Source organism: Physella acuta, unplaced genomic scaffold (assembly GCF_028476545.2).
Source record: "Physella acuta isolate Inbredline_101_S28 unplaced genomic scaffold, ASM2847654v3 ptg002011l, whole genome shotgun sequence".
NCBI classification, from domain to species: Eukaryota; Metazoa; Mollusca; class Gastropoda; family Physidae; genus Physella; species Physella acuta.
In genome coordinates this window covers 11,665-83,753 of record NW_026733516.1, presented here as the reverse complement: position 1 = coordinate 83,753, position 72,089 = coordinate 11,665, and the positions used below count along the sequence as shown (strand labels likewise).

General features: G+C 37.8%; 3 protein-coding genes across 6 annotated transcripts; 2 read left to right on the top strand and 1 right to left on the bottom strand.

Moving 5' to 3' along the window:
• Positions 1-43,912: 43,912 nt before the first annotated feature.
• Positions 43,913-48,545, top strand: LOC131931707 (mediator of RNA polymerase II transcription subunit 19). 3 transcript variants are annotated; one of them, XM_059288536.1, is made up of 6 exons: positions 43,913-44,147; positions 44,506-44,662; positions 45,116-45,215; positions 45,847-45,952; positions 47,896-48,002; positions 48,224-48,545. In XM_059288536.1, the coding sequence occupies exons 1-6, from the start codon at positions 43,952-43,954 to the stop codon at positions 48,272-48,274; spliced, it is 717 nt and encodes a 238-aa protein (XP_059144519.1). In that variant the 5' UTR covers positions 43,913-43,951; the 3' UTR covers positions 48,275-48,545. The 3 variants fall into 3 exon arrangements, with proteins under 3 accessions (XP_059144519.1, XP_059144518.1, XP_059144517.1); XM_059288535.1 differs by having other exon boundaries at positions 47,893-48,002; XM_059288534.1 differs by having other exon boundaries at positions 47,875-48,002.
• Positions 48,546-48,805: 260 nt separating this feature from the next.
• On the bottom strand, positions 48,806-51,281 carry LOC131931704 (protein HGH1 homolog). Its single transcript, XM_059288531.1, has 3 exons — positions 50,370-51,281; positions 49,948-50,138; positions 48,806-49,167 (listed from the first exon to the last, which is right to left on the bottom strand). The coding sequence occupies exons 1-3, from the start codon at positions 51,040-51,042 to the stop codon at positions 48,856-48,858; spliced, it is 1,176 nt and encodes a 391-aa protein (XP_059144514.1). The 5' UTR covers positions 51,043-51,281; the 3' UTR covers positions 48,806-48,855.
• Positions 51,282-51,489: 208 nt separating this feature from the next.
• LOC131931705 (LYR motif-containing protein 9-like) lies at positions 51,490-53,607 on the top strand. Of its 2 annotated transcripts, none has more exons than XM_059288532.1 (4): positions 51,490-51,587; positions 52,056-52,208; positions 52,525-52,617; positions 53,033-53,607. In XM_059288532.1, the coding sequence occupies exons 2-4, from the start codon at positions 52,104-52,106 to the stop codon at positions 53,063-53,065; spliced, it is 231 nt and encodes a 76-aa protein (XP_059144515.1). In that variant the 5' UTR covers positions 51,490-51,587; positions 52,056-52,103; the 3' UTR covers positions 53,066-53,607. The 2 variants fall into 2 exon arrangements, with proteins under 2 accessions (XP_059144515.1, XP_059144516.1); XM_059288533.1 differs by having other exon boundaries at positions 51,521-51,539.
• The last annotated feature ends 18,482 nt before the right edge of the window (positions 53,608-72,089 follow it).

Genomic DNA, 72,089 nt, shown 5'->3' with positions numbered 1-72,089 from the left:
TATTTTACACATCTCAATACCTTTTAATACAGCTCTAGTAATACATTTCAAATACAGCTCTAGTAATACATTTCAAATACAGCTCTAGTAATACATTTCAAATACAGCTCTAGTAATACATTTCAAATACAGCTCTAATAAAAGCTTTCAAATACATCACAGCCTTTAAAGAGATGATTATAAGAGTTAACCTATTCATTATCTCCCTTTAATAAAAAAACCCGCTATTATCTCCCTTGCTCATGGTGACCTAACCGTCCATCATCGAGTGCCACTTGATTGGACAATTACTTTATGAAGATGTCACGTGACTGCTCAATCAAGGCTTCACTTGGATGAATTCCTAGCATAATATTTCTGTGAGCTTCCACGTACACGTACACGTACACGTACACGTACACGTACACGTACACGTACACGTACACGTACACGTACACGTACACGTACACGTACACGTACACGTACACGTACACGTACACGTACACGTACACGTACACGTACAACCCCTGTATGATCCAAAATGTCTTCAGTTTGTCTACCTAAGCAATGTAAATCATACACACTCTTCTCACACAGGTAAAGCAGACAAACTTATCAAACTACAGACAAGGGGTAAAATAAACTGTAGGGGCGCCACCTCTACTTTCTTAAGTAGGATTTGAATACAATTTATTGCCCGCGCCATAGATCAATAAACTTCGCCCTCGGCCCCACCCCCTCCTTACGAGGCCTGTAGGATGATCAAAGCGAATGCTGATAAATAAACCAACGAACCAGTTTCGAAATTAGTGGGTCGCTTTCAATTTTTTTTCGTTTCGTGCTAAATTTACCGAATTGGCTTTGTTGTGTGGGAACTAGCGTACATCAAATGACGTCATCAGTTTTTGTGTATTGTATTTTAATGAATGGTTTGAAAGAGTTCATAACATTTATTTGAAGACAAAGTGTGAGAAAATTTTGTAAATAAATAAACCGGGAGTGATCTCCCCTAAACTTTCTCGAATATTTTTATATAAAATAACAGGGGATGGGAACTCGGGCTATAGACATGATTTTTAATCCATTTTAAATACTTAAAGTTTTAAAAATAGAATAAAATCTCGTAGACAAATTAATTGCACACCAAGTGAACGCGAACAAAAAAGCGCATAATAGTGCGCAATATTATTAGTACTTTTAAAATTTACATTAGTTTTTTGAGAAATCGGAAGTAGCGTAAATAAGTACTTCCGGTCAACGAAAAATTCTCAAAATTTAACAGAAGGTAGAGAATTAGATCTTTTACTTACATATCAAATTTCATTTATCTATCTGAAATAGTACTCAAGTTATAGGCTTTTGAAAAATTCAAAGTAGAAAAAGTACCACTTCCGGTTATCCGAAATCGCTCAAAAGTTGATACGGATCTACGATTTTGATAAAATACTTGTATATGAAATTTCATCAACCTAGCTGTAACGGTACTCAAGTTATCGTGTTTACACACGGACACACACACACACACAGACACACAGACATACGGACAAGATTGCAAAATTATGTTTTTCCGTATCAGTGAGATGTAAAACGTCGAGATTTGCAAAAATCTCGATTTTTTTTTTTTGCACGATTACAAGACTTTCTCTATACTTCGTATATACGAGAAAGTAAAAAATAGCTGTAGGTGTTTTGAGGCAAGCGACGGCTATGAACATCCCTTAATTTAGTTTTAAACTTCTGTATGCTTAAAACCAAAAGGAAGACTATGGTTTAGGTTTAAGGTTAATGTTATTTTTCAAACAATATTACTAATATTATGAATTCATGGCTAGAGCTATAGTTAAGTTTATTAAGCTTATTTTTAATTTAGAACTAAGGGATAATACAGGGTCGGATTGTTAAAGTTTAGTTTAATGTTAGGTTATGTGGATTGTATCCGGGAAGTTTGTTATACAGTTCCAGACACATTAGCTTTAAGACATGGCATAGATCACTTGTGATCTCATCATAAGAAAGTCTCAACATAAGAAAGTTTATCGTAAGGGGATATTACAACGTACTAATAAGGACTGGTAGATGCTACTGTTTAACAGGACTACAACTTACAGATCACAGATCAAGGACCTTAGGTTAGGCTTAAAAATAAAATGATGTTAAGAGTGCAGGCCCTTGAATGTGTGGATAAAAATGGGGACAGCCCGATCATCCTCTAATAAATTATTGAAGTCACATCACTAATTAATCAGAGCTACCTTACAATTTCTGTCGGTCACCGCACATTTCCCACCCCACATATCCCACCCCACCCCACATATCCCACCCCACATATCCCACCCCACCCCACATATCCCACCCCACATATCCCAACCCACCCCACATATCCCACCCCACATATCCCACCCACGCCACATATCCCACCCCACCCCACAAATCCCACCCCACAAATCCCACAAATCCCACCCCACCCCACAAATCCCACCCCACCCCACAAATCCCACCCCACATATCCCACCCCACCCCACATATCCCACCCCACACATCCCCCCCACAAATCCCACCCCACCCCACATATCCCACATCACATTTCCCACCCCACCTCACATATCCCAACCCACCCCACATATCCCAACCCAACCCACATATCCCAACCCACCCCACATTTCCCACCCCACCTCACATATCCCAACCCACCCCACATATCCCAACCCACCCCACATATCCCAACCCACCCCACATATCCCAACCCACCCCACATATCCCAACCCACCCCACATTTCCCAACCCACCCCACATTTCCCACCCCACCCCACATATCCCAACCCACCCCACATATCCCAACCCACCCCACATTTCCCACCCCACCTCACATATCCCAACCCACCCCACATTTCCCAACCCACCCCACATTTCCCACCCCACCCCACATATCCCAACCCACCCCACATATCCCAACCCACCCCACATTTCCCACCCCACCTCACATATCCCAACCCACCCCACATATCCCAACCCACCCCACATATACCATCCCACATTTCCCCACCCACCCCACATTTCCCCACCCACCCTACATATCCCACCCCACCCCACATATCCCACTCCACCCCACATATTCCACCCCACATATCTCACCCCACCCCACATTTCCCACCCCACCCCACATTTCCCCACCCACCCCACATATCCCACCCACCCCACAAATCCCACCCCACCCCACATATCCCACCCCACATTTCCCATCCCACCCCACATATCCCAACCCACCCCACATATCCCACCCCACATTTCCCACCCCACCTCACATATCCCATCCCACCTCACATATCCCATCCCACCGCATTTTCCCAGCCCTAAATTAAGGAAAAGGGGAGATTATCCCCCACCCCTATATAAATGCAATCACCACTGGTCTAGTAGATGGACATTGGTCAATCAGGCGGACAGTGATTTATCTAACCAATAAACCTCCGCTTCTCCACCCAGCATCACTGGAATTCTCCAGAACCATTGAGGACACACAGAGGACATAACACATAAAATCTTTATACAATTGGAGCCAATGGAGGACAAAAACTCATATTAAAGGACCAATTACAGGACAAAACCTGTTCACTAATGATGAATGGATGACAAAACATGTTCACTAATTAAAAATAGAGGATAAAATATATTCACTAATTACACATGGATGACAAAACCTGTTCACTAATTACAAATGGATGACAAAATCTATTCACTAATTACAAATGGATGACAAAACCTTTTCACTAATTACAAATGGATGACAAAATCTATTCACTAATTACAAATGGATGACAAAATCTGTTCACTAATTACAAATGGATGACAAAATCTGTTCACTAATTACAAATGGATGACAAAATCTGTTCACTAATTACAAATGGATGACAAAACCTTTTCACTAATTACAAATGGATGACAAAATCTATTCACTAATTACAAATGGATGACAAAACCTTTTCACTAATTACAAATGGATGACAAAATCTATTCACTAATTACAAATGGATGACAAAACCTGTTCACTAATTACAAATGGATGACAAAATCTGTTCACTAATTACAAATGGATGACAAAACCTTTTCACTAATTACAAATGGATGACAAAACCTTTTCACTAATTACAAATGGATGACAAAACCTGTTCACTAATTACAAATGGATGACAAAATCTATTCACTAATTACAAATGGATGACAAAATCTGTTCACTAATGATGAATGGAGATCAAAAGGACCGATGTAGGACTCAACTTAGGACCAATGTAGGACATCGTCTGTCCTCCAGCCACTCGACTGAAGCCACCTAAAGCTCAGTCAACCAATGGAACTTTTCACGCATGGGTGAACTTTTTCAACCCTTGAACTCCTGCCCATTGTGTCAGGTCAAGAGTCAGAATCCCAGGGCTAAGAGCTAATCTGTTGAAAACTTTCTTTAAAATAAAAAAAACATTTTGTCTGCCGCGCCTATAGAAACTACAGTGAAATGTAGACGCCATCATTTTCTACTCCTTCCCTTCCTGTACAAAACGATGTTACAAATCAAAGAGCCACGACAATCTATTTTTAGAGCCAGGTGCAGGTATGTGACAATTTGATTAATTAAGATATGAAGGGGACCTTTTTATCCGTGTAAGATTCGGTGGACCGTGGTTGTATGGGCTATGAGCATCTGTGTGTTATCTGGTAGTGTAGGCAGCATCATTTAGACCAGCAACATTAGCCAAACAGAGAACATCAATTTTAGATAGTCGGTTATATAGTCAGAAAAATCGGGAACAGTCGGTAATAGTCGGCCATGGGAATACTCGGAAATAGACAATAGTCGGAAATAGTCGGAAATAGTCGGAAATAGTCGGGAACAGTCGGAGATATTCGCGAATGCCGACAGCAACGAGCCTAAAGAACCGAATAAATCACAACTGTATAATGTAAGAACTCACTTCAGTGGTAAGAAAAAAAGATTTTGAAGACTGGAATAAAAACTTGAAATTAAAACTTGCTTATCCTAACCCAAATCTTTACAGTTGACGTTTAGTGAGATGGGTATCGCCGTGATGGAGATACCCGCAAAACGTTAGGACTGTGTTGGGGTTTGAAATGTTTTCGTGGATCCAGTTTAGCCCGGGCTGTCTTAATACATAGGCACGATACACGTTATGGGGCTCCACAGTGACGGGGGTGGGGCTGACTTAGCCAGAGCTAGGGGCCCTTAAGTTATAGCTCCCACCCCTCCACCTAAATGTTATAACTAAAAGTTATTATTATAATTACCCCCCTCCCTCCCAAAAAAGTAGTAATAATTCACACACAATAATTTTCACTCCATCCCAAATCTAGCTCTGGTGCCCCTAGCTTACCTTCCTTACACATTTGACACAAACTCTTTCTCTCACCCAATGAAACGCTTAAATCTCGTGTATAGTTGTTTTTTCTCTCATCACATCGATCTTGTTGGCAGTTGAAAATTAAGTAAATAAATCTAGCTTTGTTTTCCTCCGCATTGGCCAGATCAATTATTCCTAGAGAACCCCCGCTACAGCTCTTTGTCCGGGGTGGGGCACCATTATACTGTTAAAGTGGGTCTAAGGGTAACACTACCATATATTCACTATCCTCTAATTACAATGAGGTTTTTGTTTGTTGGTCACTGATAGAAAAGTGATAGAACTAATTACTTTAAATGTATTGTTAACGATATATATATATATATATATATATATATATATATATATATATATATATATATATATATATATATATATATATATATATATACCAATACATATACGTTGAACGCGAATTTCTATTTGTATCCATTATGTGGTTCACCCTATTATGTCATTATATACCAATCGCTAAGCAAAACAAACATGCAATGTAGTGGATTTAAAAAAAAAAGTTCCTTTGACTCAACTATCTCGACGCTGACCAGTTTTAGTAAGCAGGTCACCTAGGCTAGATCTGACCTACTTTTGCAATCCTGAAAAGTATTCCAGGTATTTAACGACGGGATCAGATAACCTTCCCCCCCCCCCCCCCACACCGTCAGCTGTTTATCAGTCGGCCCGACCCCCCTAACGCCCGGAGGGTCAACATAAGCCGTTGTCCAGCGCCCCCTAGCGGTGTTTTATGACCCTTTCACCTGTAAGTAAAAACAGATCTATCATCCTCGATAAAGACTAGCGGGTCTAAAGTCCCAAGCTAATGTTGAACACAACAATCTTAGCACAGAGTTTCGCCAAAAGGTCTTCGTTGGATCAGCGAACTAATCACAAAACAGATCAGAACGTACAAAAAGTGGGGGGGGGGGGGGGGGATGAGAGGTTTCTATGCACTTCGCTCTTGATATAGCGTCTTTAATTAGATAATTGATGGCAGAATCTCGATGTTATCATTTTTTAAATGAGTAGTCCTTATCTTTGTTATCGACTTCAAATTCATTATCGTTTTTCTCGTTATCGTGGTCGTCGATGGCCAAGGGCGGTTTGTGTTTTAATGACCGACTTGATTCGAAGTTAAGATGACATATTGTACACATGACTTATTGAGATGATAACTTATTGAGATGATAACTTATTGAGGTGATGACTTATTGAGGTGATGACTTATTGAGGTGATGACTTATTGAGGTGGTGACTTATTGAGGTGATGACTTATTGAGGCGATGACTTATTGAGGGGATGACTTGGTGGGGTGATGACTTCTTGAGGTGATGACTTGGTGGGGTGATGACTTATTGAGGTGATGACTTATTGAGTTTTGACTTGTTCATATGATGACTAATTGGGCAACTGACAAAGTAAGCAGATCTTATTGGGCAAATGACATATTGAGTAGATGATTTAAAGAGCAAATGACATTAAGTCGATGACTTATTGGGCAAATGACATATCATGCAGATGAAATGTCAGACTCATTGGATCAATAACTTAGAAAATTGGTGACATCAAATTAAATGCGTGTTGATTAGAGAATGTTATAATCAGTCTATTGAATAATGACATACTAGACTAATGACTTAATTCATTAATGACTTATTGGACTTAGGTATTTTTGGATTAATGACTTAATTTGCTAATGACTTAATGGACTAAAAACCTTCTGGACTAATGCCATTTTAAACTAAAGACTTAAAGGACTAGGAATTACTGGACTTAGGAATGACTGGATTAATGACTTAATGGTTCAAGACATTCTAGACTAATGACTTAAAAGACTAATGAATTACTAGACTATTGACTAAATGGACAAATGGCTTATCCTGGTCTGATAACTTACTGGACTAATGACAATTGACGTAATAGACAGACAAACTATTGAGTTTACGGCGTAATGAAGTAATGTAATTAGAAAAATAATTAATTGCACTAAATGACGAACCGGATGAAATGAGCAAGGATTAGATATAATAACTCACGCGATTAAGTGGAAACCCTGCCGTGTAAAATTTAATTAGGCCTCATGGAGAAATATAAGATCAAGTTAATTAATTAAATCTACGTCAGCTGCGTCCATCAGCACAGTTTTGCTCACGTGTGCACGAGCTTTGCACGAGGGCTGTGAAGATTTACCGGCACACGTGCGCTAATCACGCGGGAAACGTTTCCCTTCAACTCGGTACAAATATATTCGGGTACAGTCCCCCCCCCCCCCTCCCCGAATTAATTTTTTGCCGGTGCGCGTGTGAAATTTCGGTAGCTGGAATATCCAAAAAAGTTTTATTTCGAAGTGGCGAATCGTGTCTGTAATAAGAATGTTTATCCTCCATTTTTTTAAACCTCATCACGTGATACGGGGGAGAACTGATTTGCGTATATTAGAAAAAAAACAGAAACGTTTTACGTTAAAAGGTAAATGCGATAGAGGGATTTTAATGTCAACAAACAGGACTAAGAGTACAAGTTAAGCTCAGGCAAACCCATGAGAAATACTCTTATACCTATGATTAAAATAATAGGTGAAGTAGAGTTCATTTGTTAATTTGTATATATTGTATATTGGGTCTGTATAGCGCATGTTTTGTCTAGATGCTTTGTTTTCACGGCTTGTTTTCTCAGAGAAAAACTGGTTCCCAGAGTTTCTTCCAGGCATCTCTTCGGGGGGGGGGGGGGCGAAGCCCCCCCGAAAATTTTTTACCGCCCCCCCGAACGAAATGAAATTTATATAATTTATATAGAAAATATATACTTTTAACAGTGTCCGCCCCCCCCGAAGAAAGTTTACCGCCCCCCCGAAGATTTCAAGTGCCCCCCCGGAGAAAAAAGTCTGGAAGAAACACTGCTGGTTCCTGTTAGATAGACACAGGGAAGTTAATCAAACTTAACCCGGGGATCGAACTCAACACCATCTGGTTTGTATGCTTAGCCTCTACTTATCGACCACACTGCCTCCATGTTAGACTTTTATCAGATTAGGCTAAAAACGTCCTATTGGCGTCAATCATGGTACAGTTTCGAACCCAGATCCTTCGGGGTTGATATCTCGCGTTCTTCCCCCCTCGACCAGAAAGATATAATTTAGACATTAACGATGAGCCCGAGGAGGGAGCGACTGCCGTCATTAAAACGTCACCCTCACCCCTAATCTACCTACCATCCGCAAACAAATCGCAGTAAGCATGGGTAAGCTGTTTTTCCATCTTTTGTTTAAGGTATGCGCGCGCCGTCAGCTCACGCGCCGCGAATCAGGTGATCACGTTCTGTGGAATGTTTGGCTAAACACGGATGAGACGAGGTTCCCCATTGGTTGTTTAACGAGAAATGTAAACAAAGATGTTACCGGACGTGAACGAGGGTTTAACTGTAAACACTTCTGAGTTCTGGAGTTTGTGTTTCTTGCAGGGGTTTCTCAGGGTAGGGGTCATGACCCAATTGGTACAGCATGGGTTGGGGTTATGGGGGTCGTTTGGTGTGTTTGTATAAGCTTTTACTTAGGTCCCATCGTGTGTCTTGTGTCTGTAAGTTTGTGGCAAATCTTGTAACTTGAATTTGACCTACTCCTAAGGCAGCCATTTTGTTAACACTTTCCAGAAACTTTCATCTCCAATAACAACGCAAGAATATCTATTTTTCAAATTTAATGAAATACTAAATTTCGACAGGCTATTTTTATTTTTTAAATTACTAAAAACTTGAAAATGTTAATTGTAATGCTCTGAGTAAAAAGATAATGTTTTATTTTTTATAAATTTACCATTGCTTTTAAAAGATTATATTACTGTAAAGATTGTTTTATTTATTTTACTACTTTTACTTTAGCCTACATTCGAATAAAAATAAATTAAGATTGGAGACTAGGTGTTTAGCGTGGCAAAAATCGACCATCTCATTCCTTCTTAGTAAAGGGCCATTTTATACATGATCTAGGGGTCGGCGTGGTCGAGTCGGTAATGCTCATGGTTGCTAAACCAAAAGAGTTCGAACCCTTGGGCAGATGAGGCTCGTTAGCCACTCTTCTACTCTAGGAGAGACAACTCCAAAATCAAACAACTGCTGCCGTGTAGTTTGTTCTTGGTTGAACAAAGGCTATGGAAGCAAATCCAAAAAGAAAAGCAGGCTGAAATCGGAGTCAATGGCCTCAATGGCGCATAACCAGTTAACACGTATCCTTAATTGGGATGGAGGCGTGGTCGAGTCGGCAAAAGCTCATGGTTGATAAATTCGAAAAAAGTCTCGAGTTCAAAACCCTCTGGCAGATAAGGCTCGATCCCCTCCAACACTAAGAATTAAGAACGAAGAAGAAGATACATGATATCTGCCAAAATGTTTTTATGAACACATGGGAATGTTGTATATTAGTGTTGATGTGTAAAATTAGTTTGAGACGACGCCTCTCCTTTCAACTCTCAAGGATATTGTCTAAAACAATTGATAGCATGACTACTCTTCATTGTTAGACAATCCTTCACCTTGAAAAAAAAAGGGCAGATTTTAATCTTCAAAGATTGATTGATTATTCATATAACGCTAAGTGTGCGTTTTTTTTTGTCATTGTTAATGCGAAACTACATTGACGTATAGCTCACAATGTTGATTTCACTTGGTCGTTATAGATACGAAACTAAAGTAGTCTATCTTTCCTTTTGCTGGTTTATACGGCCTCGTTTTGACAAATGGCTTGTTGTGATGATTATTGAAGTGTTGGGATGAGCAAGGGTGGTGTGTGTGGAGGGGGGGTGTCTTCCGTTTGTCAGGGGGAAGTGGGGGTCAAATGGGTGGGTGGATGAGCTCGTTGGTCATCACGTGACATTCACGGCGTACGCGAGCAGTGGGGCAGATTTAGAGAGAAGGATGGCCCCGGTCGGGAAATGGAGTGTGACGTAGAGGACGCTCGAGGGGGAGCAGGGTGGGGGTGTGGGGGGGGGGGGGGCAGGATACCGACATGGGTTGTGTACATGCACGAGCACACGGCTGTGGAGCATGTAGGTTAACTCACGGCTCACGTGCTAATAAAGTCTTCTTAAAACTATGTTCATGGTTATAAAAGGATATACAGTTTAAATATTTGTTGGCACAACGCTTATACAGACCACAGTATATATATATATATATATATATATATATATATATATATATATATATATATATATATATATATATATATATATATATACTTCGTGTGTGTGCCTATATATATATATATAACTCACATTCCCACACAACACATTCCCACACACTGCAAATTGGGCACGTTCGTTAGTACATGCATGTGAAATATGCATAAAATAAACTTGTAAACTACACGTATTGACTATATATATATATATATACATATATATATATATATATATATATATATATATATATATATATATATATATATATATATATATATATATATATATATATATAGTAGAAAGAGTTGGATGTCCAACTTTTAAAAAACCAACTCAACATCAATGGGATTTTTTGTTTGTTTTTGTGTTGCGCCTCCTGTTTCTCACATTAATCAAACTCGAACAACTGTTGTAGCCGATATAGACAATGTTCATGCACCCCACTTGTGTAAGACCTTTCTACCGTCTACATTAGGTCAAAATTTATATCATGTAAGGCACACAACGTAAGCGATTTAATTATTAACAGAGTTTCTTCCAGGCATCTCTTCGGGGGGGGGGGGGGGCTTTGCCCCCCCGAAAAAATTTTACCGCCCCCCCCCCCCCCCCCGAACGAAATGAAATTTATATAATTTATATAGAAAATATATACTTTTAACAGTGTCCGCCCCCCCGAAGAAAGTTTACCGCCCCCCCCGAAGATTTCAAGTGCCCCCCCGGAGAAAAAAGTCTGGAAGAAACACTGATTATTAACCGTAAAATGAAATTAAAATAGTTATATGTAATTACAGTGGAAAGTAAAATATTTTTTAAAATCGTTGACGTCAAAATCAATCTGTTATTCCAAGACTCAAAATCAAATAATTGCTCCTTGTAGTTTGTTCTTGGATGAACAAATGGAAGAAAATCCAGTAAGAAAATCAAGCAGATATAGGAACGAAGAAGAAATGATTGACCTTATAATATCAATTTGTAATATTGAAATATTGTCTTGTTTAGTTTCAAAGCAATAACTCCAAAAACGACACCTCAATTAGAAAGTACAAAAATATTTTGTTTTTAATTTTCCAAAGTATTAACCTAATTCTAAAACTCCGCCTCACAAACTTTGAGATGCCAAAAACATCGGATTAAAATTACGAAAAGTCAACTATGGGGCTAAGGAAACATCAAATTGAGTCTCCAAAACATCAACATGAGACATCAAAACCATCAAATTTAAGACGCCAAGTAATACATATTAAGATACTGAAACATCAAATTAGAACTCCGCGAAGCATCAATTGTCACACTAAGAAAAAGTCAACTATAGACTTAAAAAATATCACGTTAAGACAACAAAACATCAACTTCAGACTCCAAAATACACATTAACATCAAATTCAAAACTTTTAGTTACAAATTGTGATAATCTAAAATACATCAATCATCATTCAGAAACATCAGAATTCAAAAAGTAAAATCCTCAAGTTTAAACTAAAACCGAAAATAAACTCAACTCAAAGGACGTTCGAAACTTCATTAAAAAGTAATTATAGCTTAAAATTAGTTGCAGGAAATGACGTAGTGATTGAGAAGAAAATTGTCCTTCAGAAACACCTGGCACGCTTTTAGAAATGTGACGTCAGCAGATTCACCCTAACATGTGTGGCAGCGGAAACTGATCCAAGAGTCATGCAATCAGAAGGTAAACTGGATCTGTTTGGCTCTCGTGAGCTCAATTTGGCTGAGCGATTTAAAAAAATAAACTTTGTTTAGATTGCCATAGCTCTTATGAGAGGAGTGATCTCGCTTGATAAACAGGGGAGGTTAGAGGTTGTGAGGACTGATCTCCCCTTATTCAAGGGAGGCTATATTTTTGTCTATGTTTCCGCCTTCATTCCCAACACAGTTGCCGATGACACTATGTTGACATTTTTTTCTGATCGTTGGTGATGCAGTTATAAGCATAACCACTAAGCTGATAGTAATTAACTATAATTACTAATTATGGCCTTCGCGGTCATACAAATATTATTGTTTTTTTTTAAATACATGTGAACTGGATGGATGTATTGTGCACAAGTATGTATGTGCAATATAATTTTATGTAATATACTGTTTTTTTTAAGAAAAAGAAAAAAAAAGTGAAAAAAAAAGATATGTATTGTGCAGTATGTGTGTATATTTATTAAACAAATGTGCGCATTGTGCAGAGTTTGTTAATATGTAAATTGATCAATATATTTCGATCATGCTGAAATTGGTTTTATAAGATCTGACACATGCATGCATAATTGAAACAAAATTATACGCAATAGCATTAGCACCCTATTTAGCTAAAACCATGTGGCTTAACCCCTACATACACACGTTGCAATGGACGATTAATTAGGCATTGAACTAATTAAACAACGTGGTTTTTTTTTTTTTTTATTTAACCAAACCACTGTTACATAGGCTGGTCATGTCGTAGCGCACAGAATAGCTAAAAGATTTTAAGGAGGTCACGGGTTCGAGTCCATCAAGCTATGGTGGGTACCTGACCACAGTCGGTGATAGGAGAAGCTGGTGTCATGGTGTCATGTTGTCCACGTGACCCGCTCATTGACCGAGGTGTAAGTACACCATGGTTACATACAGGGGACACTAAACGCCACTACAACATACACGTCACACTTTGCGCCACTACAACATACACTCCACTCCACAATACATGTCCCACTCCACGCCACTACAACATAAACGTCCCACTCCACGCCACTACAACATACACGTCCCACTCCACTCCACGCCACTACAATATACACGTCCCACTCCACGCCACTACAACATACACGTCCCCCACGCCACTACAATATACACGTCCCACTCCACTCCACGCCACTACAATATACACGTCCCACTCCACGCCACTACAACATACACGTCCCACTCCACGCCACTACAATATACACGTCCCACTCCACGCCACTACAACATACACGTCCCACTCCACGCCACTACAACATACACGTCCCACTCCACTCCACGCCACTACAACATACACGTCCCTCACGCCACTACAACATACACGTCCCACTCCACTCCACGCCACTACAATATACACGTCCCACTCCACTCCACGCCACTACAACATACACGTCCCACTCCACTCCACGCCACTACAACATACACGTCCCACTCCACTCCACGCCACTACAACATACACGTCCCACTCCACGCCACTACAACACACGTCCCACTCCACTCCACGCCACTACAACATACACGTCCCCTATGCCACTACAACATACACGTCCCACTCTACGCCACTACAACATACACGTCCCACTCCACGCCACTACAATATACACGTCCCACTCCACGCCACTACAATATACACGTCCCACTCCACGCCACTACAACATACACGTCCCACTCCACGCCACTACAACATACACGTCCCACTCCACTCCACTACAACATACATGTCCCACTCCACTCCACTACAACATACACGTCTCACTCCACGCCACTACAACACACGTCCCACTCCACTCCACTACAACATACACGTCCCACTCCACTCCACGCCACTACAACATATATGTCCCACTCCACTCCACTACAACATACATGTCCCACTCCACTCCACTACAACATACACGTCCCACTCCACTCCACTCCACTACAACATACACGTCCCACTCCACTCCACGCCACTACAACATGCACGTCCCACTCCACCCCACTACAACATACACGTCCCACTCCCCGCCACTACAACATACACGTCCCACTCCCCGCAAAACAACATACACGTCCCACTCCCCGCCACTACAACATACACGTCCCACTCCCCGCAAAACAACATACACGTTCCACTCCCCGCCACTACAACATACACGTCCCACTCCACGCCACTACAAAATACACGTCCCCCACGCCACTACAACATACACGTCCCCCACGCCACTACAAAATACACGTCCCCCACCCCACTACAACATACACGTCCCACTCCCCGCCACTACAACACTCACGACAACCCTCATTTACCAGGAATGCGAGCCGCCTTGAAGTTGCCGGTTGGCGCGACCGACACATGAAAAACCTGGCATGTCCAGTAATGTAAGTCTGGAACCTTCAGGTAACTCACCCCCCCCCCCCCCCCCACCTCCCCCTCCCTTCGCTTAATAAAGTCTAGGGCTAGAACTACAGAGACGACATATTTACATTTATCCTAATTTACTTGATTGTGCAGTCCTAAAGCTAAGCGTACCTAACCTAACAACCCACGTACAATCTGTGAGGCAACCAACAATATCAGTGGGTCACGCGAGAGTAATCGAGATTTAATTTAATTTAAAAAAAACTTTTATTTTTCACAATACAAACGTTGTTTACAAGCGTAATAGAACAACACACTATTTATATATTTCAGAGAGTTTGTTTTTTACTATAGCAACCACAGACTTAGCAATCACGAACGCAGAAAATTTAAATATTCATAATAAAGTCAATACGTTGTTTATTTTTTTAAGGATTATATCGCGGAATATATATTTTAAAGAACCACATACTGTTATATAAAAGAACATATTGCCCAATGTTCATACTAAACAAATTGCCGAATGTTTATACTAAACAAATTACTGAATGTTTAGGTTAAAGATGTAAACAGTTTCAAACACGGAAAAATTGCTTGGAATTTGTTAAGTACCTGGTGCTTAGAGTCTACCTCTAGTGGGGGAGGGTGTGTGTGGGGGGGAGGGGGGGAGGGGGGGGGGGCTACAGGTGGGGAATTGATAGATCATTCTGCCACTCCCAGCTGGTCAAAGCAGGCAGATCACGTGACACCCTGCCTCATCCCCTCCCCCGGGGCGTTTCGTAGACTAAACAATGTGAATCTCTGGTGGGGAGAGGCAGGTGTTGGTCGGAGTTTCACATCTTTCATACACTTGTTAGAGAAACACACTTTTCAGAAACTTGGGGGAGAAATGAAATTAAAAAAGCCTATAAAATTGTGATCTTCGGATCACATTTTTGAAAAACTTTTAGGAGAAACACATTTTTTAAAACTCTCGTGGGGGAACCACATCCCACATAAATTATGGATATTTACAAAAAAAAAAAAAACCACAACTTGATTCACATCTTTTAAAGTGGTAGGGAATAGTAGGGATATTACATCGTACAAAAACTAACAGAAAAAACGTTAGAAACAGAAAATCTTTTGACTGAATGTCAAATGCTGTGGAATATTGGTAACAATAACCGCTTTACGTTGGAAAAAAAAATTGGATGACTTAAAAATAAAATTGGAAATCCACACTAATGGCTATTGGAAATATGTGGAAGAAGATTACATATAGGAATATGTTGGAATTTTTTAAAGTAGGAAATTATATTTTAAAAGCAGCTTAAAGGTAAGAGGGGATCTAGGGATTAACATACCTGGAACAGGTGATGACGAAATCGCATCAGGTTGACAGGTATGGGTGAAGATGTGTGTGAGTGTTTAATGTATGTGTGGAAGATGTGTGTGTGGGGGGGGGGAGGGGGAGGGAGTATCATTAAAGACTAGACGAGCAGACGGTGAGGACTGAAAACGAGATGAGAGATCTTGAGATTGCCTAATTTAAAATTCTCGGAGAAAGTGAACACATGATTTGGTTTTCATTTAATGATTCATCCTTGGTATTCTATTAGGAGTTTGTTTTCAACGTTTCAAAACTGAGATTCTTTTTTTTTTTAAATTTTTTTTTGTATTACCGTTCTTAATATAGGCTTAATCAGGACGCGCTGGTTTGCAAGGGCATTAATCACAAATAGGCTACTAAAATACATGGACAAACCACTTCGACAGGAGCTGTTGTTATCTCAGGTTTTTCACTACCTAAATAAAAAAAAAGGTTCAAATGCATGGCTAAGCATTCTATGTTATTCCAAGAACTATCTACATCACCTATACCTGCCCCGTTGTGACTCTGTGGCTTTTTTTTCGATAACATTTTCCCACGTTTTCTTTAACTTGCTTTCTCTGTGTCTTTCTGTGTTTGTTTGTCTTTCCAATCAAATCTTGCGATCGAAATTTCTGGCACTTCCCAGTTAGCTAGCGCGCTGAAATTTTCAGGGAAGCTTTCTTTTGGATGACCATAGAATATGCAATTGTTATTATTACTAAATTGATCAATGGAAACATTTTATTGAGCATTTTAGACCGCTATATAATCTATATATATAATTCTCCTCTGCGAGCCATTAGAAAAAAAACCAGCGACGCGTACCTCGCGCGCAGTGAAGCGAACGATCCCACGTTGCCACAGGCTTAGGGGCAAATAATTTACTTTGAACCGAGTTTAAACTTACAGGATGTAGGCCAGTTTGTGGGAGACGATATGGTCGAGTGGTTGGGCACACGATTGCTATCCCACTCGACACGGGTTCAAATCTATGTGTTCTAGTCAGTAACGTATTCACACAACGATTTTTTTTCGAGTTGTCTTTTTACGAGTTGTCTTTTTACGAGTTGTCTTCGTTTACCCAAAAAAAAGTGAAAAGATAAAATCGATAGCAAGATTTTAATGCAAACAGACAAAGACTAAAAAGTAGAAAATAATAATCATTAAAAAAGTTTAAAAAAAACCCACGTTTTCTGATTGAACTAAAAAGTAGAAAATAAATACTATACATCACAATAATGCAAGCGATCACTCTACTATAAGCGATCAAAAACGTGGGGCGCCGTGATTTTCTTACAGTTTCTAATACTGTTGACTCTCTACAAGCTCCCTAATAAAAGTCAATAGTATTATCTAATCAATAGTAATATAACTTTTACTTCGGCGCCCCACGTTTTTGATCGCTTATAGTAGAGTGATCGCTTGCATTATTGTGATGTATAGTATTTATTTTCTACTTTTTAGTTCAATCAGAAAACGTGGGTTTTTTTTAAACTTTTTTAATGATTATTTTTCCTGTGTGTATGAGTGATAAAAATATGGCCGATTCTAGCCGGAAAAAGATACGCATGCGCAGTGAAGAGAAACTACCGCCTTCATTCGGGGCGATGTTTCCGATGGTACTGCGCATGCGTGTGTTTACAAACAAACCACAGAACTCGAACTCTAACCCTATCCCAAACCCTAACCTAACCCTAACTTTAAACCTAACTCTAAACCCAAACCCCCTAACCCAAACCCAAACCTAGACCCAAACATATCCCTATACCTCACCCAGACCCCATCCCTACATTTCGTAAACAATGTCCCAAGCAAATGTGTATTTCATTTATTTCTGTAGAGGTGTAGGGGTGGGAAGGGATGTAGAAGTAGTGGTATATACACATTTTAATAAGGTTATATTGTATGGGGTGGACGTTACAAAATGTAAGAATTTAGTTTCACCTACTATCTGCACTCTCCCATACCTCACATAAAATACAACCACTGCACCATCCACAACACAACCATAACCTAGCTCCACCCCTAACCATAACCTAGCTCCACCCCTAACCATAACCTAGCTCCACCCCTAACCATAACTTAGCTCCACCCCTAACCATAACTCTAACCCATAAATACAACCACTACACCAACCACAACACAACCATAACCTAGCCCCACCCCTAACCATAACCTAGCCCCCACCCATAACCATAACCCTAACCCTAACAAGTATCGATACTCTAAACGAAGATCTATAAACCCCACGCTATGATCCCCTGTAGCGTCATTAACCCAAACCTAAAACTCCCATGCTATTTCCCTCTCTCAGATTGACATTTTTACCACATATCCAGCCAAACACATAAACAGCAGATTTATTAGAGTTTACCACGGACATATACCATAATATAGTTTTGTGGCATGGATAAGGAAAGGGGAAATAAGATTTCTTTAATAAAGTAAATTCGAGTAGAGTCCCCTGGTATTTTTTTTTTTTTACTTCTTCATTTATTTCTACCTCGCTCACAACAATCAACTGTAGCAGTTGTCATCAAAACGAGGCTTACGTCAGTGAACAAACTTTTTTTTTCTCCCTTGCTATGCAGATACCAGAACGAGACCCAGGCCGCAAGAGATATTGGTGGCAATCAAACACACAGGGGAAGATAACTGCGCGGAGCTTGTTTGAGTTGTCTCCGCTGATTATTGCCCCTGTATAAAACTAGACTCGATCAGATAAGACATGAAAATGTCTGCAATATTGTAAAAAATGTCTGCTCTTCTGCTGAAAATTGTCTGTCGTTTGCGTACAAAACTGTCGATGTGTTTTTTTTTTCTTTTTGCATTGTAAAGTAGAATGTCATCCATTTTGTTAGGGAATGATGTACAGTGTATACATGTATTGGTAAGAACTGGTGAAATGATGTTGTAGGAAATGATTGTACTCTAGGCGTAGTCGTAACGCATGCGATTGTTTGGATTGTTTTTAGGGTTTGAGCTATCTTTAGGGTTAGGTTTTGTTCCCTGAGAGAAGAATAAAAGTCACAATACAGCATGGTAGGAATGAACGCAATGTACAAGTGCTGAAGTGCTTTGTTTATAATTCAGTAGGGTGATGAAACGGGATTGTGCATATATTGCATAAAACGAAATTGTCTACATTTTTTAAAATGAGCACCTTATCCAATATACTGCTGTATAAGATTTGCATATACTACCCCAACCCCCTCCCACAACGCAGACAAACTTAGACTAGACAATGTCCCTTGAATCATCTTAAAGTTCTTTTACTGTGATTTGGACCTAGCCAAATGTAAGAGGTAGATTTCATCATTTTAACTAGGCCCCTAGCTGAAATATATGTGGGGGGGGGGGGGGTTATTAGATCACTGTCATAACCGCAGAGGTCATTTCGAGACCAGTTATTTCGCGAGGGGTCATGATCTTAAATATGTAAGCCTTCGACCCTCACCCACCCTCACCCCCTTATCCCAAGCTCTCCCAATCCTTAACTGGTTCACATCCAGAGATTTTTAGAGGGGTTTCGAACACCAAACAGTACGTATGCTAACGCCTGGACCACTAAGGGTACGCTCTTGTTGGGGATTCGACTCCAGCGTGACGTCACACGACTAACGCAACTTTAGTTCAAAGGTTAAACTACCTATAAAGAACACGTGCCCGTAACAACAACTTATTATAACCAGCTCCGTCTACTAGGTGAAGCAACAGGTGAAGTAGAGCACCGCAGTATTTAAAACAATAAAGACCAGATCAAATGTTCTGGAAACTTCTATGTTATTACGAGATTATCATGCGTGAGATTTTTAAAAAAAAATGTATTTGTTAATTTTAATTTTTGTTTTTCACACACTGAATAACTTGAAACATGTTGTGATTAGCTAAATGGGAAACATTGTGGGAGACTATGGTAAACATTAAAAAATTGTTTGAGAGAATAAAACGCGACATGGTAAACATTAAAATGTAGATCTAATTATAATATTTTTTTAACGATAATTAACCGTATTGTTGGGATTTTCGGCCATTATCGATTCATGAAATTATTCCCACTACGATACCCTAACCCTTAAACGGTATCAAAAACTAACACAAATCGTAAAACGTATTCTGTTACAGATAAATTTTACAGATGTAAAAAAAACCTGGCACTCCTAGCAAACATACCACGTGACAACAAATATTATACCACGCGCGGTATAAATTACCTTCCCTCGTTCATTTTTATTTTTAGTTAAAAAAATATTTTTTTATCAAAGTTTCGATTAAACATTTATGGACTTCGTCTTGGATGTGGTTACCGCCCCTTTTTAATGTTCATTTTTTTTTTACCTGTGCGTTAGACGGACGATAAAATTAATCAATGCAAATATAGAAATATTTACTTTACCTTAGCCGCTGACAAATCGCTGGTAAAAATGAATTACATGTAAAAAAAAAAGATTAATTACTTACATAAACAAGTGCATTAATACATTTCCAAGATCAAAGAAAATAAATTTCATTTTTTTAACACGGGATAAAAAAAACCCCACGAAATCCTAGAATATTTAACACACCCACGGCTAACTCGCAACTCACCGTGAAAATTATTCTTTTGATTCTCGCCGCGATCAAAAGGATTAATTATAAATATCCGCGCGGTAACGAGGGGTTTACCTCCCCTGCGTGGTTGCTAAATTACTCCCCTTTCTTTAGTCAGATTAACATGGTGTGGAAATCATGTTTGGCGGGAGGGGGGAGGGGGGAGGGTGTAGTTCACAGTTCAATAATTAACAACTGCATTAGGGATTTCAAAGGGGGAAACCTGTGTATTGAGCTCATCAGCATGCGTGAATTGAGCTGGGGACCGGAGCTTAAACTCAGCTACATGCTCGGGAGCTTAGATTAACATATGGCAAGTAAAAAAAAAACTATTTTCTAAACGCAAGAAAATATTTACTTTTTGTCAAAGAGTTTAGGGGTTGGCGTTGTGACAAATGTTAGAGGGATGGTTCGGTTTTAGGCGGTAATGTGGAGTAGGTGAGGCAGAGTTAGTCTCGTAGGTATGCGATTAGGGGATTATGTAGGGTAACTGAGTTAGATATATCTTATGTATAGGATATACTTTGACAAATTTCCATAATACCCTCAATCCCTTCTATACAATAGGCCACAATCATAATTCCCTTCATACTCCACCAACATATTTACCTAAGATACTTCACTTTTTATTACTTTACCATCAAATGTTGTGGACTTGATGAATATACGAAGAAGCACTAAAGCTAGAAAACACACCTGTATCACACATAAAACTACAACATACCTGCACCACACATAACACAACAACACACCTCTACTACACATAACACCACAACACACCTCTACTACACATAACATCACAACACACCTCTACTACACATAACACCACAACACACCTGTACTACACATAACATCACAACCAACCTGTACCACACATAACACCACAACACACCTGTACCACACATAACACCACAACACACATGTACCACACATAACACCACAACACACATAACACCACAACACACCTGTACCACACATAACACCACAACACACCTATACCACACATAACACCACAACACACCTGTACCACACATAACACCACAACACACCTGTACTACACATAACACCACAACCTACATAACACCACAACACACCTGTGCTACACATAACAGCACAACACACCTGTACTACACATAACATCACAACCAACCTGTACCACACATAACACCACAACACACCTGTACCACACATAACACCACAACACACATGTACCACACATAACACCACAACACACATAACACCACAACACACCTGTACCACACATAACACCACAACACACCTATACCACACATAACACCACAACACACCTGTACCACACATAACACCACAACACACCTGTACTACACATAACACCACAACCTACATAACACCACAACACACCTGTACTACACATAACAGCACAACACACCTGTACTACACATAACACCACAACACACATGTACCACACATAACACCACAACACACATGTACCACACATAACACCACAACACACCTGTACCACACATAACACCACAACACACCTGTACTACACATAACACCACAACACACATGTACCACACATAACACCACAACACACATGTACCACACATAACACCACAACACACATAACACCACAACACACCTGTACCACACATAACACTACAACACACCTATACCACACATAACACCACAACACACCTGTACCACACATAACACCACAACACACCTGTACTACACATAACACCACAACCTACATAACACCACTACACACCTGTACTACACATAACAGCACAACACACCTGTACTACACATAACACCACAACACACATGTACCACACATAACACCACAACACACATGTACCACACATAACACCACAACACACCTGTACCACACATAACACCACAACACACCTGTACTACACATAACACCACAACACACCTGTACTACACATAACACCAGAACACACCTGTACCACACATAACACCACAACACACCTGTACCACACATAACACCACAACACACCTGTACCACACATAACACCACAACACACATGTACCACACATAACACCACAACACACATAACACCACAACACACCTGTACTACACATAACACCACAACACACCTGTACCACACATAACACCACAACACACATGTACCACACATAACACCACAACACACCTGTACTACACATAACATCACAACACACCTGTACTACACATAACATCACAACACACCTGTACTACACATAACATCACAACACACCTGTACTACACATAACACCACAACACACCTGTACCAGACATAACACCTCATCACAACTATACGACACCTTACACTACAATACACTTTTCACATATCTACCTATGATTTTAAACGTCCCAAACGTCTTATTATTCACTCAGCCTACAAAAGGGGAGGGGGGATGAAGTAATCACCATACGAGCCAAGCCCTTCATATTCCCCCCCCCCCCCCCCAAATCTCTCTCCCCCAGCCTCACCCCCTCATTCTTTCCTGCCAATTACCTAGATAAGCCTAGACTTCCATTCATGTTTAAAAAAGCATGTTTTTTGTTAAAGGGGGGCGGGGATCACCGGGGATGACCTGGAGAAACGAGACTAGAAGACTTCAAAGGTCACCATGACCTAGCAGCAGCCTTATAAATCCTCACAAAAGCTCCCCTAAAAATTAATTTAAACTAAATTAAAACAATTTTTCTGTCACCGCAATGTTGTGGGGTTTTTCCTATAAAAGAAAACGATCCAATCGTAAGGGAATCTATAGAAAAAAGGTGGGAATGTTGTGATTGGCTGAAAAATGAACAGAAATTAATTTAGTTTGTGAGTTAGACCACGCTCCAAAGCTTTAAAGAAATAGGAAAACGGAGAGTAAAAATGTGTAGGAGAGAGGGTAAAAATGTACGGCATAGCGGGTAAAAAGTTGCCAGCATTTGCTAAAGGCGTGTTTCGTTCTTTAGCTACATGAAAATAATGGCTTCCCAAATTTTGAATTTCTTTAAAAATGAATATTTCAAACTTCAACCTGCATGCATATGTTTTATGTAACTGACACCAGGCTTACACCACACATAACCCAACACACACAGCCAAACATTAACCACACTAGCACCACACACATAACCAACTACACACCACCAACCACACATCCCCAACCACACACCACCAACCACACACCGACACACACCACCAACCACACACAGCCAAACATTAACCACACTTGCAGCACACTAACTTCAGCACACATCACCTTCGATCACACACGACACACACATGTAGTACTCCACCACATACACACCAACAACCACACACCACCCAACACAAAAAGGCATCACACTAACCTCATTTAATACAACATACAATCCCCCTTATCATCCACACACCATACAGTCTCATCCACCACCCACACATCACGAAAACATGGACTTCCCCACACCAACCGCGCTCCACCTAAAATCCTACCTACACCTCACCAACCACACACCACCCAACATCCACCCCCCCCCCCCCCACACACACACCAACCACACACCACCCAACATCCACCCCAACACACACACCACCAACCACACACCACCCAACATCCACCCCAACACACACACACACCACACACCCTACCTTTAAACAGAGACAGTCCCAGACATCCGAGTTTGCATGCTGTATCCTCCTGTCTGAACGGAAATGTTTTTTACTCTGGCACCAGACGGCTGCGTCGTGCACCTGGATCAAAACCAGCTGGTAAACACCTTCAGTAGTCCAAAACACAAACCTATTTAGTTAAACCTTCAGTGGTCCAAAACACAAACCTATTCAGTTAAACCTTCAGTAGTCCAAAACACAAACCTATTTAGTTAAACCTTCAGTAGCCCAAAACACAAACCTATTTAGTTAAACCTTCAGTAGTCCAAAACACAAACCTATTTAGTTAAACCTTCAGTGGTCCAAAACACAAACCTATTCAGTTAAACCTTCAGTAGTCCAAAACACAAACCTATTTAGTTAAACCTTCAGTAGTCCAAAACACAAACCTATTTAGTTAAACCTTCAGTGGTCCAAAACACAAACCTATTCAGTTAAACCTTCAGTAGTCCAAAACACAAACCTATTTAGTTAAACCTTCAGTAGTCCAAAACACAAACCTATTTAGTTAAACCTTCAGTGGTCCAAAACACAAATCTATTCAGTTAAACCTTCAGTAGTCCAAAACACAAACCTATTCAGTTAAACCTTCAGTGGTCCAAAACACAAACCTATTCAGTTGCCTTCAGTAGTCCAAAACACAAACCTATTTAGTTAAACCTTCAGTTGTCCAAAACACAAACCTATTTAGTTAAACCTTCAGTGGTCCAAAACACAAACCTATTCAGTTAAACCTTCAGTGGTCCAAAACACAAACCTATTCAGTTAAACCTTCAGTAGTCCAAAACACAAACCTATTCAGGTAAAACTTCAGAAGTCAAAAACACAAACATATTCAGTTAAACCTTCAGTAGTCCAAAACACAAACCTATTCAGTTAAACCTCCATTAGTCCAAAACACAAACCTATTCAGTTAAACTTTCAGTAGTCCAAAACACAATCCTATTCAGTTAAACCTTCAGTAGTCCAAAACACAAACCTATTCAGTTAAACCTTCAGTAGTCCAAAACACAAACCTATTCAGCTAAACCTTCAGAAGTCAAAAACACAAACATATTCAGTTAAACCTTCAGTAGTCCAAAACACAAACCTATTCAGTTAAACCTCCATTAGTCCAAAACACAAACCTATTCAGTTAAACTTTCAGTAGTCCAAAACACAATCCTATTCAGTTAAACCTTCAGTAGTCCAAAACACAAACCTATTCAGTTAAACCTTCAGTAGTCCAAAACAAATTCCTATTCAGTTAAACTTTCAGTAGTCCAAAACACAATCCTATTCAGTTAAACCTTCAGTAGTCCAAAACACAAACCTATTCAGTTAAACCTTCAGTAGTCCAAAACACAATCCTATTCAGTTAAACCTTCAGTAGTCCAAAACACAAACCTATTCAGTTAAACTTTCAGTAGTCCAAAACACAATCCTATTCAGTTAAACCTTCAGTAGTCCAAAACACAAACCTATTCAGTTAAACCTTCAGTAGTCCAAAACACAATCCTATTCAGTTAAACCTTCAGTAGTCCAAAACACAAACCTATTCAGTTAAACTTTCAGTAGTCCAAAACACAAACCTATTCAGTTGAACCTTCAGTAGTCCAAAACACAAACCTATTCAGTTAAACTTTCAGTAGTCCAAAACACAAACCTATTCAGTTAAACTTTCAGTAGTCCAAAACACAAACCTATTCAGGTAAACTTTCAGTAGTCCAAAACACAAACCTATTCAGTTAAACTTTCAGTAGTCCAAAACACAAACCTATTCAGTTAAACTTTCAGTAGTCCAAAACACAAACCTATTCAGTTAAACTTTCAGTAGTCCAAAACACAAACCTATTCAGTTAAACTTTCAGTAGTCCAAAACACAAACCTATTCAGTTAAACTTTCAGTAGTCCAAAACACAAACCTATTCAGTTAAACTTTCAGTAGTCCAAAACACAAAGCTATTCAGTTAAACTTTCAGTAGTCCAAAACACAAACCTATTCAGTTAAACTTTCAGTGGTCCAAACACAGAAACCTATTCAGTTAAACCTCCAGTAGTCCAAAACACAAACCGATTCAGTTAAACCTCCAGTAGTCCAAAACACAAACCTATTCAGTTAAACCTCCAGTAGTCCAAAACACAAACCTATTCCGTTAAACCTTCTGTAGTCCAAAACACAAACCTATTCAGTTAAACTTTCAGTGGTCCAAACACAGAAACCTATTCAGTTAAACCTCCAGTAGTCCAAAACACAAACCGATTCAGTTAAACCTCCAGTAGTCCAAAACACAAACCTATTCAGTTAAACCTCCAGTAGTCCAAAACACAAACCTATTCCGTTAAACCTTCTGTAGTCCAAAACACAAACCTATTCAGTTAAACCTCCAGTAGTCCAAAACACAAACCTATTCCGTTAAACCTTCTGTAGTCCAAAACACAAACCTATTCAGTTAAACCTTCAGTAGTCCGAAACACAAACCTATTCAGTTAAACCTTCTGTAGTCCAAAACACAAACCTATTCAGTTAAACCTTCAGTAGTCCAAAACACAGACCTCTGCAACCTAAACCTTCAGTAGTCCAAAACACAGACCTCTGCAACCTAAACCTTCAGTAGTCCAAAACACAAACCTATTCAGTTAAACCTTCAGTGGTCCAAAACACAATCCTATTCAGTTAAACCTTCAGTAGTCCAAAACACAGACCTCTGCAACCTAAACCTTCAGTAGTCCAAAACACAGACCTCTGCAACCTAAACCATCAGTAGTCCAAAACACAAACCTATTCAGTTAAACCTTCAGTAGTCCAAAACAGAAACCTATTCAGTTAAACCTCATTAGTCAAAAAACAGAAACCTTTTCAATTAAACCTCCAATGTTCCTAAAACATAAACCTATTCAAACTAAACCTACAATAGTCCAAATCAGAAACTTCTTAAATTAAACCTTCAGTAGCCAAAACATAAACCTTTTCAAATTAAACCTTCAGTAGCCAAAACATAAACCTTTTCAAATTAAACCTCCAATAGTCAAAAACACAAACCTCATCAAACTAAATCTCCAATGGCCCAAAACCACAAACCTCTTCAATTAAACCTCTAGTGGTTCAAAAAATAGAAACCTCTCCAGTCAAAACCTCCAACTGCCCAACACTTCTTAAGTCGAAAAGTAAAAACCTCCACCAAAACTTCAAATCAAGTCAACGGATGCTCGTATTTAACTCAGGAAAAACACGATCCTCTCCACGTGTCATTAACTTCTCTGAATATCACTAAAGTTAATTAAGCGCGAGAGAACACGAGTCCTAATAATTTTATCACAGTTGGTGTGTTCCACTCTGTTTTTTTTCGCGGTCTTGGCGTGAATGTACCGCGAAATTATTTCAATTCGATTCAACCTTAATTATGAATACAAAAAATTATTTCATGTGAATTTCGAAAATAAAAATAATTTAATTGCAAAATATTATTTTTATATCGTTGATTGCTTTTGTAATTACGAGTGTTTTTAGAAAGTGAAAAAGTTAGAATTGATAAAATCATAATAAGAACATTTTAGGGCTTTTTATTTCTTTCTATATTGCCCGTTATCAAAATGTGTACATTTTTCAGATCATTAAAATATTCCGTACATAAATTAAAACGCGTATTTCTATTTATCGCAATGTAAGTATTAAAAGCATAACATACATAGTATAATGGTAATAATCATAATAATAAAACTAACAATAAAAATGGAATTTTTAAAAATCTATAAATGGTCTCCATTAAAAAAAAAAACAATAAAAAGCTTAAAAGCTATGATCGAGATTGAAATTTCTCAGATTTTCATTGGTCGGGAATTACATCATAACATTTTTATGCTAACTTGCTTTTTCTTCCTAGCCCGCCGTTATTTCATTAACTGAGAAGCAATTACGCGAAATACATGTTACGTAATTCTAATAAATCAGCCCTAATGTAACATGCTTGTTCACAAAGCCGTTATGAGCATAATTAATTAAAAAATGGTAACGTAAAAAACAGCGAATCTAAAAAATCGATTTAGATTGGATTTAGTGTATGTGTAAAGTTCGATGTGAAATTGAATTTGTGGAATATTTACGAGGCGAATCCTGGATGTTACACAGTAAAGAGAAACAGCCGACACATATTCACAAGCACACACGGGTATGTTTAAATCCACGAATCAAATCGCGGCTCGGAGTGAGCACAATTCACGTGTAAGTTGGACGAGGAAAGTGTGAGCAAAGAAGACGCTCAAAATCTTTCGTTAGTTTTTTTTTTTTTTTAAACCAGCCAGGAATATTTTTTAAAAGTGGGGTGGGGAGGGGTAAGGAGGTTGCAGCATTGCTAAGGTAATCTTATCACGTGCGGTGGAAGGGGGAGGGGTGGGGGGGAGGGGCGAGCAGCTACTTACAAAAGTCATCTTGCCCCAGACCAAGCAACTTCCGTGCTCCGTTGGTTACGTCTGCTGTGGGGAAGGAGAGGGGGGGGGGGTGTGGGAGATGTTTGTGCTGTGCAGGGGGGGGTGAGGATGGGGGGAGGGGTCATGAGGGATGTGGGGTAGGGGATGGCTGAGAAGTAGAGTAGGGAGATGGTGTATTGGAAGAGGGATGGAGTATATGAGGGATAAGTGAACTAGAGAAGGGTGAGGGTAGTTGGAGGAGTTGAAGGGGGTGGATGTGGTGTAAGGGAGGGTGTGAGGGAGGGGGTGTGTTGAGAAGGAGTGGGTGTTGTGAGGGAGGAATGTGTTGTGAGGGAGTGTGTGTGCTGTGAGTGAGGGAAGCAAGAGGTTGTTGAGAGGGAGGTAAGAGAGAGGGCCTGTTGTGAGGGAGGGAGGAATGTGTTGTGAGTGAAGGGATGTGCGGAGGGTGTGTTGTGAGGGAGGGTGTGTGTTGTGTGGGATAGGAGGGTTTTGTGGGGAGTGGGGATGTTGTGAGAGAGGAATATGTTGTGAGGGAGTGGTTGTGTGATAAGGAAGTGTGAGTGTTGTGAGGGTGGGAGAAGGCGTGATGTGAGGGAGAGAGGAGGTTGTGAGGGAGGGGGTGTTGTGAAGATTGTATATTGGTGGTATATTTGAGTTTTGCAGGGGGCGGGGCGGTCTGAAATGGATGACTAGATTATAGAGGGGATGGGTAGGTTTTGGTGATGATGGTGTCTGTGTTAAATTTAAAAAAAATTGAGGAAGTAAGATAGTTGTGTAGAGAAGACTGGTGATAATCATTGATTGATACATCGATCGATGTTGTAATTTGTATGATTAGGTAAGGTAGAACATCAGGGTTAGAGAGAGAAAAAATAGAGCCATGTTTAAGTGAAATGATATGTGTGTGAAAGGGAGAAGGGTAAGTATAGGATGGGGGACCGGAAAGTTTAGCTAAGCGTTGTGTGTTAGGGGTGGGGGTGGATCTAAAGAGTACAGTTCGAGGGTTTTTTGTCTTAAAGAATAGAGATGGGGGTGGGGTGGGAGCGACAGAGAGTGAGAGAGAGGGAGAGAGTAAAAACACAGCGATAGAGTGAAATAGGGACAGAGAGTGTGGGAGACAGTGAGCGAGGGAGGGGAGGGGAGAGTTAAAAGAGAGAGCATGAGTGTGAGGAAGAGTGGTTTGTGTGTGAAAGTTTCGAGACTGTATACCAGTGTGCAGAGCTTCTGGTTAATTAAACTCGAGGGAGTTAACGGTCTGAGCTAAACCAACACTGTGTATACTAACGGTCTGAGCTAAACCAATTATGTGTATACTAACGGTCTGAGCTAAACCACCACTGTGTATACTAACAGTCGGAGCTAAACCAACACTATGTATACTAACGGTCTGAGCTAAACCAACACTGTGTATACTAACGGTCTGAGCTAAACCAACACTGTGTATACTAACGGTCTGAGCTAAACCACCACTGTGTATACTAACGGTCTGAGCTTAAACAACACTGTGTATACTAACGGTCTGAGCTTAAACAACACTGTGTATACTAACGGTCTGAGCTTAAACAACACTGTGTATACTAACGGTCTGAGCTTAAACAACACTGTGTATACTAATGGTCTCAGCTAAACCAACACTGTGTATACAACTGCACATACTCCCATACACCATTGCACTATTTTCCACCCAATCACACGCAAATCTCACGAAAGATTCTCTACGAGTCGATGATAGAATACAGGAGCAAATTGGAGACAAAAGACTCCAGAAGATTATGAATGAGGTCAATGTTTCTTTCAGGCTTTGCCCCCCCCCCCCCCCCCCACCCAAGGCTCGTCTACCACTCCTAGAAATTTTTCAATTGCCCCCTTCCCGCCCCGCCTTCGAAGAGAAAATACCTGAAAGAAACGCTGAGTGCAATCTACGTCTTTACAAAAGATAGTCATAAAACTAAAGTCTTGTCTCTCTGATTCTCCCTCCCGTTCCCACACAGAGATACACAAACGCACACACACAACAGCACGCACTAGCAAAAAAATTGTGTGCCAACACGATATGGACACACACCCTCACACACAAACAAACGCATGCACAAACAGCAACACGCTTGCAGACGATAAGCGGACGGTGATCATCTTTCACATTTAGCTTTAGCTGCAAGGCTGTGATCTAGTTTACACTTGTAGGAAGCTTTCAAATATTTTAGAAAAGTGAATTGATTGGCGGAAGAGTATAACGTTTAATGTTTCGACTTACAAATACAATGTTTTAGATCTAGGCTTAGAAAAGTAATATTTTAAATGTAAGCTTACAAATACAATATTTCAAATTTAGACTTACAAATGTAACGTTTCAGATTTAGATTTACAAATGTAACATTTTAGATTAACAAATGTAATATTTTAGATTTACAAATGTAATATATTAGATTAACACATCTTATATTTTAGATTAACGAATGTAATATTTTAGACCTACAGTTTCAAATTTAAACCTACAATTGTAAAGACTAATAAATGTAATATTTTAGAATTTACAAATGTAATGTTTTAGATTTACAAATCTAGTGTTTCAGATTTAGACCTACAAATGTAACGTTTCAGAATGAGACCTACAAATATAATGTTTCCAATTTAGACCTGAAATGTAACGTTAAGATTTAGACCCGCAAATGTGATGTTTCAGAATTAGACCTACAAATGTAATGTTTCAGATTTAGACCTACAAATGTAAAGTTTCAGATTTAGACCTGCAAATGTAATGTTTCAGATTTAGACCTGCTAATGTAAAATTTCAGCCGTCGACTTCCAATCTATTGATGAAGATCGATATCGATCAACTTGGCACGTGCGAAAGCAAACATCTCATCTCGCCTGATTATCGCCACTCAATTAGACGCGTGTATGTTTTAGACCAATGGTTCTAAATCATGGGCCCATGGACCATGAGGATCAACGCAACGATTAAAGTGGCAGAGGAATCTGATTTTTTGATTTTTTAAAAATCACTTGATATTCAGAACCTTCGAATTAAAAAAAAATATTGGATGAAATGGTAGGAGATATTTGAATGTCTTGTTCAGGGTTTTTTTGAAAAATACAAGTTGAGAACGCCTGATTCAGCAGTATCGATCCTTGTGTTAAAGTGCTTTTAGATTTCAACCCCACGAGCTTTGCGAAGAAATTTTTGGCTACCCATTTATGAATAAACTTGCGCATGCGCGGTTGTGGCGATGATTTCCTCGACTTTAAAGTCACTTCTCAAAAAAAAAAAAAAAAAAAAAAAAAAAACCCACTCCCCCAAAGGTGACCCCAGAACTCAAAGGCGGCCACACGACTAGTTTTACCGCCTGTTGGTTTAACGACCGCTTTGATACCGCGGCAACGCAATCGAAACGCAACATCGTAAACAAATACGGTAAAAACATTATCGCGACAAATGTTCCCTTTTGATGCCGGTGATTTTTTTTTTCAAGTTAGGATGCGAAAAAGCTGGGATACACGGTTTCGCACTAGTTAGGTGTGAATTGCGAACTGCTAGCAATATGAGACGGAGGGGTGGTACTTCAAATGGTATAAAAACTACAGCACCAGCCTTAAGTTCTGAAGCAGACATGTGATATTTCATTCATTGCCCTACAAGCATGGTAGGGAAAAGAACCCAGGACCTCACAAACTCTTTTTTTTTAAAGATGAGTTTTAGATCGGCGCATCTAAGAGATGGTAGTTAAGTTAATGTTTTTAAACCACAGATTAAAAGATTATTTTTTATATGTTTGTCAGAAATTGTAAATAAAATAACTTTAAAACGTGTTGAAATTTCATTAAATATTTTAGTTGTTGCACTCCTATCCAAGGCTTCTAAAGGGATTTTATTTTTTAAAGAGCTGCGTGGATTCAGGGAAATTCCTTCGACTTTAACCCGGATTCGAACTCGAGTCTTTCGGGTAAGCAGTCTGGCGTTCTTTCGCTAGGCCAATCCGTCCCATTAGTGTTGAGTTTGCTGCACTCTTATCCGCGGTTTCAAAAAGGATTCGATTTTTACAAAGCTGTGCGAGCTTCTGTAGGAGATGTGGCTGATTCCTTGTGTCGTGACAAAATGGACGCTGCGACAGAAATAGATGCGGAAATGTAGGCTATTGTTTAGATTTTAACGACTGGACAAGACGTGTGCACGGAAACGGTTCCCGGAAAACTTACGCAATCACAAAAATGAGCAAGCAAACTAATTATACTTATACACTTTAATTTTGTCATATTTTATGGAAATATGTTAAATCATGCTACAAACCACATGTAGTCAACAGAGGCGTATCCAGGTTTCCATTGTAGGGGGAGCGAATAGAGCAAAAAAGGCGCCGAATTTTTAACACGTTATATATACGTATATTATATATATATAGGCCTATATATATATATATATATATATATATATATATATATATATATATATATATATATATATATATATATATATATATATATATATAATTACTAGATGTATGTCATAACTTCGTTATGATGTAAAATAAATTGAAATTAGCACTCTGAAGAAATAAGAAAAAGCACACAATGTAGGCCGACAAAACAAAAATGGTATCAATCTAAACAAAAAAAATATATATATACTTACACTACAACCAAAAACAATGAACGTAACACAATCTGTTTTGTAATTCTTGTAAAAAAATTTCTTACATAGTAATTCCTGGGAAATTATTTAAGACAAATGAAATAGGGGAAATAATCACTCTCTTAATATAAATATGTATATATCTACGCATTTAATTGTAAATGTCAAAACAGATAAATAGTTACTTTAGAATATAATGAAATTGTTTAACACTATTCGTGTTTACAAAATGTTTTGTCTATAATCGTCATCATAAATGCTCAAGTATTACAGCATAATGAAAGTTTTTAAAATCAGAGTTGGTATAAAACCACGCTTTTCGATAAAATAGAAAAACATTCGGAATAACAGCCTACATTTAACTAAATATCGGTGTTTTAGTTCAGATCATATATTTTTAATTAATTACTGCTTATTTGTGCTCTTTAAAGATAATTTTTAACATAGTGATAGGAATGGGTTAGATCACTGTATTGATCACACACCTTTTTACTGTTAATTGCAAAAACAATATTCATAGAGTTTTACGTTTAAAAAGCTAATTTTCTGGCGGCATGGTACTTTGGTACATCATTACGCGTTTTTCTACATGTACTTAACAGATCAATTCGGGGTGGGTTGGGGGGGGGGGGGGTTCAACTTCATTCACCACTGTCGGTTCACTTTAGGTCAATTATCCAACCCAGTGTATACCTAGGTGTGACAATAATGTCGCTCTACACAATTGTGGTGGTGAGGTGTGTAGGTGGGGGGGGGGGGAGAGATAACCAACTCAGAGTGAATATATCGTCAGTTTTTAGATGACTGTTCTAAACATACATATATATATATATTACACAAATATATATTTCACAAATATATGTTACAGAGATAGATTTAAATAAGTAGCAGTGGTATTATGACAATATTTTTTACAGAGGGGTCCATGGGGGACGTGGGTTGTAACTGTTTCATATAATTTGTAATCGTAATCACTATCGCCCAAACTGTAAGAATACTACTACTTCATCGTGATGACGTTTTTGACCTTGTGAAAATTTCCCCACCACTACGCAGTTTGCTCATAAGTAAATTTAAATAGAGGTGCCACGTCAGTTGTATGTGTGTCTGTATTGTAATTTTTTTTTAATTAATCACACGATTCAAATTGTATATATAAAGTAATTATGTGTGAAGTTTTATGTATAACATTTTCTAATTCAATTATTCGTAAGCAAATACATTATACAGTTGCCTTAAACTTAACACCCCTCTTGCCAAGTGGTACTACCGTAGAGGTTTTTTAAACATTGCAATGCATCGTAATGGTTATTTTTAGAATGGCAAACTGATGCAGCTATTAATACGTATTGTAAACGTAGACACTACTAGACTAGTACACTAATGCTTAATTGCTGCATGAAAATAAATCGTGTGATTTACATAGATGTGCCGACCAAAAATATTTTTTTTAAAAATATTATTGTTCAAAACTTTGAGTTTAAAAAGTTTCCAAAAAGGCGCCACTTTGCTGAAAATGGCCAGAGGGGGAGCGGCCGCTCCCCCTGCTCCCCCCCCTGCGTACGCTACTGGTAGTCAATCTTTGTTGACGTCTATAAATGCTCGATTTAAGAAAACAAAAATGCCCCTGCGCACTTTTCTGTGCGTATTTTTCCGTTCCGCAGTTTTCCGTGGCGCATCTTTCCGGTCGCCTATATCAGTTCTGTCGTCTGCCCATGACCAGCTCTAACGTTTGTCAATAACCAAAAATAAAATGCTGCTGTTATGTATACTGGAAATAAAAAGCGTGTTAAGAGAAGGTAAACAATGGAACATCTTCAACGTGACGGTATTCTAATAAAGTTTTCAGAGACCTAAACACACCTCTCAGTGCGGCCCCCTAAATACATTAACGAGCAGAAACATCTAGAAAATGTTCCCCCACTATCAAAAGACTGACAACTTATGACATAGAACAACTATTCCAAAAATCATGTACTAAAAGATGCTACCACCCATAATTCTAAAATTTTATTTTCCTTACATTCATTTTCATCGGAGATTAAAAAAAAAATATATCCGCAGAACTCCACTGAATTTTTTTTTAAGACGCTAATTACTCGCTAACTCCTCCCCCCCCCCCCTCCCCCGCGCCTTCCCATCCCCCCTCGGCGTAAACCTGTTCCCCAGACACACTGACCACGGCAGGTGTGAAAACTGGCCAGTTCTAGATGGTCGTCTTTGTGAGGTCTTGGGGTATTCAATCCCCCCCCCCTCCCGTGCCCTCCGACCAACTCTCATCTTAACCCCCCCCCCCCCTTCTCCGCCACCCACCCTGACCCCCACACCACGGGCCCAAACAGCCAACTTTGTTGATCTACAATATCGCATATGGAGGTGTGTTAGCAGTTCGTACATTTTTTTTCAACTTCCGGTTAATACCAGCAGTACAGAAGTGAATAAAAATATATAGTTTGGTTCAACTTGATACATATGTGTTTGATCAAGATTAAAACTTGATACATATGTGTTTAATCAAGATTTAGCTTTACTTTGATCAATGTTTATTCAAATAAATTTTAGAAAGGGTAATTAAGGTCTAATTAAATTTCATCAGGTGTTAAACAGAGATTGTAATACAAAAATAAATAAATAAATAATTTTGGATTTTCGGACATCCATTATAATATATATATATATATATATATATATATATATATATATATATATATATATATATATATATATATATATATATATATATATATATATATATACATATAATAAGTTTAAGGTTTAATTAAATTTGAGTAGGTATTGGACAACAATTAGTTATGATTTAACCAAGGTTAATTTTTACATCCTTTCTAACGGGTGGTCATGTTAGAAGGAGAGGGCGAGTCCAAAACGATGGGGGTGGAGGGTAGAGAGACGTTGAGTGAGATCGATATCTATTTATATCCAGTGGACCGCAGGAATTATGACACGTGCAACAGATCCATATCGTCCGATGACCTTTGACCTTACAGTGTGGCCACTGGGGATGAACTAGCCGACGAATTAGGTCGATGACCTTTGAGCCCGTTGGGGTCACGTGAGCTAGAATGGCTAGTTTACACTGTGGTGTGGGTTGTGTGTGGCTGTGTGTTTGTCTGTGCGTGCGTGTGTTTCTATGTGTTGGTCTGCTTGTTTGTGAGTATATATGTATCTCCATATATGACATTATATGTATGTGTTTATGTGTGTATGTATGTTGTGCGCATGTTTATGTGATTTTCTGCAGCTGGGATTTGCTTTTACTTTATGTATATGTGTTACCGGTGTATGTATGTGGAGTGTTGTTTGTATGTGTGTGTATGTTTTTTTATGTGATAGACTCATATATGTTACGGTATGATATACCTAGTCTTACGAAGGCTAAGCTCTGGTTACACTGTGGTCGACCTGAGCTCTATCAGCTTTGCACTGTGGCGGTTAAGGTTCGAATCCTGGCAACTTATATCGCTTTATTAAGCAAATGTTATTTTCCAAAACAGTTTGAAGAATATAAAACTATGGCTTTAATATTTCGAAATTTTAAAGCTACGAGCATAAATAAATTAAAAGGCTTTTACCACTAGCTGTTTCTTAAGTTAAGAAATATGTTATATTGAGGTCATTAATCCCTGGAGGGGGTTCCAGCCCCCGTCAACACTCCCTGCCTACGCCACTGTAATTAAAGTTCCCTTTCAAATCTTTCGGCCCATGGAACAATTAAAGTACAGTTCACCTGGTTCTGCGACCTTGACATATGAAGGGATAGTGTGGTCAGCACTATGTCCAGCGGCCTTTACTTCACTTTAAGTCAAGTACCCATTACGGTACGTTTTGCGGTCATGAACCCGTATTTAGTTTCGAGGTTAACAGTCATGTGCTCTACCATTCGACCAGGCCGTTCCACCACAGCACAGCTAGAACCACCTAATTAGCTTAATTAGTGTTCTCGTGAATAAACGCTTCAAAAACAATCAATAGAACCACACACACATTTTTAAATACGATTATCTAACCTCAAACAACCCCCACCCCCCACCCCCACCCATCATCGATAAATGAAGCAGACGTGACCGGAAGTGAAAAATGGCCGCCAGCCTCGTTAGCTTCCAATCACGTGATCTCACGCAGTCAGCTGACACGTGGCGAGATCAGGAACGATTACACGCGATAGCACGCAAGCAGGCATAAAAAAACATGGCGGTGACCGGCACCGACAAGGTGTCCGTCCCCTTCAGGGAATACGGGGACTAGATCAAAACATGTAGGTAGTAACTAGTTTTAGCGTTGCTGTCGTTTATAGTTGGCCTTTGTTTTAGAGTTGCTGTCGTTTGTAGGTGGTAATTTGTTTTAGCGTTGCTGTCGTTTGTAGGTGGTAATTTGTTTTAGCGTTGCTGTCGTTTGTATGTGGTAATTTGTTTTAGAGTTGCTGTCGTTTGTAGGTGGTAATTTGTGTTAGCGTTGCTGTCGTTTGTAGGTGGTAATTTGTTTTAGCGTTGCTGTCGTTTGTAGGTGGTAATTTGTTTTAGAGTTGCTGTCGTTTGTAGTTGGCCTTTGTTTTAGTGTTGCTGTCGTTTGTAGTGGTAATTTGTTTTTACTTTGCTGTCGTTTATAGTTGTGCCTTTGTTTATTGATGCTGTCTTTCATGGCTGGCCCTTTTGTTGTTGTTGTTGTTTGTGGGTGGCCCTTTGTTTATTGTTGCTGTAGTTTTTGGGCGGTCATTTGTTTATAGTTGCTGTTGTTTGCGGGCGGCCCTTTGTTTTATCGTTCTTTATTATTGATTAAAGTTGTAGGCCTACGCTTTTCGACTATCAAAATATAAAAATAGCAGCAACATCTATTTTATAAATAGGATAAAAAATAATTCACTAATTGTCAATTAAAATGTGAAACTGTAATGGGGCAGAAGATAGTGTGGGGTTGGGAGGAGGGAGGGAATAGGGGTTAGGGCAATTAGCAGCAGCTGTTTGATATTTACATTCAAATACTCGAGTAATTAAATCGTATCAAAGACCACTCTATATTTTTAATTAATTAATGAAACCGTTTGAAAATATTCCCCCCTGGTTTACATATTCCCACAGTATTTTGATACGCTCTAAACGTATTCTACATAGAAAAGTTTAAAGGTAACATTTTTGTTTCTCTTCTTTATTGAAAAATTGTAAAAGCAACAATTTCGTTTCTCTTCTACATAGAAAAGTATAAAGGCAACTATTTCGTTTCTCTTCTATATGAAAAAGTATAAAGGCAACAATTTCGTTTTTCTTCTACATAGAAAAGTATAAAGGCAACTATTTCGTTTCTCTTCTATATGAAAAAGTGTAAAAGCAACAATTTCGTTTCTCTTCTACATAGAAAAGTATAAAGGCAACTATTTCGTTTCTCTTCTATATGAAAAAAGTGTAGAGGTAACAATTTCGTTTCTCTTCTACATAGAAAAGTATAAACATTTTTGATGTGAACAAGTATAAAGGCAACTATTTCGTTTCTCTTCTATATGATATGAAAAAAGTGTAGAGGTAACAATTTCGTTTCTCTTCTACATAGAAAAGTATAAACATTTTTGATGTGAACAAGTATAAAGGCAACTATTTCGTTTCTCTTCTATATGAAAAAAAGTTAAAGTTAAATGCAACAATTTCGTTTCTCTTCTACATAGAAAAGTATAAAGGCAACTATTTCGTTTCTCTTCTATATGAAAAAAGTGTAGAGGTAACAATTTCGTTTCTCTTCTACATAGAAAAGTATAAACATTTTTGATGTGAACAAGTATAAAGGCAACTATTTCGTTTCTCTTCTATATGAAAAAAGTGTAGAGGTAACAATTTCGTTTCTCTTCTACATAGAAAAGTATAAACATTTTTGATGTGAACAAGTATAAAGGCAACTATTTCGTTTCTCTTCTATATGAAAAAAAGTAAAAGTTAAAGGCAACAATTTCGTTTCTCTTCTACATAGAAAAGTATAAAGGCAACTATTTCGTTTCTCTTCTATATGAAAAAAAGTAAAAGTTAAAGGCAACAATTTCGTTTCTCTTCTACATAGAAAAGTGTGAACATTTTTGATGTGAAGGTCCAAACTGCAGATGAGGCGGAGATCATGTCTTTTAATCCATCGAATGAGGGGACGGGGATGGGGGGGATCGGTACTGCTCTAGCCAGTGTTTCTTTCAGACATTTTCCTAAAAGGGGGGGGGGGGGGGGGTAGGCAACTGAGATTTGGGGGGGGGGTTTGTTTTCCGAGGATGGGGACCGGGCACTGGTTGTAGTTCCATCTATTCCCGATGATTTTAGGAATATACATACAACATGTTGCAGTCATAAAACTTGATACTTTAGTCACATCCCACCACCCGACTGGCGTCAGATGTGTTCAGTGACTCAGTCAATGGTGACGCCGTCATCAGGGACTCAGTCACTGGTCACCCCGTCATCAGTGACTCAGTGACCCCTTCATCAGTGACCCCTTCATCAGTGACCCCTTCATCAGTGACTCAGTCAATGGTGACGCCGTCATCAAGATCACGGGCAACAACGACCAGGTACCAATAATTACCTTTATATCAAGTTCAGAAATGGCTGCTTTAATTGTTTGAGTAACTTGACCGTAGGTTTACCCATATTGGGCAGAATTTAATCGTTTGATGAGCTTATTAACAGACCACAGCAGTTTGACTCATTTGGATTGGTTCAGTAGTCTTTCACAAACAATCTTATTTTATAGTACTTAGAAATTACATTGCGATTCTTTTTAACTATATATATATATATATATATATATATATATATATATATATATATATATATATATATATATATATATATATATATATATATATACATATACATATACATATACATACACATACACAAACACAAACGCATACGCATACGCATACGCATACGCATGCGCATACGCATGCACACGCACACGCACACGCACACGCACACGCACACGCACACATACACATACACATACACATACACATACACATACACATACACATACACATACACATACACATACACATACACATACACATACACATACACATACACATACACATACACATACACATACACATACACATACACATACACATACACATACACATACACATACACATACACATAAATATGTAAGTATATATATATATATATATATATATATATATATATATATATATATATATATATATATATATATATATATATATAGGAAGAGAAAGAGAGACTGTGCTTTAAATTCACTACGGCTAATTAAGCAAACACGGAACACAAATATAAAACACACATACACAGCAAACAAAAACAAAATGCATACATAAAAACACAGTGCATCCTCATTACATCCCCGAACAGACGATCAAAGTGAGGATCGACTTACAATACAAAAAATTTCATAAACATTTAATTAGCGAACCCTGATCAAAGCCAAGCTTTGAGAGATATACTACACTCAGCCTTGAGTCTGCGTATGACTCATTTGATTATGTAATCTTTTTATTACCGCCCTTTACCTCGTTGTTTTCCAATTACCGGAATCGACCGTAGACACAATTGATTGCCGAGTTGAGCCAAGGCTTTAACTTCTCTAGTAGGGGAGCGGGGGGGGGGGGGGGGGGGGAGTAAAGGGGAGTATTTACTTTCTACTGAATTGCACAAGGCGCATGTGTGGAAATGGTGGTAATGCATGGAACATTTTAAAAAAAAATTATGATAGCTGTTGAGTTAGAAATTAAACAGTAAATGTTCCTTTGTATAACGCCGTAATTGGGTTATGTTGTAGTAAAAAAAAGCGCAGTAATTAAGACCAATTGTTTACACAACGGTAATCTATTATCCGTACAGAGGTCCAAATAATACCACAGGTGAAGCAAACATTGACACAAGTACCAAAGGATATGAAGATGTTATGTTTAGCTCTATGTGTTAGTTTGTAACCAAGGGGGCCATCCATAAATGACGTCACGCTTTTTTGGACGATTTTTACCTCCCCCCTCCCCTCCGTCACACGTCGTCACAAAAAGCCAGACTCCCCCCCCCCCTAAAATGACGTCACACCTCACAACCCCCCCCCCCCCTCAAAATTGCTGATGATTATTCTTAAAACATCGATATTTTTCCAAAATCTTGTTATAACTCTGTCAACATAGAGAATTTTGATCAATTCCTATTACAATTTATTCAAACCGTTCTCAAAAACGGTAAATATCGGCTCTTCTTCTTCGTTCTTAATTATTAGTGTTGAAGGGGATCGAGAATTATCTGCCAGTGCGTTTGAACTCGAGACTTTGTTCAAATTTATCAACCATGAGCTTTTTGCCGACTCGACCACGCCTCCAACACAATTAAGCGTTACGTGTCAACTGGTTATGCGCCATTGAGGCCATTGACTCCGATTTCAGCCTGCTTTTCTTTTTGGATTTTCTTCCATAGCCTTTGTCCAACCAAGAACAAACTACAAGGCAGCAGTTGTTTAATTTTGGAGTTGTCTCTCCTAGAAGAGTGGCTGTCCCCAGCTAACGAGCCTCATCTGCCCGGGGGTTCGAACTCGAGACTGTTCGGTTTAGCAACCATGAGCTTTACCGACTCGACCACGCCGATCCCTAAATATCGGCTAAAACTCGTTTACTAACATTGCTTTTTTATAATGCAAAAAAGTGACGTCAAATCGTCTGACCCCCCCCCCCCCTCTCCCTCATCACACACCGTCACAAAATTACGGACCCCCATCCCCCCTGCGAGTGTGACGTCATTTATGGACGACCCAACCCCCCCCCCCCCCCACACACACACACAAGTAGGCCTATTGGTTTTTGTTTAACTTGCTAATTGCAATATGTTTAGCTGTACATGTTAAGTTGTTGAGTTAAATATACTTTCCAAGCGTTAAAATCTATTTATAAGTAATTATATATATATATATATATATATATATATATATATATATATATATATATATATATATATATATATATATATTATGTGGAGTGAATTGACTTTGATGGGAAACAAATCTGTCAAAGATGCAGATTCCGCCAAAATTTGAATCACTTCCCCTTTTCACTTTGTGGCATATAACTCAATGTCCGGGAAAATTTGATCCAACCAAACGCGATCCAGATCTAAACTAAACAGTTTTTCAAAGCTATTTTATAAACATCAAGCGTCGTTAAAAGTTGAGTTATACCTGAGCCAACAGAAACGCTTAAAACAATACAACAGGCATGTCCACTGCAGCAGGCATCGTAGTTTCTTTCATGCATATCTCTTTCCATGGGGGAGGGGGGGGGGGGCGGGGCGACGACACTACCAATGCACAAAGCACGTCTTTGGCCCTCGCACTTGAAGGAAATAAAATGTATATAGAAAATAAATCCTTTACCACTGTCCACAACCCATGCACCATGAAATCAAGTTGCCCCCCCCCCCCCCTTCCTGGAGAAAATATAGAAAAGAAAGATTTCTCATAGGTCTATACGTTTTAATATAATAGCTCATATAACATTGTACACGTTTTTTTACAGTACAAAAAAAAAACAAGACGTTCTATACCCTCCCCTCAGCTTATTTAACGTCACACACGTTTTTGCAACAGGAAAGCAGGACGTTCTATCTTACTCAGAATAATTATTTAGCAATAGCATCGAACACAGTGCGACACACACACAAGGGACGTGCTACCACCACAGTAGACCGAGAGCTAAATATCACACAAGGAGTTCTATCGTACACATAGCTTACTATATTACACAGAAAACAAGACCCTCCGTCTCACCTCTATAGCGCAATGAGCTTTATTTAACTTTTCCAGAGATACCACTCTAAGTCTTATGTTTCCCATTATGTAATATTTCTAAGATCTCTCCAGAGTTTCTTCCAGGCATTTCTTCGGAGGGGGGCTCCGAACGAAATGGAATTTATATAGAAAACATACTTTGACCAGTGTGTGTCCCCCCCCCCTCGGAAAATGTAGTCCGCACCCCCCGCAAATATCATATCATATCATATCAAGTGCCCCCTCCCCCCACAGGATAAATAAAGTCTGGAAGAAACACTAAATCTCTCCCCCAACAAACATAGGCAAATCGCGATGCAGTGGACTATCAGTGGACTACTATAAAAACTTGTGTTTAAGCATTAAACTCCAGAGTTCCTTTCAGACATTTTGTTCAAGGGGGTTTACTTTATGCAGGGGGGGGGGGGTTCGGACTGGGGGAGGAGGGGTTGAAAGAGGGTAGTACCCAGCGGGAGAGATACGTGAAAAAACTCACACAATTTGTGAAAAAAAAACCTAGAAACACATCACCAGGCACACCTAAAGTACTGTTTTAAAATAATAGCACAAGTAATATGTTGTTTCATAATATTCAATCGTTTCATTCGATTGTGAAATTTCTGAAGAAAAACTAGAGATTTTAAACTGCTAGCCGCTGGGTTATAGCGCCACTCTACAAGTCAAGTTTTAAGAAATTTTTACACAAGAATTCCCAATTTCCATATAAGATGATTATTTGTAATACTAGCAGATCAAATCACTTTTCACATGTTTGTGCAAACGTTGTAATATATTAAAGATTTTATGATGTTGTAGGAATTTCCAATCCAGCTATCGTATTATATTTATAGACCTAGAATAATTAAGAATAAAGCTTAGTACTCAGCACCTAGTCAGTGACCAGTAAAAAATGGCGGAACTAATACGGCGACCTGAACCTATGCAGTCGTCTCCCCGGTCTAGTCCGAGAGATAGAGGCTCCAGATCACCGGCTTACCCAAGACAGGATTCATCAGGAACACTCAAAACAACCATAAGCCTAGTTCCTGGCAAAACACCTTCTGTCATTCATACCGGCTCCTTTTATCTTGTGAAAGATATTCCAGGTGAATTGTGGCAACTTACATTTTAATTTTTCATGATTTTAGTTTTATTTTTTAAAAAAAAAAAAGGTGTAAAATTGATGGTGCAAAAATGTTTTGTTTAAATTTAATAATTTTACATTAATAAGTCACATCTAGACCTAGGACCTAGACTTCTGGAATCACTCGCCCTGGCAAACCTAAATTTTTAGGCTAAAATTTAATGTTATTTATTTTGGGTTGATGCCTGATGGTCAGGGGATTTTGGTAAAATAGCTCTAAATTATAGTCTATTTTGTCACATACCTAGCTAAAATTAACCTACGGATTCAGTAATATTAGTTCTAGGCAACTAAAAATCTATTACATTATATTTTTTCAGATGAAGCTGAGATCACAGGCAGCACAAACCTTCTTAATTATTACAACCTGGAACACTCATACAACAGATTTCTCAATAAAAAAGTTAAAGAAGAATTGAGTGCTTTTTTGCCACACTTACCTGGAAATATAGATTCTCCTGGTCTACAAGACAACAGGTTTGTATACAGCCAAGGAAAGTCATGAACTTTCATTCTCTTTTAACAAACTTTTACCACTTGGTCCGCTTATTAGTTAAGTACTGACAGCACTGATTGATTATCCATACCTACACATTAATAATAGCTAGTAAATACTAATCACATTAACAACGAGATGCTAAAGTGTTGAGTTATTTGATTTCTTCTATGCTGAAGCAAATATGTAGTCTACTGAACTGGTTTTGTATGACATTATAACATGTAACTATTGTAACATTTTTCACTGGTATTGCCAATGTGTATATATTTTTTAAAAAATACAATGCAGAATGATACAAGATACTTATTATGTAAATAGAGGATTTTGAATTTTAATTTATGGCTTTTGAAAAAGATACATGGATCTTTTTTTGTTCTGTACACAGAACCTTTTGCTAATTAGTATGTTATTTAATCTTAACTCTATTTTAGTTCACTTCGATCACTCATTGACAAAGCACCAATTATTGGAAAAGAACTTTCTCAGTTGTCAGGATCTGCCCTCTCTGGATTTAGGCTTCACCCTGGACCTGTAAGTCACTGCTAAATAGTTTCATCCACAGATGTGATTGATTTTTTCTTCTCTATATACAATTTGAAATAATTTGAAAATATCTTCAGCACAAGATCAATATATGTCAAGTATTACTGTTAGACTGTAAATGCAATAGTTTATTTAAAAATAACTATTAGGCCTATAACTACGTTGACTTGAACTTATATTTGTGAGTGCCTACACAGCTCTCCTCCAGTTTTCATAGAAAAAGTAAAATAAACATTACCCTTTCAAACCTGATGTTGCATAGGACAGGTGAAATAGTGCTCATCTGTTTCCGTGAACTCAGCATGGTAAAAGATGGTTTTGTCAGAACTGCCCCCAGCCGCCATTACTTTCCTTAATGCAAGCCAGAATGTCCTACAAAATTGTGCCCTGAATAGAACTTTTGGGTTAGCAGTCATATTCTCTATCAATCCTCCTCAACATGCCTTAGTTTTTTTTTATAGAGCCAGATATTAAATTTTGCACATTATAACTGGTGAAAAGTCATCAAAAATGTTGGTTTACATTAAAAAAATCACCAAGAAGTTGAAGCAGACAGATTTTTATAATGTCTAATTAAAATTGTATGATTTAAAGTTGTAGCATGCCTCTTAATTTTCAGCTTCCAGAACAGTATCAAATAATGAATCTTATGACACAAAAGAAAAAGAAACATAAAAAGAAGGTTAAAGATTCAGAGAAAGGGAGTGCACTACAGTTGGCCCAGAGTAAGCTTTGATCCTGAATTTTTATCTTAGGACATTTTTATATAAATATATTAGGTCACTTACATGATTTTAAAAACTTTTGTTTATTAAAGTATGATATGTAAAGTCTACCGCTGTTGTTTTTCCTAGCACATTTAGAAGTTTTTTCGTTCTTTTCAAGATTAAGCATTTTGGTTGTTTTTTCTTCAATTTCTCCAATTACTACCTAGTTTACCATTGTTTTCATGGTTGTAGCTAATTAGGTTGATAACTTTCAGTGCATTTAAAGCACCAGATTTATTGTCTATTTTGACTAAAGTTTTTTTTATTTATATGCTTTTAAATTTCCTTTGTTAGAAAGTTTGGATTCATATTTGCTTGTTAAAAAAATATTTTTACATCAAGTGTTTGATTTAACTATGCAGGGGTGCCACTTTTCTGGGACATACCTGGAATCAAGAATAATATTTTTTCACTTTCTGGATTTGCAAAGTTTGAGTTTTAAAATTTGTTGGTTTGCAGTTTTTAAAATAATCAAGCCGTTTAAATTTGATAAATTTCACTTTCTAGAAATTGTTTTTATTACTCCAGAGTATTTTTAACGCTTATGGCCCTTCCCTCCATTTGCCGAGATTGTATGTATATCCACTTGCCGTGCAAACAGTAGTGTGACATCTTTTATTTTAACGCTTCTTTTGGTTTGTTAGCTGACACTGAAACTTGGTACTGATTGCTATAAAATTAAAAAGTTCGAATGCAGTAGTTTTTATTCAATAGGCAGTCATTTTTAGCAGAAAACCATTTTGCTGGACTTAACTAATATTTATTAATGCATCCCTGACCATTACTGGCCTTTGTCTACCCAACATCACAGTCACTGCAACCTGTGATTTTTTTTTTCTTGGCCTATGTGAACTTGCCTTGAACTTACATTGTAGTCTAGTAGTAGATCTATATAAAATTTATAAAATAATACTTGGAATCTCCATAAAACAATCTTGTAATCTTGTTTAGTATTCAGATCTCGCTCATATTATAAGGACAACTAGTAGATTGTAACTATTAACTTTGTTAGTAAGTTAGAAAATTTTAAAATCGGCAAAATTGAGAAATGTAACAGCTAAATGTGTCACCCACTATCTCAAATGTGCTTTGGACCTAATAGAAACTAAATTTTTTTAGTTAAACACACGAAATTCTGCTCTATGAACTTCCACAATATTTCTTTTATGTCGTTACATATCTCAATGGGAAGGAGGATAACTCCTGTAAATTAGGAGAAAATAGGGTTTTTAGATTTGTGATGTCGCTGTTAATAATTTAAAACCCTGTACTACTGCAGTAGGCTTTCTTGTATGTCATTCCGTGATAAATTTTATTAGGGGTTGTGCGTATAGTAAGCTTACTTTTAAATAACAAGACATCGAGGTTAGCAAAATGTTTGCTATTTAACAGTAGGCTGACTTCACACTATAATTGTTAAATATCTTTTTTTTTATACAATAGTGTAAAAAAATATGTAAGATATTTCAACTCATTTCCATATTACCTTAGAAAACTTGCATGTGCCATTAAGTTTCAGGGTTTTCAAATTTGGGTTTCAGGATTTATAAAATTTGGGGAATGATTTTCAGCATTCACTTTAAAATTTGGCACCCCTGAATATACATTGTGTGGTCCATATCACACCTAGCAGCTTTACCTTTTCCAACTACCCATCAAAGTTAGATAACCAATGAGAGTTCTATTGTTTCAAGGCAGGTAACTGAGCTTGGGACAATTTAGTTATCACTGGTATACTCAACCTCCATTACCACAATGCTACTTTGGAAATCTTGTAAAAATTATATTAATTGCCATAGAAAACAGTCAAATACTAAATGAAACATGCTTTAACTTTTTATTTGCTAATCAGTTTTTAAATTCCAACGGTTTCGTGGCAGTCTTAAATTTCTCCACAGCAGATAGTGGAACAGGAGAGCCTGAAGCTAAGAAAACAAAAAGGCCCAAAAAGGAGGATGATCAAAAGGACTCCAAGAAAAAGAGGAAGAAAGACAAGAAGAAGAAAAAGGTAACTTTTTTCTTCTAACAATTCAGTAAACAATGGATCAGCATAGTCATATTGTTTCACACATTGGCTATTGTCTTTTAAAAGTGATGGTTTTTTTTATTACCAAAGTTAAACACAAATTTAGGTAAGAATTTTAATACAGAAGCTTAAATAAAAATGTCACTTAAAATAAAATGCTAGAGCTACTATTATTCTTAATGTATTTCTTGTCTTTGATTTAGAAACACAGCCCTGAGCCAACAGCAACTAATGGACCAGACAATGCAGCATAACATAGCCCTTGTTTATTGCAGTCTGGTAATGGTGTATCAGTATGGCATACAGATTCAGCATGAAGTTGTTTTAAAAAGTATAGCATAATTATGCCATGATGAAAAAACGAATACTGTGTTCTGACATTCTGAAAATGAAGTTTTCTGGCATCAGCACAGCCAAACTGTTTACATATAAACACAATACTTAGGGCCAACTAAAGGAGATTGGCCTTTCTCAAGTTGTTCTTGACAGGAAAATGGAGTTAAGAAACAGTAGTTGATGTCATCCCCCCCCCCTCCCCCCAATCCTATTGAAGGCTGCTTTTTAGAAGCTTAGCTTGTGTGAATGAGTAGATACATTTGTAAGTTTTGTATAAATATTAGTGATTCTATTATGTGTAAATTTTGTTCAAATAAATATGTAAATAAAGCTTGCATTTTTTTCTTTTACAATGAATTTATTCACTTTATACAAATAAAACAAAAGTTTCAAATTTTTAAAATTGATCTACCAGTTACATCCATAAATTACAACCTCATATTTTAAAAAAATGTTTTGGCATATATTCAATCTTTGAAACTATCAACAAAAGTACAATTCAGTGTTTATCATTAGTGTCTTGTATGGGTGGATTCTCCCCAGCATGAGATGAAGTTTCCCTTTCCTCAGCTGAAAAGTCATCCAATAGCTCCTTGTCCAGTTGCTCAAACTTCTGCTGAAGATCTTCTGGGACATCTACTGCATGAAGCTCTTCCATGCCCTCATCTGGCTCATCTGATATCAGTAGCTCACATAATTTCTGACAAGCCAGTTTTGCTTTGGGGTCCCTCTCCCATTTGTGAAGTTCTCTCAAAATAACATAAGCATTTTTTTCCTTTATATATAACCTTGCTTGCTTTGTGGCACACAACTGGGAAAATAAAGGCAAATAAGCTTTGTGCAAGGTAGAAAGAATAAAAGAAACTATTTGAAAGAAATATAAAAAACTATATGATCATTCAAACAGTGTTGTAGATGCTCTATTGAACTATATAGTATTAATAAACTAATGGAAAAATAATCTAAAATCCATTTTAAATGCAGCTAATTTGAAGTGTTATGTCCCTTAGATGTGTATACTTCTTTACAGATATAGGAGTGTTACTCTCATTATTGCATTTGTATTTTTTATCAATTTACATGTAACTACCACTCATACAAACAAATGACACCAGTTGTCTAAATATATACCATATTATCTTAATCACCATATATCACCCTCTTTAACTTTTATGCGTTAACCTTCTCGTTCAGAAGATTCATGACAAAGTAAACTGTATAGTGCATGGTTATGGCACGTTTACAGAAATAACTAATATACTGTATGGTTTTAGGTCACTGATGTTTACAATTTGCTGGGAGGGAGTGCCCTATTTTTCAAATGGTTAACACAGAGATATTTGTGTGATCTATATTTAGTAAATATAATCTCCTGTCAGTGCCCAAGACAAGAATATCTATTTTAATTATAAAGGGATTGCGTGGTCAGTGCTATGTCCACCTTCCTCAATTTTCATTAAAATTAGTCAGGGAGACATCAGAACGAAGAAGACTCGGATGTTTTACAGTCAATTCCTGGATTTAACCTGAGACTTTGGGGTTAGTAGTCAGCTTAGTAAATCAAATTAAAAAACATTAAGTGCTAACTAACTTGAAAGATTGCCTCCAGCAGCATAGTTCTCAGGTCAGGATCTTCTTCTCTTTTTTTATCTGGGGGAAGGTACTGAAGATCAACTGGTAATTTATCCATATCATCTTCATCAAATTCTTCTCCCCCAGATAAAGGGAGTAGCAGCCTTGATAAGATGTCTACATCATCACTAAGCAACCACTGGTGATGATCTTTTGATAAGAAAACAAAAAAAAAGATGAATGGTTGTTTTTTAAAAAGGCAATGGCAATTGAACTGTTAAATATTTCTTTTACTATATCTATCTAGTTTGTTAATTATGTTAACACATTCCCCGTTATGGCAGTAATAATGGCTTTAAAAATAAAGCAGGCTTCTTACATAGATTAAATAGTCATCATTACTCTTTATTTTTAGAAATTAAGTTTTAAACTAATGCTTACCATATTCAAAACAACAGTTCTTTAAAGTTCCAATTATTCCTCCTCTACGAGTTTTTGATCCAGCAAAGTCAATAAATGGTAAAAGTTTCTGTATAATACACCTATTTTTATCCATAATTATTTTTCTTATTTCTGAAACTTGAGTAAGATTTGACAATATAAGTCCCAAGTAATGTAAATTAGCGTTTTTATTGAAATTTACTTGACATAAAACATGAACTATCTTTTCCATAGTTACTTGAGAATTTTCTGCCAAAATTTGCTCTGCTAGGCGTTTAGCACATGCAGGCATTCTTGTTACATTTGAAATAATGCTGGAAGCCTCGTCTGCATAAATGAAATCTGGTTTTAAAATATTATGCAATGTATCAAGGATAAAGCTGGATGTACTGTTGGTGTTCATTAATTTCCAAGAAATTTTATCCTCCGCTGTTAGATTTATTAATGTTAAAAAAGCATCCTTTGCAGCATCCTGTTGTGAGTCTGTTGTTAAAGATATAATAGCAGGTAAAAACACATTTCCTTCGCCAATGAAATTTCTTCCTTCTTTTGAGCCGGTCATTTCTAAAAAATACCTTATTGCGATGGACTTGACATCGGCTCGTGCTTTTGGGTTCAAATAGGGTAACAATTCTTTTTCCAGATGCTGCTTCGTTGTCTGATCTAACGCCATAATAGATCTGATCTAAAATTATTTTGTGACAAAGCTAGTTAAGCTGGCAAGTAAGTTCAGTACACGTTCTTATACTAATAAAAGAAGTTAAGACTATATGACGTAATGGTTGATGAAGTAGCTTAACAGTTTGTTCCACCACACGTGTTGTTTTTATTTCATCAACATTAACTGGACTACGAAATGTTTTGATTCCGGTTTAGCCGTACGGTTTATCCCGCAGTTTCGACATTTATTTTCAGACAGCCTACAGGCTCATTGTAAATGTAATATCATTTGCTCCATTTTAGAATTTGAAACATATTGAAATAATTAACATTAAAATGTGTAAGGCTAATTACACTTATTAATATGCCTAGTGAATAGTGATAAAAACATTCTTTAAGAAGCGAAACTAAAGTCAGAACAAATATCAAGGACAATAACTCTTAACTCTTTATTATAAACTTCAAAGTAAAAGGACAAACACGGTCAAAATAATAACTAAGCAATCTGATGTAAGCTAGAATCTAGATCTGTACTCAAATAGAATCTAGATCTAAATGGTAATAAACTATGAACGTTTAGATGACTAGAAAAACCTTTAATTAGTAATAATTACAATAATTGGCACAGTCACTGGTGTGCAAATCAAATGGAGCATGCCAACTGAACCTTCTTGAATAATAGTTAACAGTTAATTTAGTTACTGTTAGTTATCATATTATTATTATGGTTTCATGTGTTTGCAATGTTGTTTTTTTTTTGCATTTTATAAATTTAGTTTGAATTGGGCGTAATTCATTTTTGAAGTTGTAGCATTGTTTATTTCATTGCCTAGTTAGTACATTTAAAAAATTAATAAAATATCATTCTTTATCATACTTTATGCAGATATATACTATATGGTCTATAACTATAACAAAGTAAAAGGGGCTTTATTAATAGGCCACAAATAAATTTCTAACCATGTACTTCATAAGAAAGAATTTTCTTGATTAGAATTGAAGTAATTTTTATTTTATCATCCCCAGCTTATTAATTTGTGAAGGATTTGTGTCAAGCAGAACTACTAGTATACTATGGCTGCTGTGAAAAGTCCAATTCACCTGTACAGGCACCTCCTTAGATGTGTGAGAAAATTACCTGCTGATGCTCAGCCATATTACAAACATAACATCAAGCAGGTAGGCATTGTAATGGTTACATTTGTAGTTGATTACACTATGATGTAGAAGTGATGCGGAGACAACAGCAGACGTAAAACTTCATAACTGGTTTAGTAGCTTGTACCCCAGCAGAATCTTTTAATAAAAACATTAGTTAAATAGTTATGGCTTTTTAGTTTTATTATTGTTACATCACTGATAATATGCCACTAATTTAGTAATTTGATAGCTATATTGCTTTTGTACTAAATATGGTCATGCATTCTATAAATTGCCATACCTATATCAGAAACTTAACAAATTTTATCTATGATCTCTGTTACTGTTTAACCAGGGTTTTAAAAGTCATTCAGATGAAACAGATAAGGAGAGAATTCAACAAATCATTGAGCGAGCTATTGAAGATGCTGAATGGGTCATTCAAAAAGTAAGTTTGCAAACCTAAGCCTGAACAGTTAAAAAAAAATGTCATCCAAATCGTTTCTTATAGATTAACCCACTTATTAGCATAGAGTTGTAGGTAAACAAGGGTGTCTGCAGTGTTGTGTATGCCTATTTTTCTTTTTTTTAAAAGGAGGGATAAAAAGATTTGAACAAGTATCTATTTTAAAAAATAACCAACATTTTTCATTAGAGTTAATGCTGAAACCTTAAATGGTTTCAACCCTCAATTGATAAGAATTTTTAACACCCTCATAATCTGTGCTACCAAAAAATTATTTCATAAACTAATACTAGTACTCTTACTATTTACAGTACCATGTGGTAAGATATAGTCATAGTGCTTGTTGAAACTTGTACATAATTGCCAGAGTTGAAATAATTTATATTTTTTTTTTCAGTATGCAGCCAAACAAGCTAAACCAACAAAATGAGACTCAAACACTAGCCTTCCACATCAAGTGTTTGTTGGCTAGTTTACCTGTGCCACCTGCCTACTGCACTGTAATAGGTTGACCTTCTGTACCCACAACATACACTGGTACTGCAAAAGTGTAAAGTACTTGAAGAAAAACTCCTACGTTTGGAATATAAATCAACAGACCTTTTTTTTGCATGGCAGTTTTCTATTTTGACCAACATTTATATGTCTAGTATTTCTAATCTTTTGGCTCTGTGTTATAACTGTTAACTGAGTTTTGGCAATGGTGTGCCACTATCACTAAGATACAAACCTTTCTTAGTGTGAGTGTTCTGAAAGGTATTTTAGTTATTGAATGAGAGTGTGTGTAGTGGAATGTGATATATTAATAACAGATGTTAAATGTGATGATGCAAGTAAGGATGTGACGTGTGAGAGTATGTTTTGGTTGTTAGGGAAAGGAGTGGAAATTCTAAGTCTTGGTCTTGTCATATGAGGGTGTGTAAGTCTTCGTCATGTTGTTGTCGTGTATATTATATGTAATTAAAGATGAAAAATGAAGAACGCTGTCCTGTTTTGTAATTGTATTGGATCGTTGTACGTTGTTCATTGTTTGTCGACTTCCAGCATCAACCTTGTCCAGAACTCACAGTGAGAGTATCAGCAATCTCTTATACACTAACAATGCGTTAAGGCTAGGTACAACAGTATCTTTTATTTTTCCTCAATTGCCTTCCCAGTTACATACCAACCTTTCTTTCACCCCTACCTTCAACTACCCTACACATTAATTCCTCAACAACTCCTTTCTCTCGCTAACAACACAACCAGTCACTCAACCAGTCGCGTTCCTTATACCCCCCTACAACAGACACGTCAACACACCCTGCCTCGCGGATTGCTACAGTATATATACACATACATGCAGTGATCCGTCCCACGAATACTCTTTTCATACACATTACATCACTACACTATGCTAATTTATCTTGTAGTACAGTGCTGAGATGTAACAGATCACACAAACATGAGAAATGGTTTAGTTAGAATACAATGGTGGAAACTGCTACATTAATTAAACTCTGTTCTGTGAGTTAACCTTGATGCTGTATTAGATGATAAGTCTTGTCTCTGTAGTTAACTGCTTTACAAGTACACATCAGCAACAGGGTAAACACTGAGTAAACAAGGGACATAACTACAATGTACTTAACATTTGAAATTATCTTAATTCACAGTGATCAATCCCATTTTCTCAGATGTTTTTCTTCCTAAAATGGGAGCTAGATGTCTCTGGTTCATAATCACAAAATCGACCATGTACTTCTTTTCTCGTCACAGGTATTTTACCATCAGCCTTTCATTTCGGCTGAATTGTGTTTCCATTATATAATGTTAGCTTACTTTCACCTGTATATACTTGCTTGGTAATATATTCACAGTTGCCCCAAATTCAACGCTGAACCACACTATTTCGCTAAATGACCATCACTGCTTCAATATCTGTAACTTATCATCATTGACAGCCAACAAACTCTTCTCTTCAGATGACAAAAGACCAAAACTTTTATCTTTCTCAGTAAGTAGCTTCATCACACACCTTAAGGCCAAAATATTTACTTTGCCACAATTTCTGAACCTGTAATCTTTTAGTCATCTTGACCAGATTTTCCTTGTCAGCAGCTATCTAGCCTTCACGGCTATCACTCATTAGCTAGTAATGTATTCAAATAGCTACCATCATGTTACATTACTTAAACAGTTAACCATGGTACTTTATAAACAGCTTAGATGTTTTGTCTCTGGGTCTTTCTGTAGTTAACTGTCTCACAGGTACACAGTTAACACTTAATAAACAAGGCACATAACTACAACATACATAATAAAGGATTGTGATGCTAATTATCAAAGACCATGTTGCTTGTTTTTCAAATATTATTTTAGTTCAGCTATTCCTTTTATGAGTATATTTTTAAAACAAAACTAAACACTGAATGAAATTAAATTTATCATTTACGGCAACAGCTCTGGCTGTCTAAGTAAATAAGCAGTGTCTTGAAACAACCTAGGTACCCCTATTCAGTGTCAGATTAGAAAAATGAAGTCTCAATTACAACAGTTGTGTGTGGCCAGACATCTTTGCTTTAGTGACAGAGTAGGCTTGTCTTGCAAACCATATACAATTAAGATAAAGGTGAGCATGTGCAATCTTGATTTAGTATATAAATAAAATAATTATTTTGAAGAAAAAGGTTTTTATTGTATTCCTAAACACAACAAAATTAAAACATTTTAACCAGAATCTTGTCATTTCTCAGTTATTTGCTCCTATTTAGTTTAAGTTATGTTGTCCAAGAACTTCTACTATGCCAATCTCAACCAATAATGGGAAGATAACAGATTTACATAGTGAATGTAACAAAAGCCTTTTTAAAAACAAACAAATAGGTTTGTAGATTATATTTTAAAATTTATTCAGAATACTAATAGACAATTATTCAGCTGAATAAAATATCTATGCATTTGACATTAGGCTCTTCTTGACCAGTGTTCATTACTGTAACTTTTAAACTTCATTAGGAACCTGTGGATGATATGTGAACTTTCTTAATATGTATGTACTATTTATTTTTAAAAATCATACTCAAGATCAATATTAAAATTGAAATCTTCCAATCCATTCTTCTCACTCAAATATATACCCCTGAGTAAAAACATACTTTATAATGCAACTATACAACACAAGGCCAAAATAGAAATACAGAACTGCAAATATGATCTACTTACACTGGGGGCATGAAGTAGCTGTGTACAATCATTAGTCTTGTCCAGGGAGCTTGCTGTCTCTCAATGTGGCAATAATGGAAAATAAAATAAAATACATTTTAGTTACTACTGGAAAAGTGGTAAAGTTCATAACAAACACAATTCTGTCAACTCCACCTACAATTTTTTTTTATTTTACAAATGTGAGTTGCTGAAATTAAATAAAAAGGAATGTACTATTTAGTTCCTAGTCGTTTTTTTTAAATCAAGTAGTCCGGTATAATGGCGCCTCTGCATTTATTTGTTTTAACTAATGCTTTGTTCAGTATTTCATTGTGTTATGTTAACCTGAAAGAGTTTTATTAATTTGAATATTTTTATCCCAAAGGATGTTTTAGCAGAATTAGTGCTCCTCCTAGACGGTGGTGGGGTGGAGTGGTTACAGAGAGAGAGGGGTAGGAATGTAAGCGGGTAGGAATGTAAGCATAACTGTAACACCTTTTGTGAAGAAGTTAATCTGCCTAACTCACTTCACAAAATTTGCTAAGAACTTTGAATGGTGTTTTTGAAAAGGCTGCTGACATTGTGAGACAAGCATGTAATACCCAGAAAACAGGAACCACAGTGTTAACAGTAAAAGAATATATTCGTACCCCCATGTTAACGGTAAAAGAAAATTGTATTTTTAAATGTGTGGGTGAATGGATGATTTATTTTGTATTTTATTGTGTGCGAATCTGTGCGTGAATGGCCACCCCGGACAAAGTTATCTAATCTGCTCTCAGTTGATGGTACGAAATGGAGAAAATATTGGGACACTGCGTATCGCGGTCCTTAGTTGACCGACGCAGAGTGCTGTATTTGTAACTGTGTCATGCTGTATTAGTTTTGTTACTCCCTGATTTTTTTTTAATATTTTTATTTGAATGGCTTAAGGGACTAAGTTTTAAAACGGGTGAATGTGAACGGGTGAACGGATGATTTATTTTGTATTATTTTATTGGGTGCGAATCTGCGTGAATGGTCCACTGGACAGCGGCTATGGAGTTTCCCCTTCCGCCCGAAGCGGTCAGTATAAAAACTGACTGCTCGGATTATTTTTTTCTTTTGACCCGAGGGTCACTTTCTGTGTGGGCGCGTGGCGCACCTCATGCATGAAGAAATTTGTTTTTATATTTTACTTTTATACGAAGGGAGGTGTCTGTGTGTCAGAGCCTGGACCATCCTAGACATAAGTCTGTGCAACACCATCAAATAGTCGAACGTAATGTTTTGTGTACATTGTTTTGTGTATATTGTTTTGTCACGATAAAGTCTGTTTTGTTTAGTGTCTAGTTTTTTTATCTATTCTTTTCTTTTTCAATAGAATGAGTTAAGTAAATAATACATCGCGGTCTAAATGCATTTGGAATTGTGACGAGACTGGAGTACAGTTACAGCACAAGCCAACAAAAGTAGTTGCCCAGAAGAGAGTAACTTTGAGTAAGAGGGGTGTCAGCATGTGTGACAGGGTCTCGTGAAAACATAACCATATTTGCCACCATTAATGCAGCTGGCGAGTCAATGCCCCCCATGATAATAGTGAAGGGCAAAACCCAGCGAGCAGTTTCTTCATTCAACATCTGTGATGCGCCAAAGGGAGCTGTCGCCAAAGGGAGCTGTCGAGACTTATCAGGAGTCTGGGTGGATGAAGATCTTTTGGGAGTCCAATGGTTTAAAGAAGTCTAAAACATTGTGGCCCAGATCGCCCCCAGCTTCTCCTGTTGGATTCACAAGGCTCCCATGAGGTGGTGGATCTGTTGAAACAGCAAGGAAAGAAAATATCCACATATTTGCCTTACCACCCCATACAACACACAAGTTGCAACCGTTGGACAAATGTCTCTTAGGGCCGTTTAAAAAATATGGGGCAGCATGCACCGAATTTCTTTCTGAGCACCCGGGAAATGTGATCAGTAAAGTCACATGGACTAAACGTTTCACTGCAGCATGGAGCAAAGCCTTTTGACCAAGCACCATCAAAAAAGCTTTTCAGGCTACCGGAATCTGATCCAACGGTTGTCACAAGAAGTGACACATTGCCAAGTGAGGTATTTGACCGGCAAGCACCTCCAACACTAGTGGCAAGCGATCAAAATCAACCTATTGCTTCTGTCTCTCAAGATATGGCCATGTTCGAGCAAGCATATGCTCCATCTGCTGCTGAAGCAACAGTGGTCGACGCGGATGTCCTCAACACTGACCCATGGTGGTCACCTCCTAGGACCAAAATGAAAGTATAGACGAAATACGTGCTACGGGTGCTAGCGAAAACTTTTCGGACATCTTAAAGCTTGCCATGGACATAAGTGGTATCGAAGAGGAAGCCGTTGACCAAACAGCAAGTGGAAGTGAAAACAGAATGGTGGAAACTGTGCTGGAAACAAATGAGAGATGGTTGGGGGAATTATCAAGTTTTTGATAAACCAGTCTTGCCAAAAGCGGAAAAAAAGCTCAGCACGGAAAATAACACATAGGTTGTTGACTAGTGATGAGGTAATGGGCCGTATTTCTCAGAAAGCGCCGGTAGGTGGCGCGAAATAGAATTAGGTTAGCAATCAAGCGACGCGTAGAGCGTCCATTTATATTTTCTTAAAGCGATAACACGAAAGATGGAGAAAGTCAGGTTCGGGAAAATGAATTTAGTTCAACTTAAAGAAGAATGTCGAAGAAGAGGAGCAAAAATAAGTGGAAGAAAAAGAGAGCTTGTAGAAAGGTAACGGTTTAATATTTGTTGATTTTGCTTGCTAGATTTCATTTTAAAAAGACGTTTATGTGCCTAAAGCTAGTGACTAGACTAGATCTAGCTAGAGAATCTAGACCCTGCATTGATTTTTATTTATTATTTAGTAAAGAAAATGCGTCAGGGTCGTCTCAGGTAATATAAATTCTAAATGAATAATCAGATAGCCTAATTAAATAGTAGTATAACTGACAGTATTATGAACTAAAGGCTAATTTTATTTTTTATTTTCTTCGTACAAGTTAATGTTAACAGTAGTTAACACAATTACCACAGTACATCTTTGCACATTTATATTTTTATTTTTAGGTTGGAATGTTATGTAAAAAACAGCAACTCTGGCAGAGTGGAAGGAGCAGCAGGAGTTTCAAATGAACATTCCATCTATTTTGTATTGGGTTTTAAACAAAGACTCAGTTTTACCGGATATATTCACGATGCCTTACTTGGAGTCATGTCATGCATCTCTAATCCAAATTGCGAAATCTATGTACCACGAAAGGTATGCTGAATGATCAGTTTGGCTTAAGATTTAATTAGTGATTCAAGTCTTTATTTTTTTTTATTGCCTAACTTGCAATTTAACTATACACTATACATGTAATGTAATAAACTTTTTTTTAAATTCACAGACATGTGGTATACCTGAGGCAAGGAGTGGCCAATAATTTCATTTATTTGAGGGCACAAGTTATGTCTCAGATGAAAAAAATCAATTATTTGGTGGACATAGATGGTGTGATGTTGGAGGCACAATGTGAGTGTGCAGCAGGCATGGGACCCCGTGCTCATTGCATGCATGTCCAGACCATCATTTATGGATTAAGCATTTATAAAAATGATGGATTTTTATGAAGCTGTTGCCTTTAAGGAATTTGAAAAATTTAGTGGTCTTAAGGTTAACAAATGTGGGCTGTTAGTTTCAAAACAGTTTCCCTTTTTAGCATCTTCTCCGGATGGTGTTATAACTGATGCAAATGGGCTGAAGCATGTTGTTGAGGCCAAGTGCCCATATGTAGCTAGACAGAACTTTATTAATCCAAGAAATGTTCCATTCCTGTGTACCACTGATGTTTTGGCTCTTAAACAACACACGATTATTATTATCAAATACAAGGCCTACTACTTTGTACAGGTGCAAGGAGTGCATATTTAATAATTTATACATTTTCTGATTTTAAAGTGTTGATTGAAAGAAATGATTTTATAAAATCAGTGGTTTTAAAATTATCTAATTTTTATGATTGTCATTTTAAATCCATTTTATTGAAATCTAATTTTTTTTAAGATTGATGAATGCTAGCACTATTTGTGCATTTGAAACAAAAGTAACTTTTTGTAAAGTTTTGTTGACCATTTTATTCAGTATAATAATATGTATGATTTTCCTACATGTAATATAATAATGTACAGTTTCACATGCAATTTTTTAAAATTATATTCCACTTGACATAATTTAATTAAATTCGATGTACACAAAATAGAGGTACTAAAAAATGCACATTTTAATAGTTATATCTTCACTTGTTTTGTTGTAATTTATAAATTGATAAACGTTACACTAGTAAGAGCACCAAAACAACCAATACATCAATATATTACAATACATCAGTTTCCGTTTTTACCAGTGGCATATATCTGGAAAAATATCATCGACGAAAGTGTTGCTCTCAAACTTTGCAAGATGGTTATAAGCTTTGTTTGCGAACATTGGCATAACTATGGCGACGCCCTGTCCATAGTTTTCCTGTTCATTCTGATCCTGTTCAACAAATATATGGCGACCTCTATTTCTCAATTGTCACTTCAGAACAACTCAGTACGAGCCATTGAGTGTTTTAGCAGTTCCATAAACACAGAAGCTCATCCCCAAAGGATTTGAATTCATCAGTGGTTCGCAATCTATTTTCTTATGAGTGACTGACGTTTGTTCATTAATCTACATCAACATGATGTTTGGTATACACCAACTGCCATTTTTTCCCTTACTGGCTAACAGAGCCTTTATTTAGGGTACCCTATGTGAAATGTCTAGAAATTGATACAAGGAAATAGTGGATCACAATATATCTTTCCATTAGGTACACACTTTGTGTTGTCTGCAAAGTGGAAATAACTGCTTTCTGTCAGAGGTTGTGACTAAGAAGGTAAAGCCAATATATGAAACGCTCACCTCAGACAGTTTAACTTAACAGAACTCTGATAAAAGCCAATGACAACATTCATGTAAAGATTTGGGCATGCATTCCAAAACGTTGGCTGCAAAGTTGGCAGTGTCACTTTGATAAAAGGCAAACAGCCAGATTCTGCGTTAGCTGAAGGAGGGATTGGAGGCAAAGAGGAGAAAAAAAAGATAGTGGTTTGCGAGCAGTGATAATCAAGCAAGATTATGAAATCAAGCATGTACAGCTTGAAAAAAAAAGTCATCTGGCTGCATGACTGTTGCCTCTCAATTCAAAAAAGCTGTTGTGCCTACTGTAACCCCTTCACCATCAGCAGCACCCCAGCTTGAAGTTACAGCTGTAGATGAAGAGAAAAGACTTCATTGCCCTGTCCTGCTCCATCAACTTGGAAGTTGCCACAGGCTCAAACCACAATGAAAACGCATGTAACCAGTGAACAAACATTGTCGGCTGAGATTTTATGGGCCTTAAAAGCAGTATGTTCTCATTATTCGTTTAATAGCTGTGCAGACATTTCTAGTCATTTTTATCGAATGTTTCCTGATAGTGAAATTGCCAAAAAGTTTCCCGTGAGGCGGATAAATTGGCGTACATGGTGTCATTTGGACTTGGGCCATATTTCCATGAGTTGTTAAAGGCCAAGCTTAAAAGTTTAGATGATGGTTTCATCCTTTGGTTTGACGATGCCCTCAACCGGGAGCTCAGCAAGAAACAAATGGACATACACGTTAGACATTGGCCAAAAGGCATTGTGTATGGTGTGCAAACCACAACTACCACTGGTTCCCCCTCCCCTCCCCCCCCCCCCCCCCCCCCCGGATAATTGCCCACATGGCTGGGTGGAAAATGTTATGGTGGCAGAGAGAGAGATCATTAAAAGTTTGGCCCCATGTCAAGAGATTCATTACATCCCTTTTGGCAGAGAGAGAGAGATCATTAAAAGTTTGGCCCCATGTCAAGAGATTCATTACATCCCTTTTGGCAGAGAGAGATCATTAAAAGTTTGGCCCCATGTCAAGAGATTCATTACATCCCTTTTGGCAGAGAGAGAGAGAGATCATTAAAAGTTTGGCCCCATGTCAAGAGATTCATTACATCCCTTTTGGCAGAGAGAGAGAGCATTAAAAGTTTGGCTCCATGTCGAGAGATTCATTACATCCCTTTGGCAGAGAGAGAGATCATTAACAGTTTGGCCCCATGTCAAGAGATTCATTACATCCCTTTTGGCAGAGAGAGAGATCATTAAAAGTTTGGCTCCATGTCAAGAGATTCATTACATCCCTTTTGGCAAAAAAAAAAAAAAGCCCCAAACACAATGTCTTTTGAATTTCAGCAAAGTTGTTTGAATGACCATTTTTAACTCCAAGGAATGAATGTTTTATTTCCATTGCCAAGACTTTACAGCCATGTCTGAAAAAATTCCAAAGCGATGCCCCCATGCTGCAATTCATGAGTTTTTTTTAACCTGTTGCGATTCCTGCTTAAGAAATGTTCATGAAATAATGTGCATCACCTGCAACACTGCTGAGTTTAGATATGTCAATAGCAAAAAATCTATTACCACCATCTGATGTTTACATTGGTTTCAAGTCCAAATCTGCAGTTAAAGAAATAAAGTGAGCCAAAGGGATATTTTTCAATTTCAGATGGAATGCAGGGATTTTTTTAAAAGCAGTTGTTAAAAATATTACAGAAAAAACACCTATAGTAGTGGTTGTGTCAGGCAGTTAGAAAGTGTCATGTCCTGCTTAGTTTCAGTTGATAGGGTAAACCCAGACCACAGTGATAATAACAAGAGTCAGTTCCTGCAGTGGCAGTGCAGCAGTAGTGCATCTTATTTAAGCATATTTTCTACCTTTTGCTGCAGCAGTGATCAACACTTTTTTCTGCCAGTATATGGGGCACAACAAAAAATATTCTTTGCTCTGGTCACTGGTACGCACACTACTGATGCTTTCACATGGCCAGGCTACAGTGGAGGGGAGCTTCAGTGTCAACAAGGAAGTTAAGCTGGTCAATATGCAGGAAAAAACTGTAATGGCCAGAAGATTGATTGAGCTGATTTTTTATCATCAACCTTCTTAGAGAGTTCATTTTTTGGTCAAACATTTTTTGACAGTTCAACTACATGACCCACTGGACATTTACTTTCATTCAAGCCAGGCAGAAAATATCAGTTTTAAGATACTTTGGGACATAACCTGCGCTTCCTGGTATCACAATGACAGGCTATGGTAGAGAGTGGATGTTCTGTGGACAAAGAACTGGTGGACTTTCATAATTGGGTTGATAAAGAGTATATGGCTGCTGCCAGATGTAAAAATTAGTTCCACCAGTATTTATATGGGAAGAAGTCAGAGGAGGGGCACAGAGAGAAAAGCAGAAAGCGAAAATTGGAGAAGAAAATTCCTACAATACTGGGAAAAAAACAATCGTCTTTGGGCATATTTGTTTACGCAGATATGCTGACACCGCCTCAAAAAAAGAAGAGAAATTGCAGAGCTTTTCACGCCCATGGAAGGCAAACACACTCAGAACCAGAGCAAAAAGACTCAGCCTTTTTGGACAAAGGATCACATGTTTAGGAATGTCAGGTAAGAAACAAAAGCAACAAGTATTTTTTTTAAATAGGGAACTTTTTAGCCACAATATTGGGGAAACCCTGTTTATATAAGGTGTGACACATTACTAGTTACTGTTTTTTATCAAGCTTTTAATAGTGCAAATCAATTATTTGGTTTTTTAGAAATGCGCAACACTGGCTACAACTTTTCTCTGAAACAGGAAATGTATATGTTGTAGCAGATGAACATCTTTCCACAGTTTATCTCTATATACAGAACAACTTTTCTCTGACTAAACAAGAGATTATATTTTACAGCAGCTAGTGAACATTATCTGTCCAGTTTCATATCTCCATATTATACAATTTTTCCTAACACCATAGGTGTGTACTCAACAGCAACATGCGAACTTGAACACTGCAGCTTTTGAACAGTCAAAAACTTTTCTCAAGTAGTTAGTCAGGATCAAGTATATTGTACCTGTAGATCAATAGTGTAATACTAAAGATAAGCATTTCAGTACAACCGTAAAGCAGACATCAAGTCCGTACATTTGAGATATCAAAAACCATACAACTTTTCTCTTTTATTAGGAGTATTTCTATATTGCATGGAGTTAAATAAAAGCTGGACAATAAACTAGTAATGTGTCAAACCTTGAGTGTCTAGACTACACCACATTACCCTACTGCTGTATCAAATGGACAAAGAAATAGAAGAAAGTGTGATAAGACTAGGTCTCATGGGATATCAACAAAGTTTTTATGATCTCCTTAATGAAAAAAAGGAGGGACTGTTTTGACCATCAGCAAAATCAGGTGTTACCTAAAGCCCCAGACCAGATAGCTTACTATAGTAGACAGTTATATATTTATAATGTCACTGTAGTTGAAGTAAATGACTTGGGCACCCTGAAGCCAGATAATGTTTTTATTTATGTTTGGAGGGAGGATCAATTTGCCAAAAATAGTTCATCCTGCTCCAGTGCTGTTTTTGATGCTCTCCAGAAGTCAAACATGAATGGCATTGACTGTGTTCGCCTCGTGTCCGCTGCTTGTGGTGGGCAGAACAAAAATAGCGCCATTATTCAGATGGCATCACACTGGCTAGTAACCCACGCTCCACCTGGGGTAAACACTGTGGAGCTGTTGTTCCCAGTCAGAGGACATTCTTTTTTGCCATGTGACAGGGTTTTTGGAGTGTTGGAGAAAAAAATTAAAAAGAAAGGATTTATTCCCCAGAGGAATACCTGGAGATCTACAAGGCACTGTGAGATTGACAGAGGAGGACTGGGATATACTGGATTTCAAATCCTTGTCTGAACAGACCTTGAAGAAACCTCTGCCAATCAAAATACAAGAAAATAAGGTTTTTCATTTCAAAAGGCAGAAATTGTGTGATGGTTCAGGCAGAACCAAATTATAGAAATTTTTTGAACAAATCAGTTTCTATAAATAAAAGAGGCAAATCTTTTGCTGCAAAGCATCTTTTGTTGTGCCAGGTATAAAAATAAATGTGGCCAAAATTGCTGACATCAAAAAGCTCATGTCAGAGCATGCTGGAGATGATAACAAAAACTTTCACTTCTTGAAATCGGTTGTTGCGGACAGCATTCAAGTTGCCAATAATGATACTATTGAATGTGACTGCGAAGAGGAATGCGACTGTTAGGCGTGGGTCAGTAGAGAGATTAGCAGCAGTTGATAGGTAGCTAGCGAAGAGTTGAGAAGGTGTTAGGAAGCGGTCTGAGACGGTCGAGATATGTAGGGCTAGGTAACAGTTGATAATTAGTGAAGAGAGCGGTCAGATAGGTAGAACTTGATTTTATAATTTCAATTAAGAACATTTTATATTTGAACTTGAACTTGTGTTATTGGATTCGATCCGCCTCTTAAAAATCCCTACCCTCACACACAGCAACAGAAACACAGTGTTTAAGTGAACACAGAACTATGCTAGAGCAGAACAGAAGTTATCAGTGTACGAAGCTTGTACTGTGGCTGCAATGACTAAATCCTACTTTGTTATTCCTGGAAGCTTCTTGTTATGTCTGCTAGCTGCAGTTTCATGTAGAAATTGTTGGTGCAATAACCTTCAGCTGTCAGTATAGCATTCCAATGGACTTGACATTCAACAGAGTTTACTGTCCTGAATGTGAATATGACTGGCTTGGCTATGTCTACTAGCTGCAGTTTCATGTAGAAATTGTTGGTGCAATAACCTTCAGCTGTCAGTATAGCATTCCAACGGACTTGCCATTCAACAGAGAGTTTACTGTCCTGAATGTGAATATGACTGGCTTGGCTGGACATCATGCCAGTGTGTTGGGTGGATTTTTCTACATGATGAACACAGACAAGTCACCCAACCACAGGCTCTGTCCAGTTGGAGAGAATTTATGGTGTCACTTTTAAAGGAATAAAAAAAAAGGAGTAATTTAAAAAACACCGGCCAGCAAACACAGCATAGGTGGGTTGGCTGATATTCCCTATAATCATTAGGTTGACAGAGACAAATCTCCTACACCAATGTGCAAAAATGTGCACTCAGAATGCAAATTAGATTTTCAACTCTTATATGGCAACGGTGGCTGAAAACTTGTTTCGCCTCGAAGTTCGCTGTCGAGACTGCTACATCACGAGCAATACTGGCATTTAATTGTGGTCCTGTAGGACTAAAAATGGCAATGGACAAGATTGGATGCCAGTGGAGCACTGTGAATAATAAATATTTTATAAATTTTTACCAATTTTTTTTAGTGGGAATGCATATTCAGATGTACCTTTAAAAAGCCGTAGAGAAAAATTGTTAGCTCTAGTATTTTTATCGGAGCCTTCCCCTTAAGTGTACTTGCTTGGTTTCTAATATATGTTTCAATTTTCTCTTGCTATAGGAGCTCATTTGTGAATTAGCAAAAATGGATAAGTTTCAAGAAATACCCTCAGCTATTAAAGTTACTTAGAAAAGCTGAAGTTAAGAAAGTTAAAACTAGCAACAGTATTGTTCCAGAATTTACCCACAAGAGGCATAATTGTAAATTATGTTATCAAACTTAATGGATAGAGAGAAAGGTCAGTGTGCTGGCGTAGAATGACAAGGACAAGACCAGACTGAATAAATTGAAGACTAAATTGGTCTTGGCAGAGACTATCGATGAAGCACGTTGTTAGAATTAGATGATATTCCTGTTAGGAAAGAGGATTGTGTTAACCATATAGCCAAACGGATATTTAATGCATTATAAAATTTAAAAAAGGGAAATAAGGAGTCTTTAAATAGACGTCTGAGGTAGCCTGTTATTGAAAAAATAACCAACATGAACTTTAAGAATAATGTGCCAAATGTAAAAATCAAACAAGGTGTTTTAGGTGGATTTTTCCACATGCTTTCAACTGACAAGTCTCCCAACCATAAGTTTTGCCCTGTGGGGGAGAAATCTTGGCGTCACTACCAGAGGGCACTTGTAACTGGTAATTTCAGGAAGCACAGAACTACATTTACTCCAGAGGTTGGGCAATTAATCTATCCCATTGTTGTAAGGCTTACAGATATGGATCTATTACAGAGATGTGCAAAAATGTGCACTCAAAATGCAAATGAAAGGTTCAATGCCCTTATCTGGCAGCGGTGTCCAAAAACTTTTTTCTTCAAAGGCAGCGTTTGAGACTGCAACATTGCTTGCAATTTTGTCGTTTAATTGTGGCCCAATAGGGTTGATAATGGTGATGGACAGATTGGGATGCAGCTGGAGCTATGTGAACAATGTTTTTGCAGAAAAAATGCTTAAACAAAAGTGTATTAACTCCAGAAAAGAAAACCATGAAAAAGCAGCGCCTTCAAATTGAGCATGACAATGAACAGAAAGAAGGTGAAACCTATGCACCTGGTGCTTTTAATAACTAGTGGACATACCCAACGATGTAAAAAATCATTTAATTTCTCATTACTTCTTTGATTAAAGTTTTTTTGTCACTTTTTATACTAATATGGAGTAGGTGTCCAAAACACCTTTTTGTGGGGAGAACAAGACTGGAGGTGGCAGTTAGTATAGGTGTTGGAGAGTTCCAAGGCTACCCATGAATTTCTGAGACTTTTTTAAACAGGTTAAAAAACCTATAAGCTTGGCATGAGAAGGGATGTAATTAGGGTTAGCAAGGCTAAAAAAATCCTTCAAATAAAGTGTTCAGAAGGCAGGTAAGAAGGGTGGCTGAGGAAAAGGAAAGAACTAGAATTGATTTAGAGTAAAGGGTCCACAATATTTGCCAGGTGGTGCTGATGAATAAAGGGTTATCTGTCATCAATTATATCAGTAAAATTGTACTTTTAAGTCAGTTGATCCTCTTAAAGATTATTGTACTTGGAATAATGACACATTTCACTCAATTTTTTATGTATAATCTGTTGTTACTGTTTTGATGTACTAAAATTTACTAAAACTAAACCTAGTAAAAAACAGCAAGGAAAGAGAAACCCAGCCTATTCCTTGTTTGAAGAAGTGGTTTGTTTCTAAACTAAATTACCCCTTTTTGTTGAAGACATTGAGGGCAGTAGTTTATTTCATTTTGAAACACTGAATAACATGATGAAATTAGTGACACGAAATTTCTTCAGCATCACCATAAACAAACCCAAGTACTCTGGCATTTATAGTAAACCCCATAACATAAAAAAAATTTGAGATCAACATTGAGCCATTTGAAATTGATGCTGGTTCACTTCAATTGCTAGATTTGAAAACCATATACGAGTACTATGGTAAGTTCACAGCAGAACCTATGAGCAAGTTGGGAGTTGGAGGGCAAGTTACGCTACATAATTGGACAGCTATAAAAGAAAAGCTGAGAGTTTAGTCACATGTGAAGCATTTTATGTATATATACTATGAATTTATTAACAAAGTGAACGTTACTATTTTTGGACGTATATATACTATGAACTTCTCATGGATTACCAGATGTCTGATAACTGACAAGCCAGAAATCAAGAAAGGGTATTGTTAAATTAATAAACACATATATATTGTTAACTAATATTATATGACTTTGCATTTTATGTTATAAATATATAACAGATCAAAATGTCAAGTTTTGAAAAATTGGTAGCCCTAGCGATAGAACTAGGAATTAAAACGAAAGATAGATTGGCTTTTGTACTACAGCGAGAAAAAGCTGCTAAAGAAGAGAAGGCTAGAGAAGAGAAAGCTGCTAAAGAGAAAGCTGAAAAAGAAGAGAAGGCTAGAAAAGAAGAAGAGAGGGCTAGGAGGTTAGAAGAAAGAACTTAGAAAAAAGAAGATGATGTAAGGATGATAGCAGCAAAAAGAGGAGAAGATGAAAGGATGATAGCAGCAAAGAAAGAAGAAGATGACAGAAAGCTCAAGTATGAAACAGAACTCAGAAGAGTAAGTAGTAATATGGGCGCAAGTCAACAGACGGGTGAACACTCAACTAAATTCCACCTAAAATTCAGAGACTTGAGAGACGGAGAGGAAATATTGAATTACCTCACGCAATTTGAGTGTATTGCTACAACCAACAATTACAGCAGGAACATGCGGGCAAGTACTCTGCTGAGTACCATTGTACTTTATCTCATGGTCAGCCCTTTTAAACACAACACCCAAGTGGGCAATAAGCATCCCCATTGAGTGAGTGTTACACGCACATTGGATGTTTCATGTCCTTTGTGTGAAACCGTTCTTGCTACAGCAACTACTTCTACTGTTGGCTCCAAGGAGAAGACATTTGATTTAAATAAAAGAATCGTGGCTGCATTTGTCAACATTGGATTGGGCTTCCCTGACATGGATCACTTTTGTGAAGCCATGTCCATTTAAGGTATGAGTGACAAAACCTATGCAAAAATTGTCAGCTCTATTTCAAAAGAGGCTGATAATTTTTCCCAACCCTTGATGGATAACGCAGTTGCTTTTGGTGAGAAAAGCTCACAATGTCGACAGCAGTGACAAGGTGTTAGATGTTAGCTTCAGCTTTGATGGCACTTGGCACAAAAGAGGTCATACATCAAAACATGGTATCGCTCTGTCATAGAAGTGACAACAGGTCTTTTGACTCCCGTGTCATGAGCTCTTATTGCCAAGTATAATTTATTATTTTATGAGTAATTTAAGTTGTTTATAAAAAAAGTAATATTTCCAGTTTAGAGAGTATCTATAACAATTGTAATATTTCCAGAACTGTGCATTTACTGGTGTTGCCAAGAAGAGACAAGGCCCTGTTGCTTATGATGCATGGTTTGGAAAGAACCAGAGCAGCTGCCACATAAATCACGCAGGATCATCTGGCATGATGGAGATCGAAGCTGCCACGGTGATGTGGCAGCGCTCTATAGACTAAAAACTGTTACGGTGCTATGGTAAGTGATGGTGACAGCAAAACCTAAAACACACTGCTAAAGCTGAAACCAGATGATGCGGACGTGGTTAAAAAAGAGTGCGCCTTGGCACAGCCCTCAGAAACCTGGTCAGCACAGAAGCCAAGCGTGGAAACACTTGGTGGAAGGATGACTGGTAGCTTGACTCAGGTAATGCCACAAAGTTATTGAAATTTCAAAAATATATTTAGTATTACTTTGTTTTAAAAAATTAACAGCTATTATGTTACTACACAGGTGAAAATAAACTTGCTGACTAGCTATTACAAGAAAGCTGTAGCCAGTAGGTGTTGTACGTGAGGAACTGAAGAGGAAAATCTGGTCCAGTTTCTTGCATGCATCCTCTACTGATGACAAGCCACAGCACCAAGACTGTCCCTCTGGGAAAACATCTTGGTGCTTTTATCAGAGATCAGTGGCTAATGGACTAACACCACCATCACATGTCAGCAAAAGTTCTTTTATCAGTGAGCATGTTGCCAAACATGTTCACCCAATATGTGAACGCCTCACAAGGGAGGCACTTCTGAGTCCATGCCTGAAAGGTCTCACATCAGAATGCAAACGAAACCTGCACTCGTGTATTTGGGCGCATTGCCCATAACACCTTTTTGTGGGCAAAGCCAGAGCCAGCTTGGCTGCTGCTCTAGCTATTGGAGAGTTCAACTGTGGTAGCAAGAGCACAGCTGATTTTCTGCAGCTCATTGGCTGCAAGCTCCATCAAGTCATGAAGCAGAAGGGCTCAAAAAGAGACCGGAAAAAAGTTCAAGAGAGCAGAAAAAAAGACTAGTCTAGAAACCAAAAAGAGGAGAAAGGATATGGCAACGGCAAATGCTTAGGCAGGAATTTTCCCACCAAGAGGGAGGCCCTTCCTATTTATCAGGAGCTTTTTTTCCCCCCATTTTCTTTTCCTTTAGAATTATTTTTACTGTCTGTGTTAATTCCCTGTACTTTCATTTCCTTTTTGTAATTTTAAGTTGTAATGCAGTTTTAAACATGTGATTGCTAGTCCTAGTAGTATATCAGGTCACATTTGGTGGAGGTGGAGTAGTCTCGTGACCTCCGCGTGACCCCGCCCCTTGTGTTCCGCGAAGCTGAGGACAAGTAATTACTTAATGGTACCAATTTACTTTGCGACCAAGGTATATCATATCACATTTGGATATCATTTGGTGGAGGTGGAGTGACTCACTCGAAAGTTGAGTATAGTCCAAAACACACACACGCCCCATTACAAGTCTATCGATTTTTAAAAAAATGTGTTTAGTCATTTAAGGGAAGATATTTATAAATTCCTACACAGCCACTCCAGAACAAAAAAGTGAAGACCTTTTGTCATTCTCATCAACTACAGCACTAGCCAATCTTACGCACACCTGCATTATTGGTCCAATTATAGAATGTTAGTATATTTTTTCCCACGAGTGGATAATCCGTCAAAAAGTGTAATAGAGGACAGTCGAACTATAGACCATCCAACAAGAAGTGTGCATGTCAGATGAAGATGTCGACGGCTCTGAAAACTGAATGTTCCAGTAGCGATGACGTCACACACCATGAACACAGCTCAGATGACTACTGGGCAGACGACGAACGCTCCAGCTGTAGTTGTTAAACGTCATCAGATGAAAGCACCAAAGACGACGATAGTGTTTCGGACTGATCAAATGTGACATTCAAGTACCAGCTAGCTTAAGAGACCATGTTAGTGAGATGACACCTATTTTTAAAAATATAAACGTTACACGTGACGATATCGGACCCTTTATGAGACGGTATGCGATCGCCAACAAATTATTGACTAGCGGTAGACGTACTTTAAATTGGTAGTTTTGAAGGTGAGAAAATTTTATTAGCGACCCCTCTTTTAAAGTGGTACTTAAATCACGGGCAAGTAGTGACTAAAATTTATCAAGTGGTAGAATACAACCCGGCTTCCTGTTTTAAGACCTTTGAGGATACGGTTTAAGACACATGAAGAAAGGATGACATAAACGACATTTACACATTATCCAGATATCCATTATCAATGGCTACCTGCTAATGAAAAAAAATGAACCCTACATCCCCTCTTAGTCAGAGCCATCTAAAATTCAGGGCAAAGCTTGCGCAGCAACTACTGGCAGGGAAATCTACAGCTGCAACAAGGCCCCAAAAGATGCCTAGTATTGCTGGCGTTGCAAAGCCTTTCAGCCCCCAGCACATGCTCTCTACCATGCCAGGCAGAAAACGCCGTTGTTATCAGTGTGCCATGGAAGCGGCAAAGATGCCCAGTGGCAGGGCCAAAGAGACCAAAGGCTGCCACTTATGTCAGGTGTATCTGCATGCAGGACAGTGCTATAGTGCATACCA

What these genes read in the sequence shown, in the direction of transcription:
- LOC131931705 (XM_059288532.1), top strand. Translation starts at nt 52,104, where the DNA reads ATGGCTGCTGTGAAAAGTCCAATTCACCTGTACAGGCACCTCCTTAGA. An exon ending in ACAAACATAACATCAAGCAG is followed by an intron (nt 52,209 to 52,524) that starts GTAGGCATTGTA and finishes CTGTTTAACCAG; the next exon opens with GGTTTTAAAAGTCATTCAGA. An exon ending in CTGAATGGGTCATTCAAAAA is followed by an intron (nt 52,618 to 53,032) that starts GTAAGTTTGCAA and finishes TTTTTTTTTCAG; the next exon opens with TATGCAGCCAAACAAGCTAA.
- LOC131931704 (XM_059288531.1), bottom strand. Translation starts at nt 51,042, where the DNA reads ATGGCGTTAGATCAGACAACGAAGCAGCATCTGGAAAAAGAATTGTTA. An exon ending in GAACTGTTGTTTTGAATATG is followed by an intron (nt 50,139 to 50,369) that starts GTAAGCATTAGT and finishes TCTTATCAAAAG; the next exon opens with ATCATCACCAGTGGTTGCTT. An exon ending in TGCTGGAGGCAATCTTTCAA is followed by an intron (nt 49,168 to 49,947) that starts GTTAGTTAGCAC and finishes TTATTTTCCCAG; the next exon opens with TTGTGTGCCACAAAGCAAGC.
- LOC131931707 (XM_059288534.1), top strand. Translation starts at nt 43,952, where the DNA reads ATGGCGGAACTAATACGGCGACCTGAACCTATGCAGTCGTCTCCCCGG. An exon ending in CCTGGTCTACAAGACAACAG is followed by an intron (nt 44,663 to 45,115) that starts GTTTGTATACAG and finishes ACTCTATTTTAG; the next exon opens with TTCACTTCGATCACTCATTG. An exon ending in AAGACAAGAAGAAGAAAAAG is followed by an intron (nt 48,003 to 48,223) that starts GTAACTTTTTTC and finishes TCTTTGATTTAG; the next exon opens with AAACACAGCCCTGAGCCAAC.